We start from the raw sequence: 69,390 nt of genomic DNA on the forward strand, positions 1-69,390 counted from the left end.
GAATAAATAAAAGATAGAAGAAAATAGAGATAAAAAGCAAGAAAAATGAAAGCTAGAGAAAGCTTGAAGACTTAAAAGAAAAACAAATAAATAAATCAAAAAATAAAAATTTAGCTTTCTTGTCCGAACAAAAAAAGGATCTCATTCGAATGAAGTGCCTATAATTTGCTGTCGCTTATAAAATGCCAATAATTTCTCGAAATTTAATAAGCGCTAACAATCTATGGCATTTTATAAGCGTGAAGATTTGTCAGCAATTAATTTATTGTTGTCCACCAACCGCTTACTTTAGAGCATATTTGAGATGGTGTAGGAAAGTAGAGCTTTTAAAATTAAAAAGAGCTTTAAAAAAAAAATATATAAAAAAAAAAATAACAAAATAAAAAATTAAAATAAAAAAATAAAAAAAAACTTCAATTATAAGCTTTTCTAAAAAAGCCTTTTTGACCATTATTAGAGTAAAAAAAATAAAAAAAAAAGTACTTAAAAGTACTTTTACTCTTCCTATTTCCTAACATAATTCCAACCAGACTCTGGCTTATGAGCGCTGATAATAATAATAATAATAATAATAAAAATTGCTAGCGCTTGGCTTTTGCGCTCAAATTTGCTTTTCCTGAGAATTACCTACAACCCAGCCGTCATGACACTTAGAATCCCCCCTTCCAGTGTGATGAGATGCAGAACAAAATTTTTCAAAGAACTTCGAAGTGGATATTCTATGGTTGACAATAAGCACAGATCCAAGCAACACAGGCATGAAAAAAAAAAAAAAAAAAAAACCTTGATTTTTCTTGAAACCAATCAAGTTGAAAAAAGAAGAAGAAAGAAGAGAGGAAGAAAAAACTGTCTTATTCCTTGATAATTGTTACCATACGGCATCTACATGTGCTTACATAGGGAAAAAAATGCAAGCCATTGTCAAATCTGGGCTAAGTCTCCTTTTTCAGTAAAAGTTTCCTTCTTCAACATATCTAACATGTGGGTTTCTCTCAAAGGCCCAAAAACTCTGTTATTCCTTGATGCAGGTTATAAGCAAAAATCTCTTTCTTTTTTTACTCACCAGTATACCTTGGCTTCCGCTTTTCAGCAAATGCTGTTAAGCCTTCCAGGCGATCTTTTGTATGGAGTATCTGCTCATAGCACTCTTCTTCCAAAGCCAAAGCTGATGCCATATCCATCTCAACTCCCTCGTTGATAGCTCTTTTAGCCATCCTTATCGCTATTGGACCCTGTTCACAATCAATTTGAATATCAGAGAATCATGTGCAATCAATGCTGTCTTTTACCTAATCCAATTAGTTGCACCTGGTTTTGGGGTTCAAGTACTAATTGTGAACATTATACATATTGAGAAATATTACACAAACACCCTCTTTTACACTATCAAGTGCTTACTTCATAACGTAACAATTGCAAAAAGAAAGTAAGGAAATGGGATTAAAAAACGTTGTACTGAAAAGCCAACATGGCAACTACCACATTAGGGAGTATGCGTGTGTAAAAGAGGGATATTTTTCTACATATTTCATCATCACGTAAAACCATATAGGTATCTTTAGGTCCTGACACATACGTATAGAAGCTCTAGCTTATTGAATTAAAAAAAGAAAGATAAGAGTATCATTGATGCACCTCCATTAGTGATCACAGTATCCTAGTTTTTTTGTTCTTCATTGGAAATTGTTATATTATACATTTGAGTATCATTAAGAATTTAAGAATCAGATTATCAAATTTTCTTTTATGATTTCAAATAGTGTGTTGTAATTCTGTTGCAAAGATTAGTTATTAATTTTTTTCAGTTGAATTTGATTACATTTTTTTTAAACAAAATTTATCAAGAGCTCCTTTTTGAGATTTATTAGGTTTTAAAAATTTGCCTCATTCGGTATTTGGTGTTCAAAACTTTGCTTGGAAATCTTTTTCATCACCTAACTGTCTTGGTGTGAAAAAGATTTCTTTTGTGTTGAAGTCAGATAGAAGTCTTGACCTTGGGTATACACTGTTAAGTTAACCCCTAATGGCTTTGTTGAAAGATTGAAAGCATGTTTGATGATCATAATGATCAGAAGGTCAGGGCCATTTCTTTGGTGATCATAATGATCAGATAGTCATTAAACATATGGACATTAACGAATCATTATATCAACTCAAAAAGTCCTAGTAAAATAAAAAAAATAAAAAAGTCCTAATGAATTTTATGCTATGGTTGCTTAAATCTCATTTCAACAAAACTGCATTGGTTTATACACAAGACAACTATCTTTCCATATAGAATGGGCCAGAGAAACTTTTACCTTCTGATTTACATCCCGAGCAATTTCAAATGCCTTTAGATGAGCTTCTCCAGCGGGAACACAGTAATTCACAAGACCTGCAACATAATAAAGACTTCTGTTACTAAATATGGGACAAAAACAAAACAGCACCTGATCATACATACCCATGGACATTGCATCTCTGCCACCAATCTTCCGACCGGTGAATATAAGTTCCTTTGCTACTGCTTTCCCAACTAGTCTAGGAAGTCGTTGCGTCCCACCTGCCCTGTGGAAAGCCAGGATGAGATTTGTACTAAATAGTATTACTGCAAAAAGAAGCCTGTCCAAAATGGTTAAACTATACTAAGAATGTCAATCTGATTAGATAATAAAGAGATTTATTGAAATCACTCAACACACCCAGGGATTATAGCAAGTCCCGTTTCTGGCAAGCCTAATACTGCATCTTCTCCTGAACCATCCAAGGTGGGAAATGATCAAATGGTGACAAATACTTAACATCGTAATCAGGAAGATATCTCAGTGGATATATTGGAGTTAATTATGAGCTTTATTAAATCTAGATCTACCACATATCCGAAGATCACATGATAGAGCCATTTCTAGTCCACCACCCAATGCTGCTCCTTCAATAACAGCGATAGTAGGAAGACGAAGGGCCTGAATAAAATGGATTCAAGTGAATAATGTTAGTTTTCAAGGCCAAAACTCATATCATTGTTCGTGGAAAAGAAAGAAATGGTGATGAAATGCACCAATATGACGAAATCTTACAAGGAACTAACATATAAGCAGGGAAAGAGCAATAAGCAATTCATATGCAAGTGTGCATATAAGTGAGTGCTAAGTAACATCACATAAAGTAGGAGCAAGAGTGGGAGCAACAGCATGCTAAAATCTATTGGAAAATATTGTTCAAGTCCAAAGTGTAGCTAGAATGCCCATGTGTATATACCTTTTTAAACATAAGAATTTACAAAAGTTATTGCACATCATATTATGGCTCAAGATTGACACGATAAGATGCTTCAGCATTATGAACGGAGTATAACCAGAGTGTAGGCAGTTGGCATCTCTGACCAGTGGACTGGGGTGCAAGTTCACACTTAAGGCGTCAAGATGCAAATTGAAGTGAACCTGATGCTCTACCATGACCAGCCTTAAATGAAATCCCAATAACTACGGGTGATTGGATTGAAGTCTCATAGATATTTCATGTGGCCTTGTCATAATGCCAATTTGAAGGCAACACAACTATAGAGAACATACAGATAAATGAAGAGGACCAACCTCTAAAAATGAGAATGTTGCTCGAAGCGAGTTGACAAACAAATGAACCTCAGAGGGATTCATTGTCTTGCGCTCCTGCAAACCCAATTAACAGCAGAACTGTTAAGCATGTGCATGATAGCACTGTGTTAATACAGTCTTTATGAGATGCAAGGAAGTAGCACAAGCATAACTACAAGCATGAGATTAACACCTGATGGCAAGATGATAGCAAAAAAATTACAATGATAACTAAGATAACAAAATTTCGTAGGTTTTAGTTACATAATATGTTATCATGATGGTTCTTGTGGAACTTATGAAGTTATGGAACCATCATGATAACTCCTGGAAGTTATCATAATATTTTATCACATTATCATATAGTGCTTTATCTTAAGTTACCAAAATCTTTATGAAAAAACTCCTCCTATAAGAATACTTTAGTAGATTCTTCCGCATTATCATAGGGCTTTATCTTAAGTTACCAAAATCTTTATGAAGAAACACCTCCTATAAGAATACCATAGTAGATTCTTCCTTCCACTTTCCAATCCACTTTTCATAGTTATACAATAGCAATGATAGAACTCACCAGTTTTTCCTTTGCGCACATGGAATAGGATCTTCTCCACTTCACTTGAAATAAAGAGGAACCCTTTCAAGGTCTAGATTTTGTTTATTACATCTAATGGTTTATATGGTGTCGCATCATTTAAAAATTTTAAATGATGTGTTAACATTAAATATGTGAAATATAATCTGGACCATAAAGTGGTTCCCCTCAATTCCACTTTAAATGAAGTGAAATAGAAAGGATTCAACACATTGCCTATGAAATAATTGTTCGTTCTTTTTAGAGAGACAATTCACATACTCATATGGGATCGAACCCATATGACATTCTAATCAGAGTTACAAAAAACTTCAATTTGTCAAATCTTCAAATGACTTAATTCTTCTTCCTTTGAACACCCACTAAAAAAAAAGATTTCCTCCACAACATTGGCCAAATTAGCTTACATTGGGTCATTTCATGCTTATTAGAATATTAATTAAATAATTAAAATCAACAGTTTCCTATCCATTTAAGCTTTTAAAATAATTGGTTATTTAAAATGCTATTAGAACAAAAGTCATGAGTTTGAACATTGCCTCTATCGTTCACATCTCATTTCAATTAAATATTTCGAGTGTTTGGTCTCATTTATTAAAAGAGAGTTTGAACACGGTAGGGAAGAAGTGTTAAAAATATTAATTAAATAATTTTCTATCCACTTAAGTTTTTAGTATAAGTTGTAATTTATTTAACAATGCTCAAGTTTCATCCACAGTGGGTAGTTTTATTACCTTCAAATCAGCCCCAGCACAAAATACCCTTGGAACTGAACTGCTAATCAGCACAACATTAGCAGAGGAATCCCTTTCAATTGCTTCGAAGGTCTCTTGTAAGCCTCTCAACATGTCCTTCCCAATCGCATTTTTGGCTCCTGGCCTCTCCAATCTAACCTCAACAATTCCTGTACATAAAACTCAAGTGGATTTGTAGCTACAAAGCAAAGAAATTTGCACTCTTTCTGGGATTTCAAACTTTTATGAGAAAGTTACCGGAATCAGAGTCGGAGAGTCTGTTCATTCGGACTGACTCGGAAGAGGCGGTCTCCAAAATGAGAGTTCTGAGACTCTGGTACTGCCATGTACTGGACTTGGATGTGAAATTCCGAGAGATTATCAAGCTTAGCGTTGGTTGATTGGGCTTCGATCTTTTCAAGCAGTGATGGGTCAAAGACCTCGCGAAGACCCCAAAAGCAACCATTTTCTGGATTGAAATTTTTGAGTAAGAATTTCGATGGAGCTCAGAGTGATAGCGTGATGACAATTCTGTATTTCTGTGAATCAAGAGAGAGAGAGAGCCGTTTAATTGATGTCCCAATCATCGTCACTGTTTTTGGAAATTGACCGGAGAGGATCTGATTATGATTAGAAATTTAGAATTTTCAAAAATCTTAGGGCCATTCATGTTCTACCAATAAAAAATAATAATAAATATCTCAAAAAAGAAAAATAATAATAATAATAATAATATTATTATTTAAGATTTAAAAAATAGATTAATCAAATAATAAAGGGTAGCACGAACCTCATTTTAACTGGGAGTCAAGCCACCCCAAGAGCCAAATGGCAAAAATAATAATGGGTTGGCCCTTGGGGTGGCTGTGCCACCCTTCAAGCCTAGGAGTGGCTTTAGGCAAGGGCCAAAATGAAATAAAATAAAATAAAAAAAATTATTGGTTGGCCTTTGGAAGTGGTTCAATCGTCCTCCTTTTGCAAGATGAGGGTGGCCGAACCATCCCCATAACCTATGAGGGTGGTTCGGCCACCCTTGGCTGGCCATTAGCCACCCCTAGCTAAAATGGGGATGGTTGGCCACCCCTATGGCCAAGATGGGTGACCAATCACCATTTATTTTCTTATTAATTTTTTTTTAAAAAAAAAAAATCTTAAATAATAGTTTATTATTTTTTTAGTGGGACACGTGTCCCATTTGTGGCCTTTGAATTTTTTTTAAAAAAATCTTAGCCATGAACTAGATACTCTTCAGTCTACTAGTCCATTTAGGTTAGAGAGGATCCGAATCCTATTTTTACCATGTACTCGCTATTAGGTTGATAATTATTTGCGTGCTCTATATAAAATTATAGGGTTAATGTTTTTCATAAACGGGTTTGGTCATAAATGAGTTGACCCGCTTATCAAATTATATATAACAAATATAGGTTGAAACATTTCAAATGGGTCGTGTTCGGGTCAAATGAGTTGTATCAGATTAAGTCAAATGGTTTGAACATGTCGCGTTTAGGTTTAAATGGGTCAACGGGTCAACCTGTTTGAGATCCGTTTATTAAAAAGGTCAAGTAGGTCATGTCAGGTCACTTGCACATCATGTTCAAGTTTAAGAGTCAGATTCATTTAGCTAAAATGGGTCGAATTCGAATTTACCCTTATTGGGTTAGCAGGTCAAGCGGGTCGCCTCGAACCAAACCCGCCAATCCGTTTTGTTAGCCCTATCACTACCATAAACAGCAGCTTTTGGCGGGTATATTATCTCCAACAGCTTTAAAATTGATACATAAAAGTATCTCAACAAATTAGGTAAAATTTTGTAGCGCCAGTTTAGTTCATGGATTAGGTTATTGGAATGAAATAAGAGTAACTATTCTTTTTATTTACTTGCACACTATTTTTAAGAATAACTATTTTCATAAGAATAATTATTCTTCTAAGAAGATAATTACATATTCCTCTAAAAAATTATGTCGAGATTGAGGGGGGGTCCAATTTTACTAAAATTTCGGTAGGTTGTTCATGGCAATGAAAGTTTTGTGTTAATTGGTGTCGATCATTACATTCTCTCTAGTTGCATTATTGGTCATACCCACATGGGGAGATCTTTTTTAATTGTTCTTGTTAAAACCCACCTTAGGGTAATTAATTAATGTTGTAGTTTAAGAATGTATGTGCTCTTAATATGTTTGTACCATCTAGAAATTGTTTTAGAAAGATATTTATAAACCAATTTTTGTTGATAGTGAAAGATTTAAACACAGTTCAAGCTATTGTCAGTCTATTAAAAAGCATTAAACACAGTTCAAGCTATTATCAGTCTGAAGTCAAAAATACCTAGATAAACGAATTCCACATAGATGTACAAAGAGACAATATTGGTTGAATTTGAAAGAGAAATATTGACCACCTTAATATAGGCAATCTAGATTTCTACTCACGAAGCCTTTCACTTCCTGTGAATCCATTGCTCCAGCCGAAGTTGCTTTAAAGGAGGCCCTAGATTTGGCTTACTCCTTTGAGGACACCTCCATTTCCCAGCAACCTCCATTGCATCAGAGTATTGAAAATTTGTTGTTTCTGCTAAGAACTTTCTTTCTGTGGCACCATTCTTTCCACCACCCAATGGAACTGCCCTTCTATTAATCCCTTCTGGGCTTCTCAAGAAATTCTCCTTGTTTTTCCTTGTTGTAACAAAACCATTTTCTGATATATCTTTTCCTTCATTTTCTTTGCCACTGCTTCCATGTGTTGAATCTCTCTTATAAATAAACTGTTCTAGGGATTTTCCATCATCACAGCCTGAAGTTTTACTCATATTCTCAGGCACGCAAGTAGTTTTTTGGGGTTTCCGTAGCTTACAATGAGAGCCTTCAATAATCAAGGCTGATGAATCTTTCAAGGTTTGCTTACCAACCCAATTGTCACCCTGTAAATTTGTAACATCAAAGCATGGAATGACTTGACAAAATCAGTACACTTTTATGTCTTTATATGATTGAAATACCCTTGTTTTGATTTATTTCCTTTGGAAAAAATCATAATTAGTTCTTAAAATTTCTTGCCATTTCAATTTTTAATTTCAATAATTAGGTAGATTTACCTTGATTTCAAATATTGTTAGACGGCAAATTGAAAGGAGGAATTATTTAAAACTGGGATAAAACCTAAAAACATGATAATTGAAATTGGAAATCCAAAGACAAAATTGAAATTATAAGAAAACCTAAAGACAAATTTTTTATTTTTCAATTTTTTGGGGAGTTTTGGAAGAGGAACACCTCATCATAGAATGCTCCTTTTCTGATAATTGGACTTATTTCTCTTCAAGTTCTTGTGAATTTAAGAAAGCTTCAAACGCCAGTCGTAATTGCTCCACTATATCATAATCTTGAATGCCATCATATCTTCATTAGTAAATGTAAATTTCTATAATTAGACAAAAATGAAGGGGGAGGAGGAGAGATGGAATACCTCTCTTGAAGACTGCTGTCTCTGTTCATTATTTCCAAAAGAGTTGCTCTGTGTCTTTCCCGTTTCTGTGTTGCTCTCTTCATTGACAAACCCATCACACTCGCATTCACCGTCTTTAGAAAGAGAATCTCCAAAATAATTGCTTGTATCCAATTCAGGAGACTCATAAACATAGCTTGCAAACCAGTTTCTGATGTCAGGAGGCTCTGACAGACCAAGAAACAAAAACAAATCAACCACTGATTCTTACTTCAATTGGATTTTTTTTTTCTACTCTCCTATTTAATTAATTACTTATAACCATAAGGGTAAGAGAACGAGTACATTTCAAATTTTTATTTAGCCTTAAGACTTTCCCAGCAGCCAAACATTTTTAAACTCTATAAACTAAAGTAATGCTTTCAAGCACAATTGTGTGGGTTTGAGTCTTGAGAGTGGCCATAGATAGGACCCTATCTCATGGGATCTCTCAATTTCAAATGACTTATGGTCAAAATTTAAAATTGGTATATCTAAGAGTGTACACCATCATCATGTACACCGTTAGATGCACAAATTTTAAAATAAATTCAAAAACTCAACTCTTATAGTCTCTAAAGGGTAGCTCAATCGGCTAGGGACTACGCCTTATGAAGCGGAGGTCACTAGTTCGAATCTCCCTCCCCCCTCTTGTGTGAACATGTCAAAAAAAAAAAAAAAAAAACTCAACTCTTATACAACTCCTATACTATTGGGCAGATGTGGAGTGCTCATAAACCATTGGATTTATAGGCATTTTCTAATAAAAGTTGATCCAATGGTATATGAGCACTCGACGCCAATGAGTTGTATAAGAGTTGAATTTATAACATTGCTCCCAACTTTAAATCCTGACCATAAACTCTTCCTAGGACCCCTTTTAAGTGAGACGAAAGGTGAATAATGAGCCATTTTTATATTCTAAGATAATTTGATTTCATATGTTCTTAGTGGAACTTCTAGAGGAAGCGATACATACCAGAAAGAAGGAAAGGCGAGTCTGATGAATATTCAAGCTGCAACAAGAAAAACACAGTGGGTGTGAGACATTTTGATACTTCAATGTTCTGCTTGATTGCTGAGATATCATGGGAACAGAAAAGCAATAAAACATAGTTGCATTGGTGCAACACATCTAAATACCAAATCATGATTGTGCTGCTAGATTACAATCTACACCCAGATCAAAACTATCATTTAAGTAAAAAAAACGTAACGCCCTGATTTTTAAAACAAGTTGCAAGTGAAAAATATCCCATTAAACCTATCTTCTGATCGGCCAATCATCATGACCACGCGGACCACCCGAGAACATTGTTGGAAGTCCAAATTAGACATTTTTCAGTTACAACTTGTTTTAAAAGTGTTAAAGTATTGATTAGATGATTTAATTTACATTTTTCTATTAGCTTAAGCATTTAAGATAAGTTGTGATTTAACTTAGTATTAGAGCCAAAGGTTCTGAGTTCAAACTTTGACTCAATCGTTTACCTCATGTTGGGTCTCACTCACACGCGAGAAAGAGTGTTAAAGTATTGATTAGATGAATAAATGCACATCTTCCTTAGAACAAATGGTGATTTAACAAAAAGTCAGGGCATTACCAAAAAAAAAAAAAAAAAAAAAGGAAAAATTACTAAACTGATCCCTGGAATTAGGGTACAAAAAATGATTTTCAAACTCCTTGTGGCTAATATAACACTGAGTTCTACCTCTCTGGCTTGGTCTTCTTGTTTGAATTTCTAGCTGCTAAATCATTATCTTCTAATGACAAATATTTGATAGATCAAACAAGTAATTTTCTAAAATACAGAAACATAAATGACTTTTTTCAATATATTAAGAAAATAAAAAATACAAAATAATACCAAAGGGGATCAAGTAACAGTACCTTGTTTAAAGACGGGCCTTCAAGCTTATCACTTCCCAAAAAGCTGCTACAATTCACAAACCCATTGGAGCAAAGCTTCTCAGCAACAAACTCTTCGTCTCTTTTCCTGATTTTCTTAAGCCCACCAGGATTTTCTTCCTTTTCTCTGTCACCCTCTTCGATAACCAAATCACTTTTTGCAAATTGAATTTCTTTAGAAACAGAATCTCCAAAATTTTCATTTGAGTCCAGTACAGGAGACTCATACTCATAGCTTGGGAACCAGTTTCTAATATCAGGAGGCTCTGACAGAATCCACACAATAACAACAGAAAGAAAGAAATTGACGTTACAATTTCCTGCAGACTTGGAATAAGATTTACTTAGTTTGTGTTTGGTTGCTGATGGGATTAGAAATATGAGATACCCAAGTTCTCATTTCTTTCCGTATATTTTCTTAGCAAACAAACAGTCATTAAGATTTGCAGAATCTGGGAGAAGTAATGCATACCAGAAGGAAGCGAAAGGGAGCTCGTAGAACCCAGAACCTACAAAAATAATTGATAAAAATGAGAAATTTGGAGCTTTCAGTCTCTGTGAATTTGTGGGTCAAGAAAATAATTATTGGTAGAATCTTGCATAATCCATTCCAACCCTTATAAGGCTCTAAAATATTCCATTTTTCTTTTCCTATACTTTCTCAGGAACCAAACGGAACCAAAAAAAAAAAAAAAACCCACAGCAGATGAAGAATTGTAGGCTAAAGAAAACAAAAATTGGTACCTGAGAATCAGATATTTGTTGGAGTTCTCCGTTTGAATTGTCCATTAGATCTCTCTCGCTTTCCTAGTGTAAGAGTTAAAATATTAAGCGGCTAAATGGGTTGTTTATTTTGCTTATTTATTCAAATTTCGCGGAATGTAGTTGGCGCTTTTTTTTTTTTTTAATTATTTATCGTACAAAAAGTTTAAGGGCGCGTTTGGATGACCCTAAAAAGTGTGTTGCCCTATTTTGGTTACCTTACAATTACAAGTCCCTCAAAACGTAAGAAGCAAAATAATCATGAAGTAGCATAGGATATGTAGTAGAGCATTAGTATGAATCCTTTTTTACTGAGGATATGTTCCTCACATAAATTGGAAATTGTGAAAAATGTTTGTGAATCAATCTATTATCACTCGGTCAATAGGCCTTTTTCAAGTAGAGTGTTTTAGGATCCGTTTGAGATTGTGGTTTCAATAAGTGTGATTTTAAAAATAGCTTTTTTCAAAATGTTACTTTTTAAAATTACAAAAGTGTTTAGTAAAACATGTTAAAAAAATACTTTTTTTTTTTTAATCTAATATTTGTTATTCAAAATCGTAATTTTAGTTTAAATTCGCACTTTTTCAAATAAGCACCCCTAGCCTGCTTATAGAAATCGCAGATTTTTTTTTCCTATTTTAAATTATGTGCTTTTTAAATCAATGCCAAACGCCTTACATTTTGCGATATCTTTTAAAAACGCATATTATTCTTGCGAAATCGTAATCTCAAACGCACCCTTAATGATTTAGATCGCCCTTCCTCTCTCTCTCTTGCTCGAAGAGAGAGAAATCCTAGAAAACTTCGTTTTTCACTTTGTCTCAATGTTAGGCCATCTTCCTTCGTTGTGAGTGAATATGATGGAGGAGGATCCTCCTCCTTCTCTCTTTCTTTCGCCCCTCTCTAGGGTTTTTCTTTTCTTCTCTCTTTTTCCCTTGGGTTTTCATTTGCAATAACATCAGATTTACGGGGTTTTGTTCCTTTTCTTAGCCAACGTGCCACCTTTTCGCCTTCCCTGGTATCCTTGGTCACAAAAACTGCCACCCGCTTTTGTGTGCGCAGTCTAGGCACCTTCTTGGCGCATGAGTGCTGCACGCGCCGCCTCCACCTCCGTTTCGACTGGTGCCACACGTTGATTCGTTGTCTTCCTTGGAGCTTTAGTAATGTTTCTCTGTAGTAGGATTTCTCTTTTGGTAGTGAGGCTCCACTTAAGCAACTAGATTTAGCCAATTACAATGTGTTCTTTCTTTTGCGGTGGCTACAAAGTTTGAACGATGGTGCAATTGATGTTTTAAGGACAAAGTTTTGCTCTAAACTGGGCTGAAGAATTTTTCTTCAACTTAGTCTATAAAAGTGACATGTTTCCATTTTTTTAATAACATGTGAGATGCACATGTGTTTTTAATAAAATTTATTTCAACTTTGTCCCTACTACTAAAAAAACATGTACATCTCACATATTCAAGGGACACATGTCACTTTTATAGATTAGGTTGAAAAAAATTCCTCCAACCCAATTTGGAGGTAAACTTTGTCCAATAGGCATCTTCATGTGGTATGCTAAATCAAATCACCACTCAATGTTGCCTAGTTCTTGGTCGAGATGTCAAGCTTCAAATTGGCCATGCATAGTTATCGTTTCATTTTCTTTTAGCTTTAAATGCTAGCACTTTACCGATTGTATTGGGTATAGGTGTAAACCTAGTTGTGGTTATTGGCTAAAATTGCTAACCGAAATCGGGATAGCTGGTTGGTCAATTTTAAAAATTGGAACTAGTAACTGAGTTTTTTAAAAATTGGGTATTGGGCCTACTTTTTGGGATTAATTTAGCGATTTTTTAAAAACTAGTAGAACTTTTTTAGCTCAATAAGCTAGGCTTTGTTATGGTTATTTCAAAAAAAAAAAAAAAAAAAAAAAAAAACCTATATATATATACCCGGTTACCGAACTGGTAGGGCTAGTTACCGATTATTTTCAACCGCTTTTAAAAGCGATTGGCCGGTTAGCTGATTACAGGTTGGTAGCCAGTAATCAGTTGGTGGCCGGTTATAACCGAACAGATTTACACCCTTAGTATTGGGGTGCTTGTTGTGTTTCCCCACTTTTGTTTATGGTTTTTGTGTTGGTTGTTGTATTTCTCCCCTTTTCCTTCTTCCTTTGTAATTGCTCAAAAAAAAAAAAAAAAAGTTGGGTGTTTTAGTCTTTTAGACATGGATAGCCTTTAAAATTAGTCTCTTTTTTTTTTCTTTTTTTAAATAATAAATAAATAAGAAAGATAGCCACTAATTAACACACAATTGATAATCACCAGAGTTTTAACTAAAGCATCAAAAGATAACATAAACATTCTTCCAGTGGCTCGAAGTCTCAAGACGCTCTCTACTAGGGTTTCATCTCTAGCAGAGAGCGCCGTTGGAGGGGGAGAACCCCTGTTCTCCCCCTCCTCCCCCTCATCCTCTTCTCCCCCCGCCTTAGAGCTAGCCTATTTACTTGATGTCCCTTGCTCTTTGGGCATTTTCTTCCTCTCCCTCCCTCTTCGCCCCTTTTCTGATTCTAGTTTTTAGAGGCTGATCTTCCGCCCTTCTCCATCTGCCGCGCCTGTTGCTGGGTCAGGTTTGGCTCTGGTTCGTGTCCTGCCCGATCGACTGCCTGTCTCCTGGTCCACCTCGACTTGTGCTCCACCACCTTGCTACCCAGATCTGCCAGCTCCCATCACACCTTTTGCATTGGATCCGTCTCTCCGGATGTGGTTTGATTTCGGTTCTCTCCGGTTGTTTTTTTATTTTGTTTCTGGTTGTTTTATTTCCTTTCCTTTATGTCTGTCTTTTGCCGTGTTGTTTTTGTTGCCTTGCCTGTTTGTCATACTTTGTGGGTGATGCTCTTGGGGGATTCACTCAAACTCCCCCCCAGTTTGTTTTGTATGCGACTCCGATCTCCTCTGCACCCACTCTGTTGCCCACCGTCTGCTGTCGGGTCTTTCCTTGTGTCCCCCCGTGATGAGCTCCATCGCCACCTTTTGCGTCAGTTTTCGGCCAGCACACGATTGGCTTCCTTCAGGCTGCCATTTCTTGCTTAGTGTGATTCTCCGGTTTTTCCCTGTTCTGTTGGTTTTCATTTGTTGTTTGTCCGATTTTTTCTATTCTGTTTGTATTTCTGTTTTAGTCCCTTTAATTTCCTGTACGCTTTTATTTAGTGTTTTTGCTTGTAATAAGGCTTTTTTCCCTCCCGATTTGCATGCGTGATGCCCTTTGGGTTATTTGCTATGGTCCAAACATTTGGGTTGTGGATGTGAACGTTATCATGGCTTTCGGGTCGAGGAGGAAGAGTTTCGGTGAGGGTTTTTCTACCCTCAGTTCCGAAGAATAAGCACTACCTACGCATTAGTTTGAGTCTATTTGGCACAGATCCGTTTTTTAATATGTAGATTAGTCATGGGTTAGTGGATTGGTTTTGGGTCGAACGCTTATAATGTCGTAGCTTTGGCTATGGTTGCTTGTAAGAGCTTTATGCTCATGATAATTTCTATGAATAAGACTGATATAAATTTCCTTTCAAAAAAAAAAAACATTCATCCAGTGTTTCGGTATGAGACTGGTCTTCAAAGTGTTAAAGATAAATATTACAAACCAAGGCTGGAAGCATTAAAACATTAAACACAATCAACTAGACCAGAAGTTAAGCTCGACAAGATTCTCATAGGTCATATCATAATCCTTAATAACCTCAACCACATGCTCGTAGTCAACTTGGGGAGTTTTAGTCCAAACACATTGAATGAGATACATGTGCAAATAGGCGAAGAAATAGTAGACTTTTCTTCCCTGTATAAGCTCATCCATTACAACCTTTAACAAGCCAAGGTCCAATTCGTCAAAAAGGATGTTATGGACCTCACGTGACTGCAGGGCTAGAAGGCTTGAGAAGTTCCAGCTATCAACCACTTATGTTTATTGCTTTGTTATTTTATTCCTTGCGTTTTGTATTTCCCTTTCAGTGCTGCGTTTTATTTGTTATCCTAGTCGTTTTGAGAGGTAGTATAATATAGCTGTAATTCTGTTAGAATCTTCTACCAGAATTGGCTTTATATGCCATGAGTATGTGAGGGAAGGAGTAGATTTTTGGAGAATATTGTAGACAATGCCTTCAGAAGAGAGAGCCTCTCGAACAGCTCAAACTATCAGTTATTTCAATATTATTCAGCTATTTGTTCTTATCTTTTCATTGTTCTTCAGTAAAATCCTTTCCCAACCCAAAACATCCCTTACAAAGCCACAAAGGAGTCGGGCCAAATGCTCCATCACTACCGGGAAAAAGTCTCCTCCACTTTCGTTCCCGACATCCTTAAAAGACTGAACTATAAAACAATAAATATTTTACAAATAGATAGAAACAAGCATAAATCTACGACTTAGTGAGTAATAATATACATCAATGAAATGTTATTTATGCAATAAACTCAGTTGTTAACAAAAGTATATAAATCACGAGCAGGAATAAAGTAAGTTTCTTAGTTAAAAGATTATATGACATGAAAATGCAATATAGATATAATAAATGATAATGAAGAGAAACAAGTCATAGTTTAACTTTATATGGTCTATTCGGTCCCTTAACCCCTTCTTGCTTGGGTTGGCATTGTCTTGTGGGACCTATAGTACAATATCGGCATCCTAGATATTGTCACATATTGCCATATACTAGTAGCCGGACCGAGTCTAACCTCTAATGGTGACCCATCTTTTCATAGTGCGCTTGTCACAAATAACCATTGGATCCAAGGCCAAAGAATAAAATTAAATCCCTTTGGCCATAAGGCTAACCCTTATAATAATAACCCCATGACTGTTATTCCTTACATACCAACGTATCATGTTATGATGCAATTTAATTCACAATTTTTACATGTATGCATTTACAAACTCATCATTTTCATTATCTTGTTATTCATCCATCATTTTCACAAAATATAGAATTCACACTATATTAAATTGTGTTTTATGTGCATTATAAAAAGTGTCAAAATAGTCATTTTGCTTGGCTGTCGAATGCTCGAGTATCATGTCAAACGTTCATGGTCGGACGTTCGACAACCCCTTGCAATGTTCAATGGTTTGGCAGAAGTTCCTATTAACAAAAAAGTTTAAACTTTATCCATCCCAACATGACCTATGGTCCTAGTATCAAGCCTAAGATTGTCCTATTTACAAATAACACGCACATACACCAAAAAGTATGTCCAAGATTATTAACTCGCTAACCCATTACTAATCTTAAAATAAAACAATAACAAACAAGTAGATCGGTAACAACCCGAGTTTTATGGTACTACAGCGAAACTAACAACTTCAACATGTTAAACACAGTTTAATCAACACAACAACCCCAAACGCATATTATCCTGCACAAAACATAAACTTCTTAAATAAACACAACTTAAAACTACGAGGCATAAGGACATAAAATAACTCAGAGAAATCTTGGCAAGAAGGCAATAGAGATGAGATTATGATAAAGATGTTACCTTTCTGGAGAGAAAACTCAACATCTTCCCTCCCCTCTCCTCCTTTTTCTCTCCTAGGGTTTTAGTACAGCAAAGGGTGAAAAATGGAGGTTGAGAGGCGTAGCATTTTACTTATAGATTATTCAAATGGATAAGATTGGATGAGGTGTCTCATTTTTTTTTTTTTAAAAAAAAAAAATCTATTTTCAGCTTTGAATGTTTGAATCCAACTTCGAACATTTCCTTGCTACTCCTCCTTCTGTTGCAGCCTCCCCTCCTTCCCAACCACCTGCACTGCTTATCCCAACACCTCCTTGAGTCCACCCCATGGTCATTCGATCTCAGAATCCTATTCACAAACCCAAAAAAATCATTGATGGGACTCTTAGATATCCTCTACCCAATGCCTTAACTGCCTCCCTTGAAAGTTGAATTCAAACTCTCTCACTTGTTTTTCTTGTGAAGAACCTAGGTAGTCTCAATTTCTTCTTAGGCATTAAAGTCTTCAAAGTTTCCAATGGTATCCTCTTGACTTGGCAAAGATTTATTACTGACATACTATAGCGCACAAATATGGCCAATACCAAGCCAATTACATCCTCCATGTTAGATTCATCTCCTCTAATCAAGTTTGCAGGCACGTCCTTCTCAGATCCATATATGTACCGAAGCATAGTAGGATCACTCCAGTATCTTAAGATACCTAAAAAACACCATCTCTTATGGCCTCTGGCTTCAAATATGTTCCTCATCTCATATTTTTACTTACTTAGATGTTGATTGGGCTGGGTGCACAGATGATCGAAAATCTACCTTGGGCTACTGTGTCTTTCTCGGCAAGAACCTTTTACCATGAAGTTCGAAGAAACAACCAACTATTTCTCACGCACTCAAGCACTGAGTCCGAGTACAAGGCCTTGGCAAATACGGCTGTTGAAATTACTTGGCTACAACTTTTTCTTTGGGAACTTGGTGTTCATCTTCCAACTCAACCTACTATGTTTTGTGATAACATTGGGGCCACTTGCCTCTCTTCAAATCTAGTTTTCAATCCATGAACAAAACACATACCATTTTGATTGTTTAAGGTTGCCACCAAGACTTTGCTGGTCAAGTTTTTATCCAGTAAGGATCAAGTGACAAATATCCTCACTAAGCTGTTAATTTCAACAAGGATTAGTCGTTTAGCTTCCACTCTCAACGTTTTCTCTCCAATGTCTCGAATGAGGGAGCGTATTGAGACACAGGTTCATCCAACTTACTTAAGGCATAATCACAAGGCCAATGCAGATGAGAAGCTTCGGTTGACACAATCTCAAATGTATTTCAATTTTAGTTAGTCAATTGTATAGTCACTTAGGATTATTGTTGTTGTGAAGAGATAAACATGTGTTGATTGAATGATTAAATAATATTCAGGGCATTATACTCATTTCAAGTGTGTAGTCTTATAAATGCATACAGAAAGTATACGCGAAAAATGCGTAACTATGCCTTTCTTTTCAATGCATGAGAAATTGTATTTAAGACATTTCTACATATGGAAATTAGAGAATTTCCAACTAGCTAACATAGGCCAAATTTAAGTACCATGTCATGGGCAAGACCAAGTAGAAAACTTTGGCCAATCTCAGTGAACTCCCATGCAAGTAAAATTTAACTTCTTGGTTGTAACTATGATCCCATTTTAAACAAAAAGCACTAAAATTAAAGCTTGGATGTCTTATCTATACTTTGTTGATGTTATAGGTTGTTCCGGTTGCCGGTGACGAAAATTTCGTTAATTTCTGTAGTTCCCATCTTTGAAAGCAATTCCTCATCAACACATCATCCTCATTTAAAGGTAATCTCTTCAAAGTGAGCAATTATGTCAAGTTTGCCTTAAGAGGGACCTTAATTTCAATAAGTTCTAAACTTTTCTAAGTGAATTTAAATACGAAGCCACATATCAAGACAAACTTGCATGCAGTTAGAACTCGTTGCCCGGTGTCTCTCTCCTCTGTGACAGCGCAACTTGGCCTTTTTTTTTTCTTAGCAATTAATTAAGTGATATATAGCCGTTTCTCAGTCTGCCTAGCCACCATATCTCCTCTTCTTAATTGCTTATAAGCAGATGTATTCTTCCATTTTCTTTGTTATCTATGCTCGATTTCGCATCTAACTATATCAAGGTGTGAAGGAATTTGAACAATTCTTTGATCATTTATTTGGAATGGTTGGTGCTTGACATTTGAAGAAAGCTCATAAGCACATGCATTTCAAAGATCTTGAGTAATGGCATTCTCCATGAAATTTTAGGTAATTTATCCTTTCTTGATTGCCTTTTAAGATACAAAATTATGCTTGAAACAAGAAAGACCCATTTTTCTAGTTCATCTGCTTGGTTTTGGAGTAAGATTTTCCATTTAATATGTGAAACAAGCAAAAATGGTGATTTTTTATGAGTAAAGATAAGTTGATTTTTGGTTAAATGTACATATTATAGACGATCTTGAAGAATATGTTAGAGATCTGATATTTTGAAACATTTTACATAATTTTTCAAGTCTTCAAATCTTACTTCTAATTTGTGCATGTATGTTTGGAATTCTTGCTCCATATATGATTTGTTTTTGCCATTTTAATTTGTTTCCTAAAACTTTTTTTTTTTTTTTTCGTCTTTTCACTTTGTCTTTTGATCTAATATTTATACACAAATAGTGTAATCACAAAAAAATTATTGTCAAATATCTAGTATATATTTTATTTTCTTTTATCTAAAATGAAAAAATAAAAAAGATTGGAAATATTTACAAGGATAGGGGACAGTCACAAACAGCAATTCCATGTTTTTTTTTTTTTTTTAAAAAAAAAAAGATGTCACAATAAATTTTTGGGCCACAGATTAATAAATCACACAAAGATATCATGTGATCTTAAAATTTGCAAATGATGGTAGATTAATTATTTTCTATTCTTTTTGCTGCTAAAACATTTTAAAGATGTTTGGTTATTATAAAACAAAGGGAAAAGGGGGAGGTGTGCTTGGGATAAAACTTAATTAGGGTTAACTCAATGATGAAGATTATGGTAAAATTAATAGATAATCTTGTTGGCAGTGGTTGATTATATTCTAATCCTAAATTTTGTAATTAAACTAAACTCGTTGGACAAAAGTTAATATATATAATATTTTTTTTTTCTAATTGAATGGGGAAAAGGGGGTTCACAGTAGAGGTTCTTTCCCATTTATGATTGTAGTGGATAAGAGAACGGGAGATCACAAAAGTTAATATTGTTCAGAGTAAAATTATTATTGTGATATATTTTTATTATTATTATTATTTCGCTACGAATTGAAAGAGAATTAGAGTTGAAAAAGTCAATAATTAAACATATGAACTTTAGAGAATTTGACCTGTTCATTGCTCCCACATAATCTCAATGAGGTTGTAATGACGAAAAATAATATTATTGGGTTTTCAATGTGTGTGTGGATGGATGAATTTGGGGGAATTGGAACTATTTAGCATTAGAAGGATGAAAATATTTTCATCATTCCAAAAAGTAATGTATGGAAAAAGGAAGATAAATTTTGTTGTAAATTAATATATTGAATGTAAACATAGCATTAATTACTCTTTTCTCAGAGAAATTAGCACAAATATTGTTTGGAACAAAAAAATAATAGTGCCTTCTTTTATTTGATTTTGAAATTTCTTTTAGCTATATTAGATTTAATTATATGTTGGAACAATATCCAATACTAAAGCAAACTCATAAATAATAAATACATTTATCCCAATAATCCTATTGCAATCTTCCATGATATGCCTACATGAAATAAATAGAGCTAGCTGTTTTCTTCCTCTTACGTTTTCTTTAGTCTTCCAAATTCGTCAAGAACACTATAAATCTCAATTAAGATGAAAGCAAAAGCAAAAAAAAAAAAAAAAAAATCAGATTAATGGTAACAATTTGCAATGATTTTCCAATGCTTTTGTTGTATATATAAAACCCAAGTATGCTTTCATGGTTTCTATTTTAAGCTCTACTTTCTTTCCTGCAGAGATTTTCGCAGACAAAATTCAGATTCTAAGAGGAAAATGATGCAGAATGAAAAATAAATAATCGGATATTTCGTTTGAAGCTTACGCGACTCCTTTTATCTTCGGTGGTGAGAGTCGTGAGACTTTACTAAGACCGGTGAAACTCTGTTTCAACGTATTCTTATCGTTATTTCGGTGAGATTCTGAATCAACGTTGTTGATATATTTTGTGGGAAATCCTTCCCGTGCTGCGTCGGAAAATCTAAGGGCTTTTTAATAGAAAGCATGGCGTATAAATTGAGAGACAGGAAGCAAAAGAGAATTTACGTGAGCTCAAGCAGCTCCGAAAGTGACTCGAGCCTTTCTGATCCCGACTATTCAAGAACAAGGCCTCGAAGACAACCTCAACGAAACAACAATAATCCGTGTGCTCCAAAAGAAACCACAGATGTCGAAATGGTGGAAGCGGGAAAAAGTCGTCGGAGAAGAAAACGAGCTCCTTATTCGTTTAAGAAAAGCACTAGACCATCTGCGAATAAGACGGCCGGCATACAACCTAAGATGAGAAGAACAATCCTGTCAAGGTTGATAGAGATGGAGATGATTGAGGAAAATGCAGAAGTGTGGTACATGGATGAAACCCGCAGAAGAATACTGCTGAAGGGAATGATTACAAGGGGTGGGATTTTCTGCCATTGTTGTAAGAAGGAGATTACAGTGTGGGAGTTTGAAGTTCATGCTGAGTGTGATGATCTGCAAAGGCCATATGCAAACATTTTCCTCGCCAGGAAACGTGTTTCTCTGCTGGAATGCCAACTCTTGGGATCACAACATTATGGATTCAACAAGATTGAGCCTAAAGAGAATGCTGTCGACAAAAATGATGATGCTTGTATGATCTGCGCAGATGGAGGCGACTTGATATGTTGTGATAATTGTCCTTCAACTTTTCATACAGATTGTATGCATATGGAGGCAAGGATCTAGTTTCCTTTTGGAAAAACTTCACTTCCATCTCTCAAAGTATAAGCGTTTTTGTAAACGTTTAAAAATTTGTAATGTCGGTATCCGAAATGGGAGCATGGTGGAATTAAAAAGCGAAAATTCTTGAAATACCGATATTGTAAATTTTTAAACTTTGAGGTTATATTTGCAAAAGCACCTATAGTTACGGGAATAAGTGTAATTTTCCCTTTTGTTTTTGTTTTTTTTTTCTAAAAATTATTTGCATATAATTAATCGAATCATGGGAATTGTAGACTATTCCGCAAGATGATTGGCTATGCCCTTACTGTGTCTGCAAACACTGTGGTCTTGCCGGCTATGGTGCTGATGAATTATTCACATGCTCTCAATGTCAGAAGAAATGTATGTATATATATTTCCATATATACCTCAATTTTATTGGGATTTTTGTATATATATTTCCATATTTCCATATACAGATTCTAAGTTGTGCTTGTTGCAGATCACTGGGCATGTTATCTTGAAGAAGACTTGGATCTTAATACTCCAGTGACTCCTGTCAACTCCTTTTGTGGGCAGAGCTGCAGGGAGGTATTTTCATATGTCTCAACATTTTTTATTTGATGATGTCTCGGGTCCGTTTGGGTTTGTGGTTTTAATGCATTTTTAGAATTGGCGTTTTGAAAACGCAATTTTTTTTTTTTTATCGTTTTCAAACGCATTCTCAAATGATATACTTTTACGGTTCTGTTTAAAATCCCAGTCCCAAAAAGTTGCTGCTTTATTTGTATACAAGTATTGTTAAATATTGTAAGGATTCTGGCCTAACTTGTGCATGCTGAAGATTTATGAGCACTTGGAGAGAATGTTGGGAGTCAGAAACGAGGTAGATGGAGGATTGACTTGGTCTTTAATCCGCCAAACAGACCTGGAGTCAGCTGCACCTATCAATAATTTGCATCAGATTGTTGAATGTAACTGCAAGATTGCTCTTGTATGGGGAATGTTGGATCAATCTTTCGTTACAACCATAGACCGCCACACCAGCATAAACGTGATTCATAGTGTCATTTACAATCGAGGGTAAGCGATCAATTCTTTCTGACCATTAAGTTTTTTTTTTTTTAACCAGAGTATCCAGTGCTCCGTCCCAATTAGATCTCCGGAACACCGTGCAAACTGCAAAGTATCCCTCCACACAGGGCTTCCGCCCGAGGGCGTGGTCCCGAGAAATTGCTTGCATCGAGCCGACCCCTTGGATCGGAGTTTGTCATTTAGTTTTTTGAAATAGTGATCTGCTTACTTTTCCAGTGTTAACTTCTTCTTTTATTTTATTTTTTTTATTTTTTTTTTTCCAGATCAAATTTGAATAGGATAAACTTTAATGGTTTTTATACGGCTATTCTTGAGAAGGATGATGAGATAATCTCCGCAGCATGTCTGAGGTATATATGTTCATAATCTGTGAGGGATGAAATAATTTAGTTTTTATAAACTAAATTGATCGATCACCTTATGGTTTTTCTACAGAATACATGGGAAGAAGATTGCAGAGATGCCCTTTGTTGCAACCAATGAAAACTATAGGCATAAAGGGATGTGGAGAAAGCTTCTGGCTGCAATTGAATCTGTAAGTTGATGATATATTCATGCAAATATATTCTAGATATGAACATATATAATGTTAAAATTCGGAGAAAAATAAAGACAAAAGTATATAGAAAACAACACATATATAGGAAATTTACATGGTTCGAAGTTGTGCCTACATCCATTGGAAAGGATTTGCTCGATCCTGGATCGAACAGACATCTAGGGGACCATTTTGGTCCAACTCTATTCGATTCTGGCTCAAGCCAACATCTAGCAAATCATCAAATGTAGATTTGGTGCAAGATATGCTAGCTGGAGCATTTACACCCACAAAGGAAACAATTTATCAAAGGAAAGAACATCAACTTAAGATTGAAAGCTCACTCATGCCATACAAGAAAGTCAATCATAAAAAACTGTCTTTCCTTATGTAGTGTGATATGATTCCCTTTAATTATGAAAACCTATCTCACCCCACTTGTATAAATTAATAATACTTGTACATGTTTTAGAGTGTAGAAAAATATATTCAAGTTCTTCTCCGTATTTTTTATGGTGTCAGATAGGAGTGAAAATGCAGTTATAATTAGCGGTTATTGGCTATAACTGTAACCGCTTAGGCAGTTAGCAGTTATTTAAATAACCGGTGGTTAGCGGTTAATAAAACAGCTAATAACCACTAACTACTTTTTAAAAGGAAAAAATAGAAGAAAAAAAATTCAAAAAAACCCAAAACGACGTCGTTTCTAGAGTTACATACATTTAAACACCAAAATGACATAGTTTCATATATATATATATATATGTGTGTGTGTGTGTGTGTGTGGCTAACGGTTAGCGGTTAACGGTTAGCGGGCGGTCCATTCAGTCACTTGAGCCTCCTACTTTTGCTTCTTTGTGATAGTAAGTGCTTTGTAGGAACAAATATTCTCATGGTGATGTGACTTTCAGGTTCTTTGCTTTCTTAAAGTTGAGTGTTTGGTGATTCCTTCTATTGAGGATCTTGTTACAATGTGGACTGAGAAATATGGTTTTTCGAGAGTTGAGGATGCTGTGATGAAAGATTTAATCTCCTTCAACACATTGATGTTCGCTAAGGCTGTCAGATTACAGAAAACCTTGATGAAATCAGAATGTATTGATATTGAAGGTCTCTCTCTCTCTCTCTCTCTCTCATCACCTATTTTTGACTTCTTTATTTTATTTTTCTAATTTTGCCCTTCTTTTTATCAGCTATGGAAGTTGATGAAGATGAAAATAAAGAGAATCCGAATGGAGTAGATCCAAGACAGAACCAGGAAAATCAGATGGTACAGAGTGAAATGGAGGTTGATGAAGTTGAGGATGATGAGAATCAGATGGTGCAGAATGGAAGAAATCTGCCACTTCTTGACTTGAATCTTGAACCTCCAGAAGAGGGTGAGATGCTAACACTTGGAATGGCATGGAACAGGTTGACATAACACAATCAACCCAACATCCTTTCATCAAAGGATTCAGGTCCAAGTCTCTACTGAAAATTATGTTTTTTTTGTTTGTTTTATCATGGTATTAGGAGTGGCTGTAAACAAAAATAATACTCATATTTACGTACATTTTAAATGCGTTTACTTTTTTTATTCGTATTATGATTGTAAGAGATTAAAGTTTATATGACTTTCTATATAATCTTAGATCTTGTTTAGGCATGTTTCAAGTTGGAGTTTGCATCATGTTGAAGCTCAAGCCTTTTTTTTTTTTTTTTTTTAATTGAATGAGGGAAAATGACTACTCTTTTCCATTTTTAATCCGGATGGAAGAGAATATAGGAGATCTTGTGAGAATTTGAAGCACGAGTTGGTTGTGGGCTCGTGGCTATTTGTCTCCTAATAACATTATTAACCTTGTATTTAATCTCTCTTTCTCATATGCATGCAAATTGCCTTAAGAGCCTCCTTGTTATTTATTTAGAAATTCTCAGCAGACAATGAAAGTAATTGTCTTAAAAGTTGACAGAAAAAGTAACCAAACCACCTTATCAAAATGACAAAGTTGGTGCCTCTTCATCATTGGTGCCCCTTTTTTCGCCTATGACGAGTATCAGATCCAGATCCGATATCCCTAGAGTGTAAACCGCAGGGCATCGAACATCGGAGTGGAGCTCCTCTTCTCCAATTGTTATCAATTCTATCTTTCCTACTATGGCTACCGTTCTCTGGTCGTCATAATAAAACATTTTCTAAGCAACCCATCCATTGAATAGTCAAAAAAATCATCGTTTCCGACGGCCCTTTCTTGGCTTGCATGCCAAGGAGCCATTGCTCCAAGCTATTTATTTAGCCCATTATCAAATTTTATTTATTTATTTTTATGGTTTTCGTACCACAGTATTGTCTATTCAGCTATCTTTGTTGGGATGACCCAACACTTCTATCTGTATTTCTTCTTCTTTTATTGACACATCTCTTGCTTAGAAAAAGGAAAGAAAGAAAAAGGATAAATGAAATATTGGTTCATGTGGTTGGCCTAATTTGTATGATTTAAAAAATAATTTATAGGTCCTTAGAGTATGTCAAAATAACATTTAACTCTCTGAACTCATTTTCTGTTAAATGACTTAACAAAACCATTTCATTGCCGCCTCACACCCAATAAAAATAAGACACGTGTTATTTTTTATTTACGCTTTTAAAAAATGACAAATAATCTTTTCTACGTCATTTTGAGGCTCCATCACACACTCTATGTCAAATTAAATAAACCTAATCTTTTTATATCCTCATGTGCTGTCGTCGTCTTCATCTTCCTCACCGATTCACTGTCCATGCCGTCATCTTCATGTCTGATTCTGAGAGTTGAAAGTCCACAAAAAAAAAAAAACAAAAACAAAAAATTGACTGCCAACCATCACCCAATTTTTTCCTCCTTTATTTATTTATTTATTTTTTCTTTCCTAAGACACTCTTTTGTGGTATCCATCATTAGTACTTTGTGCCTGATATTACTCCAAAATGATATATGATGTTCATCATTGTGCCTACTAGTAAACAGCACAATTGTGCTTGCCATAAAAAAAATTAAAAAAAAAAAACCCTAACATAGAGAGGGATAGATTGTTTCTGATGCCCAAAAACACTTTTTGAAGATGCTTCAATGCCCAAAAACAAATCCTAATTTCCATAGAAAGACCGCCCAAAAACGCACTACTCCAAAAATACATATGCCCAAAAATCTCAGAGTAACTCACAGATCGAAGATGCCCAAAATCTTAAAGACGGAAGTAAAATAGCTCCAAAGCAAGGTGGCTTAATTACCGTCGTGATGTTTCTGGCGATTCTCTGGCAGCGATTTCAATCGTGCTACAAAACCCAACAGCTCACCTGGAGATGGACGCAAGAACCGGTGTGGAAGATAAAGACGTCGACATGGACAGTGAATCGGTGGGGAAGATGAAGACGACGGTGGCACAAGGGGGTATAGAAGGATTAGGTTTATTTAATTTGACGTAGAATGTGTGCTGGAGCCTCAAAATGACGTGAAAACGTTTATTTGTCATGTTTTAAAAGTATAAATAAAAAAGAACATGTGTATTATTTTTATTAGGTGTAAGGTGGCAATAAAACGGTTTCGGGTAAATCATTTAATGGAAAAATGAGTTCATGGAGTCAAATGTTATTTTGGCCTACCCTAGGGATTTATAAATTATTTTTTTGAACCATATGGAGTGATTTGTAAATTAGGCTAACCACATGGACCAATTTTGCATTTATCCCAAAAAAATAAATAAATAATCAGGAACTGATATGTAACAAATTGTACAACAAATTGTTTTTAACAGTCTAAACTTCTTTCCTTGATAAATTTAAACAAAGGGAGGCTGGCTCAATAAGAATACAGCGCTTAAAGAGGAAAGTCCCCAAAGTTCCCCCTCTTCTGTGCGTGAAAGAATATGAATTCCATTTATGGTCAAATCAAATAATGATTGACATATAAAAAGCAAGAATAGTGTAAACATTCACCCTATCATCTTCATTCTCTTTAAAGTTGAAGAAGTTAAATCATCTGCTCTTTAGCTTTTCATAGCATCTGATCCCTCATCTCGGCATTTTTCAAGAATTATACTACAGTTGTTCATTGTGCAGGCATCAAGAAGACCGTGATTCCAAAGTTTGATCATAAATATTCTCCAACACCTGAACCCATGACCATTTGTAAGCCAATTTCAGTTAATTTCTAAAATGATTACAAGTATGCAACATCTACTAAATTCAAGAAAATAATTGTTAGGCTCTACGGTACTTGAGCAACAATGTAAAAGACGTGCTAACATTGACTTCATATATACCATTAGGTGCATTAACTTCAAATCCTGGCAATAAAAAATAGATATTATCTATTTCATTTGAAATGAAGACGATCATTGTCCTCCGATCAGCAAAAGCACAATATTCGAACAATTACTCCATCTAAAACCTAAGCAACATCCCTCCCTCCATCTAAAACATGATTTGAACAATTACTCCCCCTCTTTTAATCATGACATTTTTTTTATTTATTTTTTTATTTTGTTGGTCAAAAATGTATTGAGAAAAAAGGAATGACCCTAGCAAAGCCCAAGTATAAGGGTAGTATACAAGAAAAGCCCCAGCCAAATATTTATCTTCCTTCTTTTTTTTTTTTTTTTTTTTTTAATATATTTCAATCATACATTGACCCATGTGTTTCAAAACTGGGATGTAGTTCCATTAAGATCCTGTGTAGATTGTACACATCACCCATAAAAATGATATCTGATAGATTGAACAGTCACCAAGCAGGCCCCCACACCCCCCCAAAAACAAAAGCATAAAAATTTTGTTTTAGAAAAGAAGAAGAAGAAAATAAAAGGAAAGGGAGCATCAAAACTCACTCAACAACTCAAAAGGATTAGCCTAGGCATAGTAGATAAAATTTGTGGTCACCAATCAGGGAAAACTATATGAACATTAAACTGAACAAATTTAAGCTGCTTAAATGATTAGGACAATATAATGCAAGAGTAATACCAAAAGAGAGCTGGAGATGAGGCCAGCTCTTGTTTATGAAGCTTTGAGAATGCCTCACAAGCCCAGGGAACATGACCATCAGCCAGCACCCTGCCAGAATACACATAGACAATGTTTCCTTAAAACAATTTCATATTAAATGAAAAAAAAAAAAAGTGCCTCAAAAGAAACTAAAATTAAGTGGTACACTTACTTGCCATTTGAATTTTGAATTTCCTTAACATCAAAAAGTACTAAAGCAATAGAGAAGAAAGAAACCAGAGGAAAGAAAAAACAGAAATGGACAACAAGACAAGAAGTACAACAACCTTTGCTTTCTCACAAGTGAGTTCCAAAGATGCATAAGCTTCTTTTCATCTTTCGTAACATCCACAAAATCATCAAGCATCTGCAACATTAAGAGTTTAGCATTAATTTCAGAGTCCTAAAAGTGGATAAGGAGAACAACTAATTTGGCCAATCAACTTGGGTTGGTTCATCCAAACCAAACCCGATGTACAAAACCAACCCAAAGTTAATAAAGTCATTCGTAGCTGACAAAGCCAAGTCCTGTAAATGTCATCTATGATGGGCACATATTCAAGTAAGAAAATTAGACAAAAACAGCATAAGCAAGCAAAGGACAAAAAATACTGTTCAATAACAAGAGAACTCTTGATCAGACTCAAACAGCTCAAATAACAATGATATCCAAGTTACATTCATTTGACCAACAAAGGGATACAGTTATCCAGTCTATTACAACTTCCCGAACCATCAACATAGAGTCAAAATAAGCAAAGAAAACTTTCAAATTCTCATGAAGCAAAAGTGCCATGCTCTTCCTCGAAAAGCATGATGCTTACTCAAACTCAGCTTGAAGCAAGGATTAGAGAAAAAGTAAAAAGAAAAAATCCCTCCAAACCCAATTTTGTCACTTATTCTTTAAAAAGAATAAAGCATATCTCTTGTTGTAGGCTTAACATTTGCCCGAGTGTGTGCATACAGAAATGAAAAGTTGGTTCCACCATGATTCTAACTTCCAAAACTTTCTAGATTAAAACAATTTAGATAACTTCTTTCATTAAGCTCAAAAATGTTGCTTATATCTCTTTGAAGGTATTAATTCACATATAAACAATTTTACTTGGTTTTTCAAAACAATATATTTCAAAGACGAGAAACTTACAGTGTTTAGCTATGTTTACCCAACCATCTTGTGACATTTGCTAAAATTAAAATCACCATTAATGAGATCAAATTTGCATATCTGAATTATTTTGACATGTGAATTGCATGGTTATCAAATATTGCTGTTGTTTAAAACCCTGATACATATTTAAAACCCTACGATTATTAATCCTAAATTAAACATTTCAATCCCACTCCAACCTGAAATTCCCAATTAGTAGAATCCTATTAAAAAGTGATTCAGATGTGTAAAGCGCATGAAATCTTATCTCACCATTATAAGAAATTTATTTTTCCTATTATTTAATCTAAAGGCCAAATATGTCACGCATTCAATCGACTGACCAGGTCATGTTACTTATCATCATTTTGTTTTCACTATCACAACTTGACAATTATAACTGGAGAAACAAAATCACTTGAATTAAATCTTCTTGGAGCAGTGTATATAATAATATTTTGGGATTCTACAATTTCTGCCAAAAAAATGCCAAGCATGAACAGAAATTTATATTATTGACAAGAACCACAAATCAGAATAACAAGCAATACAAATCTCATAAAATTGTCATGCGTACCCTTCGATCTTCAAGATCTGCAATGTCATCATCAACTTCATCTTCACTATCCCGATCCGAAAGTACTTGATCTAATGCCATAGACTTCAAGTACAAAATTGAGATAGCATTAGAAATTAAACTAGTCATCATATTTTCTTAAAATTATAAAATGCGTAAGTTATTAGGAGTTCTTTGGCACATATGAGAAATAACAAAAATTAAAGAACCCACAAATAAGTTATCTAAGAAAGGTTATCCACTGGATAAATTGTAAACACAGCCTTATTAAAGCAAAGCCATAAGAAAAGTATAGCCCCTGAATTGTCAACAAGATGTCCTCCAGAGCCTATTTTGCATATCACTGGTAATTATATAGACAGAATAATAAAAAAGCTATGAGTTGAATGTTAACTATAATAAAGCTATTAATGTCAATAATACTTTGCAGATCCTAAAATCTAGTTGGCAAAGAGTGGGATGTGCATCAATATCTTATAATTCAAACATATAACGAAGCATATATATATATTTGAAGAAAAAAGAAATCTAAAACAGGTCTAAGAATCAGTGATCACCTGAACTCTATGAGAGTGAAAAAATGGTCGCTTCTGTAGGAGTGCACGGCTGGAAAAACAAATATGTGAAAAGCACATAAACAAGTCACCAGGCCCAAAAGTTATGATTTCTTACAAAGGCAACAATCTCTAGATAATCTCTGTTAAACGTAAGGCATACGGAAGTTCAGTACTTTTCTCACCGTAAAAGCACATCCAAAAGTTAAGCATATGATCATTACAAGTGAAATTTTAATTCAAGTAATGACCATAAGACAAACAAGCAACAGAGGGAAATTAATCAACACCCAAAACTTCCAACTTTTTGAGGAACCAGACAGAGATCATAAACTCCAACACTTTCATAAGTTTTGTTAAATGGTGATGATAACAGAAAATTTAAAAAAAATCAAAAAAATCAAAATTCTTCCAGGTACATAGGACATTTCTACAACATGCTTACTCAACTTAACTCTATTTAGCCTTAATCCCAATTAGCTTTGGCTTGTGGATCCTTAAACTAATTGGGTTCAACCATATTTATTCATTTCCACTATTCTATATCACCTCATTTATAAGATACTTTGATTAGTAAGCATGAGTATAAAGCATATTTATATGCTTCTACTTTATGATTATTTTTTATCATATGCATGTAAATGGTCATTATATTGTATTGAATATGATCTATGGTGGAAGTAATGAGATTATCACACAGAATATCCTAGACTATACAAACCTTGCAGTATACACTTAACGTTCACAGTCAGTAATCGAACTAGGCATTCAATTTGATAAGACTGTAACACATCGATCATGATAATCTATAATGATCATGTGAAGTGATGACTTTAAATTAATGTGTTGGTGTGGATTTAATAAATGAACCACTGGAGTTGTCATTTTTTTAAAACATTGTCAAAATGAATGATGTGAAATTCCAAGACTCCTTACAATATTGATTCTAAACCTTGAGAGAATCGCGGACTCAAATGTGAAGTGAATGTCACTTTGATGCATTTTGGAGTTTTCAGTGGTCAAAATCTCAGTGCATTGAGCGATCACATGTAGCATTGTGGGAACTTCATCCTTAAGAAAAAATTCAAGTCCTTTGACTAGATCAAACATATACGAAATTGTGAAGCTAGTACATATTTTTTCCTTCAAATCCCTCTTGAAGATGATATAATTTGACCATGGTCACATGCTTTTATTTATTTATTTGGGTAATGTTTATTTTAAATCATAGATCACTATGAAACTGTGTCTTGGGCTTGTGTGAGACACAATCTAAGAATAGAGATAAAAAAAAATGGGCTTGAGATAAAACCCAAAAGGCCCAAGGGAGCATGAGAGTACATGGGCTAGGGTGCACCTACTTTGGAGGAGGCTAGGGTTTAGTGTCCCCCCTATGTGGCCGTCCCCCGTCTTGGTGGAGTAGGAAATATGTTTCCTACTCTAAGTTTTCCTACCTCTCCAAGCAATCCCAACTCTTTAAATAAAGAAGCCTATGAGAGTTATTTGCTAATTTACTCACAACTAAGTTGAATATCAAGTATTCTCTCTAAATAAAAGGGAATTGATTTATCATTATCTTGTGAGAGCCCACACTCTTTGGTCATCTTTAGTTATTGAAAAGATGACTCCATGGTCTAATCAATCCCAAAGAAATTGTGTAGTAAGACAAGGATAGAAGAAAAACAATTTCTTGGGGCCACGCTCGCAGGTGAAGCCGGAGTCTTACCCAATCCGTGTGGAGGGTGGGGCTTTGCACGGGTCCAGGGTTTGCCCCAACAGGGGTGGGTTCATAAAATGACCCTTTCTTGGAGTGTTCACTGTCATAAAATAATAATAATAATAAAAAATAAAAATAAAAAATTGTTTTGCATGATCTTTACATAATTTTAATAAAGTTCTTATCTCTAGGATAATTCCGCTATGCATGCTCGATGCACTCATAGATCCCAACACCCCTCCCTCCCTTCCTTTGATTCTATTTGTGTGACATGCAAATATAGTTGAACGCCTACCCTAAGTGGGTGGCAATGAACCAAGTCACTCACCTGGCCTAATAATTCCAGCCCAAGTATCACATCCCAGCCTTATAGAATTACACCATTTAGAAGAAAGGATTTGAAGCAAGATAGCATTTTCCAATCGAACCTTTTCCTCACCAGTCACAATATTTGCTGATTGCTCAGTAGTATGAACTATTGTCTCATTTTTTGATCAACGTGCATCGTTATAAAATTTTACTTCTAATGATTTTATGGCATTAATGTCCCCTAATAAAAAAGAATAGGACTTTAGAAAGGATTTGAAGCAAGATAGCATTTTCCAATCCAATCTTTTCCTCACCAATCACACTATTTGCCGATTGCTTAGTAGTATGAAGTATCTTAACGTAATAGAGAGAGAGAGAGAGAGAGACAGACAGAGAGTGATGTGTACAAGAAATTAATTGGGTCCTATTAATTAATTGAGTTATTAAAATTTATTTTATGTTTTACTTAATTTTTGAGAGTCTGTTGTTTTCGGTAATTCAATAAATAGGATCCTTGAGTAGTTCTTTTATAAGTACTTGTCCTAGAGTATTTTAATCAATTTCATAAACAGGTACTGCCCTAGATTATGTTTAATAAGTCAATAAATGGAAGTTTCCCTAGGGTTTCTTTGTTAGTCTATTTAAGTTTATTTTGTACCCCAATGGAGGTAGACTTTGATGGAATAAAATTATGAAGAATTGATTCTTCTCTCTCCCCCACCTCTTCTCTCGTTCTCTCCTCCTAACTTCTTTTCTCTTTCTCTCTCTTCTCCTATGAGTTGAGAGAAGGGGATCCCTTATCCCCCCTGCTGTATGTTTTTGTGATGGAGGCTCTAGGTAAAATGTTATTAGTTGCGGTTAGTGGGGGGTTGCTGGATGGTTTCACAATGGCCAATGCAACTTTCTCTCATATTCTATTTGTTGATGACACTCTTAACTTTTGTGATGCTCTTCCTACTCATTTGCATCATTTGCGGAGCTTATTCCTGTGCTTTGAAGCTACATCGGGCTTAAAGGTAAATTTGCCCAAGTTAGAATTGGTTTCTGTGGGGAATGTTACACAGCTAGGAAGGTTGACCCAAATTCTAGGGTGTGGGGTTTCCAGTCTACCGGGACAACGTTATTGGGAAACTAGAATATCGGTTGGCGAGTTGGAAAATGATGTATTTGTCCAAGGGTGGCAAGTTTATCCTCATCAAGAGTACCCTCACTAATCTGCATACGAATTACATGTCTCTCTTCCCTCTTTCGGCAAGTATTGCAAACCGCGTTGAGAAGATCCAGTGTGATTTTTTATGGTGTGGGTAAAGTGAAGAGTTCAAATATCACCTGATGAGTTGGTCCAAGGTTTGTTCACTGATCTCTGAGGGAGGGTTGGGTATCAAGAATTTGAGTGTTTAATCGCGATCTCTTAGGTAAATGGTTATGGCGCTATGAGCTTGAGAGAGAAGCATGGTGGAGAGTAGCCGTGGACTCTAAATATGATAGTTTATAGGGAGGATGGTGTTCTCTTGAGCCTACACGAGCCTTTGGGGTGGGGCTATGGAAGAATACCAAGCAAGCATGGGAAAAAATTTCCAGTTTTACTAGATTTGAAGTGGGAGATGGTTCCAGGTTCAACTTTTGGCATGACTAGTGGTGTGGGGAACCAACTCTATAGGTAGCTTTTCTAGTTTAATATGGTCTCGCTTGTGCAAAGGATGCCTTTATTGTATCTAATTGGAGTGTTTGGACGGCTCCAACCAATGGAATGTGAGTTTTGCTAGAGCGGCGCATGATTGGGAAATGGATGTCTTTACTTCTTTTCTCCAAGTGTTGCATTCAATTAGAGAGAGAAAAGGATGTGAAAATCAGTTGTGGTGGGCTCCTTCAAAAAGAGGATTGTTCAGGTCAAATCCTTCTATTGCTCTCTGGCTTCTTCTGAAGGTAGTTGCTTCCCCAAAAAGGGTGTTTGGCGGACTCATGTTTCTTCGAGAGCAGACTTTTTTGTGTGGTCGGCGACTCTAGGCAAGATGCACCTTGGATAATCTCAAGAGGACAGATGTTGCATGCGCAAGAGGAATGGGGAGTTTGTGGACCACCTTCTTCTTCACTATGATGTGGCTTCTGCCATTTAGAGTGTTTTTTTTCAGTCGTTTTGGGATATCCTAAGTTATGCCTAGACGTATTGTTGATTTGTATGACTGTTGGTGGTCCTCTAACCGGCCAAGGAGTGTTGTGATGTGGAAAATGATGCATGCGTGCCTCTTTTGAGGACAGGAAGGACACTAGGGGAAATCTTATCTTTGTTCTACGAAACACTGCATCTATGGACAACAATGTTGGTGTCTCCTCTATTGATTAGTTATAGTGATTTGTTCGTTTTGCTCTTTCTAGTTAGGTTAGGGGCGCCTTACGCTTTCAATGAGATTGGTTTATTACCTATCCAAAAAAAAAAATGTAGATTTTTCTACAATTTTTTTTTTTAAAAAAAAAAAAAAAAAAAAAAAAGGAAAAAAAAGTCATATATTATATTTGCCTACATTGGCATGCATCTCTAGATGGTTCTTATCAATTCCAAATGTCATGAAAAATTAAAATAAGGAATGAAAGTAGCACATAAAAGCTTACCCACTTATATAACCAACAAAAAGACCAAGAAGCAACTAAGTTTACAGAGAACATACTTGTGAAGATATCCCATCTTCTATGTTAATTATCAACAACAAAACAAGAGGAGCAGGCAGTACCGAGAACCAAAAAAGAGATGCATCTAACAAAGAGCTTTTCAACGTCTCATGCCAGTTGGAGGAACTAAGGATGTAGCAAAATAAAATCGGATGGAGGAACGGATCAAATGAATTTTTCTACATTATTTTTTTTCCATCAAACCAAGCATAAAATCATATGATATGGCTATAACGCCATCTGAAATGTGATTTGAAATACCAGGCAGCTAGGAGTGGAAATCATTTTTCACTTCTTTTTATGATGACCTTAGGTAGTCCAGCATGTCAATATATACTTTATTTATCTTTTAGATAAGTAATTCATTGAAAAAGAAAAGTGCAGTAAAGAGGCATAACCCTAGTACGTGGAAAATATACAAGAGAAACACCCAGTTCTCAAAACCAAAATAAGAGTAACATAGAAGGAAGTCTTTGTAATGCTATGGACGATTGGAAATATACTGGGCATAAAATAGCGTTGGTGAACATACTTTCTAGGGTCTGACCGCTCCACGCTTAATTTCCTTGATTTAACAGGCACCGTAGGATCACTTCCAAATAGCGATTTAACACATTCAGGGTCCCCAGAGGATTGAGCCATGGCAATTGAAACACCAGGAACATTAGGACTGGACGCAACGCGCTCTATGCACCCAATGGCACCAGGATAATCAGGACCATAGTTTCCTCCAACCCTTCCATTCGGCATTTCTTTTTCACTGGGGAATGACTTCGAAACCTTCTCACCTTTACAGGATTGAACATCTGATCCACGAGTTAAGTTTCAGTCTTCCATGGAAAAGACATATGAAGATGGAACCAAAAGGTAATCTATGTCCAAACATATATTGCAACTGTGCTACGCATCAAAATATTTAAAAGATGAAATGAGGCTTGTAATTTTTAATCTAACCTTCTCTAAGTAGCTATCAGAACAGTAAACCCAGCATGAATCTACAAGGACCTAAATCAACCCAACTTCAGATTCAAATCAAAATGACATGGATTGTTTCCGCGATAACTTTGAGCTTGGCTTTGACTAGGCAGTAGCAGTCATTATCAAATGATCTAAAAGTGACTATCTTGCAGGTAGTGAAGAAGTTTAAATGAAGGAAACTCAATCACTTTGGAATAATTATTATTTCGATCAGCTGATATTACATATGCTGATGGCAGATCTCAAGTCATTCCAAACTCATCATAAGACATTGAAGTCTAAAATGAGACACTGTTCATAGCCTGCTATTGATTGTTTTACCAGCCAGATATGGTAACACAGGTCCTAAAGGACTGCTGATTAAAAACCATGTTGTAACAATCCCAGACGTATTGAACAAGTCTAGCATGGTTACATAGACATATAATTCAAGAATATTTTAGCACCAAGCTTGGTAGCGGGGAACAAGAGGAAACATAAAGAGAAGAAGCATACTTAAGTTTCCCTTGATCAACAAGTGATTTGGAGGAAATGAGCCAATAATATTTTATGGAACCTTCCTTTTCCACCCACAAATTTCCAAACTTCAAAGGAAAATTATGAGGCCTACAACATTTTCAGCAGACGTTACAACTACTTTAAAAAGGCTAGTTTATGCTCATACTTCATTTTTTTTTCCATGCTTATCAGCGTAAACAATGGAAATGGGTGTTATTTTATCCTCTTCCCTTCCCCTCTTCTCTTGCTTTTAGAGAGGGTGGTTACAAGTTGTAATATGAATACTAAAAAAGGATTATTATTATTCATTTTATATAACAGGCATCAGAAAATATCTATTAAACTCATCCTTCACCAATCCAACAAACAAAAAATAAATAAATTTACCATCATCCTTCTCCAAAAATCCCTTGTGAATGCCTTCCCCAACTGGTCTAGGTGAGTCCATCTCCAGGAACTGTATATTAACACGCTTTTCATTTTGATCAAGGTCCTTTCGCCTAAGCTTTCGTGGCCTTGAGCTGTACATATAATTCAATTGATCTTTTCAACTCCCAGTAACAAACAAAAAGGATTAAAGAAGCTGTAGGCCGTTCCCAAAGATATAAAAGCAGACCAAAACAAGAATGTTTGCAATTTTGGCTCCACCCCAGCAGCTACAGTCTGTACAGAGAAACATTTTCACGTGATATGATAGTTGGAAAGGAACTTTTTTTTTTTCTATTGAAAAATAGTTAGGGTCACATATGGAGTAAACATGATTCTCATTACTGGAGAAGAAAAATACAATTTGCATCCTGTAAAGTTGAAGTAAAATGTATAAACTTTGCCATGCCAACAATATATGAGACATAATGACAAGGAAGTGTCCTTATTTCAAGGTTATTTTGGTCTTTTGTTGCTTGTCTTGTGAGGTTTTTTTGATACTTTATGTTGTTTTGCAGAAAATTTGATGATGTGGCCTATAAAAGACATGTTTTTTAGTCTTCTCAAACAAGTTGTTGAATTTATGAAAAGTTTAGCCTTTGGCTGAGAGGAGGAATTCTTAGATATGTTTTTGTATCTCTTAGCTTTTACCTTCAAGTGGTGAGCGTGGATTCGCATCTGTATCTCGAGGTGATTGTCTCGAGCGGTGAGCATGCTCTATATCTATATCTCTTGGTGACTTCCATTGAGTGGTGAATGTAGATTTGCATCTATATCCTGTGGTGGTCTTCTTGGAGTGACAAGCAGGTTTCGAACTTTGTATCCTTGAGTGGATTTCCTTCGGGTGGTGAGTTATCTATCCTTTCTTCTTGTTGTTGGGCAGGTTGAAATCCTTCACCTTAAAGTTGTGAACTTTGGGGTTATGTTGGGATCTCAAAGGTTGTTTTGGTGGTATTTGGGTTGTGGCTTGTGTTTCTTGGTGACCAAGCTTGAAGCTTTGTTGTGTTTGGTTGAGATTTTGGTGCTGCTAGTACCAAAGTAAAGATTTTTATTGTATTTTGAGTGGGTTCTTGCAGTTGTCCTTTTTCCCTCGAGTTTTTTTGGCATAAAATTCGTATCAAAGCTTCGGTTGTGGTGGCCAATTGATGTAGACCAACTGCTTTCAATTTTAGGAAGAAATCTGGAGAAGACAAGCACTTGAGGACGAGATCCAAAACATGTCCTGAAGAGCTTGTTAGGAAGGCTTCGGAAAGGAGATTCGAGAGTCCTGTTACCTACGATGTCAAGGACTCTGGATCAGCTGCTCAATTGGGAGATCCTGCTGCTCAATTGGGAGATCCAAGAGCCTCGTCAACAATCTAGTCAACTTGGTGTCCTGACAAGGTCACTAAAGAAGAACTATTAAGGCTACCTGAGAGCCTCGTCAGAAAGCCATCCTGACGAGCTCAATATGAAAGGAGCCCCCAAGAGCCTTGTCAACAAAGGGTCTTGGCGTCAGGACAGGGACACTCATCCTGACGCAATCACATCAATCCGACAGAACCGACTTTATTTCAATGTTTTAGTAGGGTTAGAAGTTTAGATACTATAAATACTTGTTATAAATGGCCTTGGTTGTAGCTTTTGTTTATTTTGGTTTTCAGTAAGAAACACTCAAGTAGTGGTTTTCAAGCTATCCTACCTCAAATCCTTGATTTGTTGGTTTTGGGAAGAGTTGTGAGTGTAGTATTGTTTCTTTTGCGATCCACTACACCTACACTGCATCACCAGTCGAGGTCAGGATAGTCTTTTGGTGGATGTTGAGTGAGAAAATTGCAGATATGATTTTCGAGGTGCTGAAGAGGAAGATTTAAAGAAGCAACTTCGTCAAATCCAACAAGGTCTAGAGCACTAAGACTCAAGGCAAATGCAACGCCCCCAAAGTCATCTAGCACGCTACGAGTCCTTGAGTCATGATGCCAACTCATGGAATAGTATGTCAAGTGATGAATTTTCAGATTGTCCTCATGATGAAAAATTAATGGAGGATGATCAAAATGAAGAAGATTATACCAAAGAATGGGATTCTCCATCAATATTTGATAGCGACTCCAAAGATGATAATTTAGAGGTAATTTCTTTGTTATCCAGTCAATAAATTGTTCAAAACTTGGGATGCATATGAGATGTTTGATGAAAGTTCCCATTTATTTGATAACATCTAAGATACATGTGTTGATGGAGTAGTCTCAATAGTGTTGAATGAAATTCCTCATAATCCAATTTCAAGGAAGAGTCACTCTTTTCTTTTCGAGGAAGAGTACTTCCATGTTTCTCCAATTGACATGGTAGTACAGGAGGTAATATTTGGTGTTTAGAGAACAAAAGGATGGTAGTTGATTATGTTTGGGAAGAGTTCTTAGAAAAAGACTTGATTCGATGACATTCTAGTGACAGAAGATTGTGGTTTAATCAATTCTTGGAACATGATCGGGCAGTAAAAGATGCTTTCTGTTTGCTTCTATGTTGCTTGTGTTGCAATTTTCATGCACAATATTTTTGTCCATGATTTCTTATGAATATTTTGAAGCTAGTTGTGTTTTTCTGGTTTTTAGCAACATGATGAAGAATAAAAAGAGGAAATTGATTTTTAAGGAGTATGTGGAGAATAGCCCCATTGTGTCTAATGTGGACAATTTGGAGAGAGCGGAATGCACGATGTTTTGAAGATCAAGAAAAGACACTGGATGAGCTCCAAAAGTTGTTTATCCAGACTCTGTTCCATTGGGCAGGTGCTTTTAATGTGTCTCAGTTTTCCACTGTGCCTCAATTTTTGGCTTTTTGTTCTTCTTTTTGTCTTTAGTGAGGCCTTTTTGTATACATCATGTGTACTAGGGTTGCGCCCCTCTGCGCTTTTCAATAAATTATTTATTTATAAAAAAAATAAAAATAAAAGGGAGTAAGGGGAGGATGCTAGAGGGGATACTCAGATAATGCATAGTTTGGTAAGTCACAAGAATGTTGTGACCATCAAGGGTGCTTATGAATATATCTTGTATCTGCATACTATGATGGAATATATCTTGGTAGGTGAATGTGGTTATTGTTTAGGTCCACGATATTTTGACTGTCTAATTGAAGCAATGCTATGTTCTCCTTCGTTTAAATGTGCTAAAATCATTCGTGGGTTCATGAAGAAGAATGAAATGACTAGGATTAGCGTATTTGTGCATTCCACATTGATAGAATTTTACTCGAGGTGCTAACTCATTGGTGAAATTTTAAGGGTCCTTGAGGGCTCTTCTAAATGAGATATGTGGACTTCAATAACTTTTGGGTATGAGCAGAATGGTTTTCCTGAAGAAGATGGCAACTCCCGTGCTCCTCAGTTATCCGCATACAAATAAGACATATAACACACTCTCTAATGGGTCAGTAAGAAAGAGAAATCCTTTCATGAAGATTGGAAATCAGTAAACACGTAACCTGCCTAGTTCCTTTTGGGTAGCTCTCATCCTCTATATAAAGGAAACAAGCAACTCAACCTTAAAAAGAAGGGTGTCTAGAATATGTCCCAGATGAAAATAGTGTTATTACCTCAGATCCCAACATATCAATCTTCACAGAGACATTCACTGCCTGGTATTCTTCAGTTACCTACAAAACATATGTTTCTTGACAGCAATTCCAGAAGTGTTAAATAAACAGAAAAGTGACAACATATTTATAAATTGCCAACCCAGAACTCAAAGTTGAATAGGTCATGTGAAGAACACAAATGAGACCGCAGACCCTGCAAAAAAAACGAAGGTATTATTCTTAGTAGTCAAAAAATTACTAAATAGTACTTGTTTTTCTTTTTTTATTTTTTATTTTTATAACGAGGAACCCCTCCAAGGCCAGGCCACTTCGTGTACTCACCCTTGTTGGGTAAGAAACTAAAGCAACAAATAACACTTTCACAAAAACATTCAATCAATATTTAATGAAATGGTAGCCCAAGATGTAATGGCGCTTATTTGTTGAACGAAAAATAAGCACATGATGTTAATATGACAGTTCCTGCCAATACAAATCATATCACATCACAAACAAGTCAGATGCTAATTTCAATTTATAATGTCACAAGTACAATGAATAATTCCCAATCATATGCTAATTTTTATTTATAATTGCATTAAGTACAATAAATAATTCCCAACTGTGGTCAATTAGCATAGTGGAACTCATGGTAAAAATAAGCTTTGGCATGGGAATAAATGAACGTTCATATGAAAATTAACATCGGAAACATATTAATGCAAACAACAATAAGAAAGTTTCTACTAGTGAATTGTCCACTAGACTCAAATCCAAGGGATTTATTTCCTTTGACCTCTAGCAAAACTGGACATTTAATACTTTTGGTTAACCTTAGAGATAATGAACAGAATAACAAATAGAAACACAACCCAAGTGGGCATCCACCTTAAAGCTTGCACATTCCATCATGCAAAATGGACAAGAGAAGTCCTCAGTCACTGCATGTTGAAAAGAAACACAAAATAGTTAGCATCTCACTGGAATAAAATTTAAATACCAGATTAATAATGTCTATAAATACAAAGTATATACACAAGAGAAACTAAGAAAAAATTATTGCCAGTCACTTCAATATCAGTTTCTTTTGATTTCTCAAGGTATCCATGTTCACTAAGATAAACTAAAAGAGGCAAAATTCAGTCTAAACCATGAAGCAAAGTTTATAAATGATAGAAGAGAGCAATTGTTTTTATTTGTATGAATGAGTGTCACTCAGTATGCTATGCACCCCAAGAAAACCCATTTAAAATAAAAGCTCAAAATATTTCCATTTGGAAATAAACATTCCTTTCCAGGACCTTGAACATCTGATGTAGAACAAGCGTTGTATGAAGAGTGCCCGCAGGACTGTATGAACAGCACATGTGAACATTACTTGTCAACAGTACTCGTGAAAATTTGTATCACACCATCCATAAAGCAATAGTTGCTGGAATTTTTATTCTTTTCAATCATCACCAAGAAGAAAACCCTCATTATCCTCATTTATAGGCGTCTAATGCCTAACCCTAATAGACTTGGACTCCTTGGCCCAAACCAAATAACTAGTATAATCCAATACCAATAATAAGTCAAAATATAAAATAGAACCCAACTAAACTTTGATTAAGTTATGCAAGGTCCCAAGTAAGCTCCACATTATCTAGCATATGCCATATTAAAGTTTGGGCCTTGGAAGCATCTTTCTAACTCCTTTTATAAACTTTGTAATGTCAAAGTTAAGGCATTGGAACTCATCATCGTTGATCCAAGTACAATCAGAAAGTGGACGCCCTTTCCATTTGATGAGATACCTTAGATGGACACCTCCAAGAGTAGACACAAGTTGATGATCAAGAACATCTTCAATCTCTTTCTTCATGTGTGGGGCTGGTGGGAGTTAGTAATAATAGCATCATTAGGTTCATTTTCATCGTGCCCTCGGCATAAAGTGCGATATTCAATATTTAAGACATTACTTATACCATATCATCCAGCGAGTCAACAACATAAGCATTAAAACTAATCTTCTTCAAATTTTTGTAAGGACCAGCACTCTTTGAATTAAACTTCTAGTATACACTGTTGGAATATCTTTCAGGCCTAATACGAACCATCACTACGTCTCCTTCCTTGACCAGTTAACAGAACTATTATAAGCAAATTTAGTTATATGAAGTATTTGGTACCAATTAGCAACATGCTCGTCAACAAGGAATCGAAGGAGATTACCCAAACTTTGATTAACAAATTCCATTAGCCCATCAGTTTGGGGATGAAAAGAAGAAGAAAACTTCAGCCTTGTATTATCAGTTTCCATAATGTTCTCAAAAAATAACTCATAAATTTCACATCATGGTCCAAGACAATGGTTTTATGCAGCTCATGAAGTCAAACGACTTCTTTTAATATTGATCCACCACTACAAAAATAGTCATCACACCAGATGATTCTTGGCAATCATAGAACAAAGTTCACATATGAACGTGAGCAGCCATATCAAACTCATCTTACCCATCATCACTGCTCTAAGCGTCCCTCTGCTCCATTCAGAAAACGGATACCTTTGAATCCCACCACAGTCCAAATCTCAAAAACCTTCGCTTCCATGTAGAAGAAACTCAAATATCCCATCGTAACCAACACAGTCAACAAGTCCTTACACCAGCAAATATTGCCTCTAAACCACTCCCTCACCCGCCGACAACGTTCATGACGAGCCCATCAGCCGCAATGGAAAATCTCCCCACACAATCCTCCAAGTTTTTAAACTAACCTTTAAAATCAAGCCACTTTAGGATTAAATTTATGTGGATGTAAAGTTGATGCTTAGGAATCAAAGTATGGTGACTTTATACTTGCATCACAATACCCTTTTCTTCCACAACCCAAAAACTTTCCCCTTTTTTCCTTTCTTTGATTAGTACAACCCAAATATTTCCCTGACTCTTGCGCCACATACTTCTTATTGTTGTTTCAAATTCCAATGACGGTGGCGAAGCGGATCGAAAAAATACAAAGAGATTTTCTGTAGGGAGGTGAAGATGACGAGTTCAAGTTCCACTTGGTAAATTGGTCCAAAATTTGCATGCCTACGGAGGCGGGGGGATTAGGGGTAAAAAATTTGATTCAATTTAATCGAGCTTTATTGGGTAAATGGTTGTGGAGATTTGCACATGAAAGAGATGCGTGGTGGAGGAAATTAGTGGAGATTAAATATGAGGTGATGAGGGGTGATTGCTGTTCCAAGGATGATGCAGCGTGACTTAGTAGGCTGCAGCAAAGAACAACAATAAAGCAGCAGATAACTAATTCCAGATCTTGAGTCTATCAATGATCTAAAAGTTCTTCTAAAAACAATAGATACTCTCTAAAGTTTAAAGGAAAAGAGAAATAAACTCAACTCTGAGTATTCTCATTAATCAAAATCAATAATAATCAACAACCGAATTGCTAAAGGCTATAAGTATATATTTATAGCCCAAGACTCCTAATTCTAAAATAACAATGAAATAAAGTTGGTTTAGAAGTCTATGAAAGAAGACTAAACCAAATAGAAGACTAATAAAAAACCTAATCTGATCTGAACAATTGAAAGATAAGATAAAATAACAACTAACAAAGAAACCTAGTTTAAAACAAAAGATTAAAACTAAGATAAGTGTCTCTTATGTCCCTTTTGCGGAACAGATATGCTTGAGTGCGCTCGATCGCAACTACAGGTGCGATCGATCTCACAACCAGGGGCCTTGTGCGCAAGTGTCTGGAATTGTGCTCGATCGCAGGTACATGTGCGATCAATCGCACTTCCAGGGGACCTGCGTTCTGCATCATTCTCCCCTTGTTGGAGAGAATTCACCCTCGAATTCGGCCGGTTCTTTCCACGGTCCTTCGGATGTCCAGTCAACTCATTCCACTCACCCTTCCTCAAGATCAAAACAAGGCAACATCCCAAAATAAACATGATGCTTCTCATCATCGAAATACCTTGATGGTTGTCATGAAAGCCCCACACACCACTTGGCAATACTACAAATTTGCCTTTCTTCTCTCGTTCCTTCTCCCTTTCACGTGCTATGAAGATACTCAAGGACGGGTCAATCGTTGCTTCCCTTGTGAACATATAATTCTCCTCATCCGCATAGAACTCATCACAATTGTTGTTAGGAGAATTTAAAATACTTTCAACACCAAGAAAATCAACATAACCCTCTTCATCATTATAATTAGGCACTTCACCTGAAAAGTCTTCATCAACCTCTTCATAATTGTCGATGTCATCCGTGGGCTCTTCCTCTTCCAATTGATCATCTTCGGGGTAGAAGCCGTCAAGCATGGGAAAAAATCCATCATCTTCGTACTCGTCCTCTAGGTCGGATGCCAAAGGTCCTTCACTCGGTTCTTCCTCATTGATATCGTCATCATAGGTTGATGGGGAATCCCAATCCACAAATCCTTGCGAAGGATCTACAACATCTTCATGCCTAAACTCTTCATCAATGAATTCGGACTCCTGAAACTCCTCATCCACAGATTCTTTTTCCTCCTCCACAAAATATGGATTCGGTTTATGGATTTGTGGTTGGCAAGTAAAGGCCCAATTGGCATGTCGTGAACTCTTCGCCTCACTCCATGTTTCCCTAAACACCTTTTTTTTGTAGGAATTTTCTATTTTCTTTGTCACGGTCATAGACCCTTGTCTCCAATTTTGTGACTTCTGGCCCATGGTATAACTATGGGGTAAGAAAGCGATGCGCATATTTTCAATAGTTTCTCCCAACTATTGATCTTCAATTTGCCTTCCAGCTTCCTAGTTCTCTTCAGTTGTTGCCACCACACACCAACTCTTCCCTGGAATGTATGTACCACCAAAGAGACTTCTTGTTCATCGGGCACCCCGTTGAATTCAAAAACCTCTTTAACAGCCAACACCCAATCCAGAAATTCGTCGGGTTTTAGATCCTCGTCGAATTTCGGAATTTTGAGTTCAAATCTACTTACCCGCCAATTGGCATGAGCTTGCTCAAGATGCTGACGTCCGTGCGTTCGGCGCTCCGCAAACGGGCTTCTAGATCCGTTCCCATGTTGACCACACAAGTTGGATAATTGGATAGTGAGGTCTTCAATTTGATCTCTCATAGCGCTGAATCGATCCTCCGTGTGTTGCCAAGGTTCAGCGAAAGATTTGCCTTCCGCCTTCGCGGATCGCGGTCTTGGTTGGCGACGACAATTGTTTGGCCCACCACTCATGTGTGCCTCAAACGAATCGCCGGTTGCTCCTTACGTGCTGTCTCCGTGCGCACGTACACCTCGTTCATGTCTGCAAAGCGGTTGCTCCTCCCCATTCATGGAAAGTAACTGAGCTCTGATACCAACTGATGCAGCGTGACTTAGTAGGTTGCAGCGAAGAACAACAATAAAGCAGCGGATAATTAATTCCAGATCTTTAGTCTATCAATGATCTAAGAATTCTTCTAAAAACAATAGATACTCTCTAAAGTTTAAAGGAAAAGAGGAATAAATTCAACTCTGAGTATTCTCATTAATCAAAATCAATAATAATCAACAACCGAATTGCTAAAGGCTATAAGTATATATTTATAGCCCAAGACTCCTAATTCTAAAATAACAATGAAATAAAGTTGGTTTAGAAGTCTATGAAAGAAGACTAAACCAAATAGAAGACTAATAAAGAACCTAATCTGATCTGAACAATTGAAAGATAAGATAAAATAACAACTAACAAAGAAACCTAGTTTAAAACAAAAGATTAAAACTAAGATAAGTGTCTCTTATGTCCCTTTTGCGGAACAGATATGCTTGAGTGCGCTCGATCGCACAACCAGGGGCCTTGTGCGCAAGTGTCTGGAATTGCGCTCGATCGCAGGTACATGTGCGATCGATCGCACTTCCAGGGGACCTGCGATCTGCATCAAAGGAGGTAGGAGGGTCGTATGGGGTGGGAATGTGGAAAAGTATCCGAAGAGGGTGGGATGAGTTTAAGCAACATGTGTGTTTCGAGGTAGGAACCGGGTCTCAAGTTTTGTTTTGGCAGGATGTGTGGTGTGGGGAGGAATCACTGCAGAATTTGTTTCCCGCCTTGTTCAATATAGCATGTGTAAAGGAGGCATGGGTGGAGGAGAATATGGAGATGGTAAATGGTGCTATTTATTGGAATGTAAGGTTTATTCGGCTTGTTCATGATTGGGAACTGGAGGAGGTTTCAAGATTTTTCGAAATGCTGTATTCCCAATAGGTAAGGCATGGTGAGGTAGATAAAATTAGTTGGGTTCCCTCGAAGAGAAAAAATTTTGAGGTGAAGTCATTCTACAAGGTGAAGATTAATTTAGCTCCAGTGTATGGCCCGTGGAAGCTTATTTGGAAGAGTAAAGCTCCTCCGCACGTGGCTTTCTTCGTATGGACGGTGGTTATGGGGAAAATTTTAACTTTGGACAACCTACGAAAGAAGAACATCATTATGACAGAGTAGTGTTGTATGTGCAAGAAGAGTGGCGAATCTATTGATCACCTTTTAGTGCATTGTGAGGCTGCTGTAGAGGTATGGAATATGATTCTTCAGCTGTTTGGTATAACGTGGGTGATGCCGAGGAGTTTGAAGGAATGCTTGGAAGTTGGAGAGGGCAAAGGGGAAAGCGGACAGTCATGCACCTTTGGAGGATGGCCCCTTTGTGTGTAATGTGGTCCTTATGGAAAGAAAGGAATGCGCGGAGTTTTGAGGATCGTGAAATGGGAACTATAGAATTGAAGAAAATGGTGCTCCAAACACTTTTCTCATGGAGGGTCTTGGGGTATTCTTCGCAAGCTTCAATGCTTACGGAATTTATAGATCTTTATGCGTCATTTTCAGTTTAAAGCTTGTGTAGGGGGCTCTTTTGTATACTTCCTATGTACATGGGTTGCGTCCCTTGTGCTTTTTAATACATTGACTTTACTTACCAAAAAATAATAATAATAATAAATATTTGATATAATCATTAATCATTATAACATATGATATAATCATATGGTATAACTGTAAAATTTATTGTGCCATCAACCATTTAATCAAAGCATTATTAGATACTTTATGCTTAGAAAACGTATATCACATAATCTTAGATCTAAGATAATATTATTATATTAATATGAATTGTGATTTGTGAGATAATATGATCATCTAATTTATGAGTGTATGACCATTCGATCATTAGGATTTAGGAATTAGGACTTAGGAGTTTGAGAATTACAATTAGATAATAAGTTCAATTCAAAAAAAAAAAGATAATAAGTTAATATGATAATAATTTAAATCATTAATCATATGATATAATTTAATTAAATCATATGATTATATAATATCAAATAAAGTAATTGACATTGGATTCAACAATGTGCTACTTATAACCACAATTGAAGTATTAATGTATTTTAAACTGGCTTCTTAAGCCGTTTAAGAGTACTTGAAATTTAAATTTATATAATAAAAAAAAAAAATTAAATATAAGAGCCAACTCGCAAGCTGGCTCGACTCAACTCGACTTATTATGAGCTCGAGTAAAATTTAAACGAGCCGAGCCCGAACAAGGGAAGCTCGCTCAGGCTCGGCTCATTTACACCCCTACGCCCAAACACTTAAAAACGAAATTAAATTAGAATGCAGTCATTGAAAAGAAACGTGAGAATTGTAAGATGAATACTTAAGTTGGAAGCTAAAGAAACCTTCTTAATCCCGTATATTCCAATGATAATAATAAGCATCAACACTGAAGGAAAAAATTGTTAAATAATGCACTAAAAATAATAATATTACCTCCCCAATAACCAAGAGTTAACATTTTAAATAGTATTAGGGTGGCTACCATTCTTAAATAAGCCAAAACTTTTTAACAATTTCATACTTGAGTGCATATACATTCAATAGCTGTGCAACAATTTCACCAACATTGGCTAATAAAAACTAGATTAAAAAATAACCAAATTTTAATATATAAAATGGTTTTGGGTGGCTAAATCTGTTACAAGTAGCATTTCATGACCATTTTTTGTTGTTTAATGCTGGTTTTATTCAATCTACTCGTTCGTCACTATAGGGCAGAAATCAATAGTTGTTGGAATTAAATGAATTCCTCTATAACTTTTCTTTCCTTTTTTTTCGATTTCAGTATTATTATTATTATTTATATTTTTTTCTATTCTTTTCTAAGACATTTTCGAAAAAAATATTTTTAAAATTAAATTATAATGCAATCATTGAAAAGAAGCGTGAGAACCGGAAATTGAATAGTTAAGTTACAAGCATATAAACACTACAGAAAAAAATGTAAAATAATGCACTAAAAATAATAATGTTACATTCCCAATGACTAAAATGTAACATCTTAAATGGTTTTATGGTGGCTAACATAGTTAAATATGCCAAAACTTTCAAGCAGTTCCATAGTTAGGTGCATATACATTCAATAGTTAGACAAAAAATTTACTAACAATAGTTAATAAAAGTAGGTTGAAAAATAACCAAAATTTAATATATATATATAAAAAAAAAAAATGGTTTGAGGATGGTTAAATATGTTACAAGTAAATATTATGATTTTTTTGTTGTTTAATATTGGTTTAATTCGATCTACCCAACCATCACTATAGAGAAAAAATTAACAGTCACTTGAATTTAATGTATTCCTCTATAATTGTTCTTTTCTTTCTTTTTATTTCTTTTCATTATTATTATTTATATTCTTTTCTAAGACGTTTTCGCAAAAAATAAATAAATAAATAAAATTATAATGTAGTCATTCAAAAGAAGTGTGAGAATTGGAAAATGAATTGTTAAACTGTTAAAGGAACTTTCTTAGCATGGGTTAGTAAATTCTTTTAAAATGAAGGAGCTTTTGGATAATCAAGGTTCCTCAATCTTGTTCATGGAGTTGGAGGAAGCTTTTAAAGCTTAGACCAGAAGCTCGAAGCTTTCTTAAATTTGAAGTTGGTGCAGGTAGTAATATTAACTTGTGGACTGACTGGTCGCATCCAGCGAGTGTCTTGTATGACAGATTTGGCTTCCGTATGATCTATGATGCAAGAAGCAATGTGAATGCTAAACTCTCCTCTGTTCTTCAAGATGGTAACTGGCTTTGGGCCCCAGCAAACTCTTAATGGTGGATCTTGGTGATCTTGACAAACCGGTTTGGGTGGTGTCTAAAATTGGTAAGTACTCCAGTTCAGACACATGAGATGCTTTGAGGAAAAAACAGGGATGTGTTGAATGGTGGCAATTAGTTTGGTTCCCTCTTACGATTCTGAAGCATGCTTTTATTCTTTGGTTAGCTATGAAAATCGCATTAACAACAGGAGATAAATTGTTGAAGTGGGGCTATCAAGCGGACACAAAATGTGTGTTTTGTAGACATGTTACTGAAGATAGGGATCATTTGTTTTTTGGTTGAAGCTATAGTGGTAGAATTTGTAGAAGTATTATGTCTTTGTGTAATGTGAAGAAGCCTCTGTTTTGCCGGGAAGAGATTATTGCTGAAGGGTTGGCACAGTAGAAAAGGAAAGTTTTCAAAACCTTTGTTTGTAGGCCTGCACTGGGAGCTTCGGTTTACCATCTTTGGTGGAATAGAAATACTTTGAAGCATAATAATCATCCCATGTCTGAGGATCAGCTACTGTAGAAAATTAAGTGGGAGGTTAGAGTTCGTATTTTGGGCAAAGGTAAATTTAGGAAGACTTTAGGTAATGTTGACATTTGCTATAATTGGGGGATTGATCCCCATATACTGGTCTAATGTTTTGGTTTTCTTTGGTTGTTTTATAACGTTTTGTTGAGATTTGTTTTTGAAGCATGTTTCAAAATCTAGTTTTCTGCTGTCTCTATGCAGAAGTGTAAGGAGGCTTAGTTGTTGCTTTTGAAACGACTACTAATTCATCAAAAAAAACAAACTTTCTTAAGCCTAAATATTCCAATAATAATTGTAAGCATTAGCACTAAAGAAAAAATTGTTAAATAATGCACAAAAAATAATAATATTAGCTCCCAATAACCAAAATGAACATTTTAAATGGTTTTAGTGTGGTTAAAATTGTTAAATAGGCCAAAACTTTTCAGCAGTTTCATACTTAGGTGCATATACATTTAATAGCTATGCAAAAGTTTTACTAACAATGGTTATAAAATGTAGGTTAAAAAAGAACAAAAATTTAATATATATAAAATGGTTTTAAGGTGGCTAAATCTATTGCAAGTAGCATTTTATGAATTTTTTTTTTTTTAATGTTAGTTTAATATGATCCAGTCAACTGTCACTATAAGGCAAAAATCAACAATTGTTTGAATTTAATAAAAAAACCCGTACCATGGCTATGCCAGTACAAATATAAGATAATATAATCATAATTACTATGCCTTAAGATCGATTAACTGTACCATTCTCAATCAATTTAATTGTACCATTCTATATCCTATATCCCTATTAGCACTTAGCAGAAAAACCACCCCACCAGTCCAAGCCTCCTAGTGCAGGTGTTTTCTGCAGGTTAATGTACCATGAGTGAAAATTATGATACAGAGGAACCAATAACGTACAGAAAATATTGGATAATAAATTACTATCCAGTTGCTACTGCAACAAAAAGGGTTTAGCAAGACAGAACAATAGAGTTTCATCATATACCATTAACTATAGTAAATAGGTCGTAGTCTCGTAGAGAAGATGCACAATGCTACAGGGAGAAAGAAAGTTCATACTACCTTCAGTCTTCCGTAGCATGTTGTTGCAGTCCCTATAGTTGAAAATTACAATTTCAGCCTTCAACCTAGAGAAGAATATACAGCCAAAGTTATTAAATAACCGATGGAGCAAACAAAGAAACTAGAAATGGAGCAAACAAAAAAACCAGACACATTAGATTAGCAAGTTGATGACTTTTGTTTTTTTATAGGTAATCAAAGAAGCTTTATAAAAAGCATAGGCGCCCCCAAGCATATAGGAAGTATACAAAAAGACACAAAAAGCAGGAAAAAAAAAAAAAGAGGAGCACCTGCAAAAACCCAACACCCGAAAACCCTCACCTGAAACCCACAAGGACACTCAACACTACCACACATGAGCCTTGCCTTTCCATCGTCAAACGGACGTTTTTGCATCGCCATAGTTAATGGAACTTTCTAAATTCAACAGCTCCCTCTTGCCTTTAGTCTTAGGCTGCGCAACCTTTTGCTTCCCAACTAAAGTCCTCTTTAACAGCATCCAACAGCGCCAAGGTCGGTCCTCATCTTCATCACAATCTAACACCCAATGGAGGGGGTCGGAGGAAAAAACATCCAAAGGGTAAGGGGAATCTTCATACTCCCCATCCCAAACCTCGTCTCCCAAATCCCACACAACGATCTCCCCAGACGGACCAAAACCTACTGGCCACTTTCGTGATTGGATCAAGCCAGTCAATCTGACATCGACTACAGTGCCTAAGGAGCTATCACCCAAATCTTCATCCACTCCATCTTCCTTAACAACCAAAGACGACAAAGTCGCAACCGACACCTCAGGCGAGGGATGAGAAGCATGCCTTGCGGGACTCAGACCAAGGAACCCTCGCCGAAGAAAGCCCTTATCAGCCTTCACCTTCTCTCCAACAGAAATCACTGGCTCAGAGAACCGAAGACTACTGGACCCCTTGCCCTAATGAGGTGTACTTTCAGTGAACGTGACAAGCAGACACCTGGCCGTGTGCAGCCTACGACGACATCCGTGCAATGAACCCAACAACAGGTGAGGATTGATACTGCACCAATGAAACACCGAAAGACTCCACCGCCTCAACAAGAAGAGAATCTTTCACCGGAGCTCCTCTAGCTACCTTAGCTCTCCAGTAATATTTCAACGCATGTTTGCATACTGACCGGACTAAGGGAGTCCCACTCTCCAACAATGACATGAGTTTAAAATATTTAATTTATTTTTCTTTAAGTAGATATGTAGAGACAGATAAATACACAGGTGAGAAAGAGTAATTTAGTACCAATTGATGGAGTGAAAAATGTTAGAGGAAGACCTAAAATAACAGAACCATAAATAGATAAGAATGATATGTTAAATAAGAAGCCGACAGACAGTATGATTTTAGATAAGAGATGGAATGGCACAACAGAATAATTTTTTTTTTTATAAAGCAAATCCATTAAAAGCGCAAAGAGTGCAACCCAAGTACATAGGACATATACAATAGAAGAACACCCAAAACTAGATCAAGAACAATGAAAGAGAGCACAAATATCTACTAAGCTAGAGATAGTGAGAAGGGCATCAACAAAGATCCACTCAAAGAGTGATTTAAGAAAACAAAGCTATAGCGTTGAACTTGTCTTCTCATAATCTTCAAAACTTCATCATGCCAAGAGCTTCACCACCATCTGGGTTTAACCCACTCTACTCCAAACATTTGAAACACTCGATTTCACCAACTCTCTCACAATATCATATTGAAAAAGAAGGTGATCCAAAGTTCCCCCACTTTTTTTACATATACAACACCAATCCATCAATATCATGTGATGCTTGCAGAGATTATCCATGGTGAGAATTTTTCCTGGAAATCGTATTGTATGAAGATTTTCTAATTCCAACACTTACTAGATCAAAACAGGCCGTCGAGATAAATACAAAAACAGTACCCTAGAGCTTCGATCGAAGGCTGGTCGATCCCAATCGAAGGTCTCAATGAACAGTCAATCCTCGTTCGACCAAGTACTGCATCATTCAAACAGTTCTTCTGTCTGTTACAACGCGATTTGAGAATTTTGTTTTATTTCGCTTTCCTAGTAGTGTTTGGACTTGTTTGTCTATATAAACACACTTAGGATGGCTTAGGCTGCAACTTCTGCTTATTTATCTTCAGTTTTCAATTAAAACCACTCAAAGGTTCAGTTCTCATATTTTGCCTCAAATTCTTGGTTTTTGGGAAGAGTTGTGAGTTTTGTGTGAGTTAATTATGTGATTTACTACACCACGCTACATCAGAAATTAATAAGAAGTCATCATTCCTAGTCCCTATCGGAAAACCAAAAATAAAGCCCCCATTCACAGCGCCAAACATCATTCAACTCAAAGCTTCCATATCAATTACAACTAGAAGGAAGGACAGAGGATCATCTTGTCTAAAACCACGAGAGCTATTGAAAAAGACATTGAAAAACCATCTCTAATTCCCCATTTTAGCTATTCTGAATACCCCCTCCTCACTAGAAAATTGAGGCTGATGCCGGAGAAACTTTCGAACTACCAAAGAACATGCCTTCAAGCACCGACAAGACACAAGGCAAAGCACTCACCACACTCAAAGATGATTGGCAGCCAAAAGTTGTGCAAACATAAATTGCTCAAAGCCGACTCTGATAAAGGGTTTGTAATAAATACTTGCACTCTAAATTCACTCATCAAAGAACCAAATGCTTAATAGAAAGCACACAGGACGAAAATTTATTGTAACTAGATCCCTATCTTCATCTTACATCCACATAACCCTGTTATGAACTAGGTGACATAATTTGTCCCTCTACAGGAATAAACTTGCTCCTAAGTTGTAGTTCCTTGCATAGAGTGCATTTGCATATTATATTTGTTAGAAAGTGGATTTCTCTGTGCTCTAGTCCATTTGAGGTTATTTTCAAATTATAAAAAAGGTAGTGGGTTTGTTAAATTTTATACAAAACACTCAATCTTAGAAAGTCACACCTCTAACCCCTAGACCAAGTTAATTTGGATATTAGTGCTTTGGTTTTTTTTTTTTTTTTGTAATTAGTGCTTTGTTTTTATACTTACGTAGCCATTGATCTTAATGTTATACTAAATGAGAATAACTTCTATAGGAGCTTAGCACAAACCAAGTCCTATGTGCCCTCTAATGAGAAGATGACACATCATATTAGCATGGAACAAAAAAAGTGAATGTCCAGAAAACACTAGATCTTTACTTTCTCTATCACTTATCTACAAAAGAAATCCCCATTTATCCTATTCTCTATCACTTTTCTTGAGAAAAGAAATGCCGCCGCCACCGCCACCGCCCACGCCAACGCCCTCACCTCAGCTGAACACCACCCTACGCCACTATCAAACAACAACGTTACGAGTGTTGTAGCAGTGGGGGGGCATTCGGTTCAAATGCTCAATTTTTCAACCAACAATCTCGGAACTCTACCTTCTAGGTTCACCAACCTCACCAAGCTACAGCACATCAACATTTCAAGCTGAACACCACCATACACCACTATCAAACAACAACGTTACGAGTGTTGTAGTAGTGGGGGGGGCGTTCGGTTCAAATGCTCAATTTGTCAACCAATAATCTCGGAACTCTACCTTCTAGGTTCACCAACCTCACCGAGCTACAGCACATCAACATTTCAAGCTACAAAATTTTAGGCAATGTCAAATCCATTTCATTTGTTCCATCATTGAAGCATTTAGACTTGTCCACAACTCCATTAATGGTACTTTTCCTTCTGGTTTCCCTCCACTCAGTGGCCTTAACTTCTTGAACATTTCACTTAACAACTTCACCGAACTAGTTGGCCCAGCCAAGTGGTAGAAATTTTGGCAAATCCCCGTTCGTCCATTCTAGGACTTCCTTTTTGAATACATAAAAAACACCTAGAATTCATATTCCACCTCATTCCACAACCCTACCTCACAAACCCCTCCAAAAACACCACCCATAAACAAACACACTAGTACTAGAAAACCCAAATCCAAAACCAAACCTCTGGTTCTAGGCATATCATGTGCATCTGCATTTGTCCTTGTTTTCATTGCCATTTGTATAGGTTTCCTGTATAGATGGAAATGACTGGCTAGAAAGAACACGTGGACAATCTCCAAACCGGTCCATTTGCCCTTTAAGTTCGAGAAATCAGTAGGGCTGTACAAAAACCCGCCCCGACCAGGTTTTATGTGTATTTTTGCGGGTTCGGGTAAAATTCCTCCAACCCATGCGGGGGGGGCGGGTAGCGGGTTTAGACATTTTTTTCCTACAGGTACCCGCCTCGCCCCGATTCTTTTTTAGATAAGTAAAGATGTATTATCAAAGCGCAGAGGGGCGCAACCCTAGTACACAGGGAGTATACAAGAGAGTGACTAAGAAGGAGAAAAAGAAGAAGAAAACATAGAAAGGAAATCAGGGAAACTAATCACTAAGGGCGCTAGCCAACCAGCAGTCCAAGTGAATAGGATGTACAAAAAAAAGTGTGTGAGATCCTCAATATTCTTAGACGAGTCCCCGAAGCATCTAGCATTTCTCTCAGTCCAGATGCACCACATAAGACAAAGAGGAACCATCTTCCACACAACAGCACTGCGGGCTTTGCCCCCCGACCACCAAGAGTCATACAACCCCCTAACCCGCCCCACCCCGATTCTACCCGCCCATCAGTAACCTAACCCTAAAAACCCAAAATATCTCCCACCCATACCCTATTTTCTCTCATCTCACACCTCCAGATCCAGCAAGAGAATTTTCTCCTTCTTTCCCTCTGATTTTCTTCTCCTTCTTTCCCCCTCCACCAAGCTTCCATTACCTAGCTCCCACCCATGCTCTTTCTACCGACATCCAGAGAGCTCAAAGACGGAAAGACAAGGAAATTAAGAAGGAGTCAGGAGAGAGTTGGGCTGAGAGTGAAATGGAGGGAGAATCAGTGAGAAAGAGAGATAAAGAAGAGAAAGAGAGAAAGAAATTTACGGTGAGAGAGAGAGAAAGAAGGAATTATGGACCATGGTTCTTTCCCTCTGATTATTAGGTTCTCATGAATCATGAGGTAAGTTGTGACTTGTGATTGATTAGTTAAATTTTTTCTCCTTTCCATCTGATTTTCTTCTCTTCTTCTCCTTCTTTCCCTCGATCTGTTTGCTTGCTAAGAAAATCCTTTGGAGCGTGGAAGAGAAAATTTTGATGCTTTGGATTCTAGGGGTGGGCAGATTAAGCGATTACCGATTACCGACTTTAACCGAACCGATATTAACCGTAACCGATAGTTATCGGTCGGTAATCGGTTAAAAAAATTTTATCGAAAAACCGATATGACCGATAAGCTATTTTAATTTTTAATTTTTTAGAATTTTATATTTATTATTGTAATGGATCAATATAAAAAAAAGCTTCAATAAGGTATTTTAGCCAAAAATATACTCTAAAATAACTAATTTTTAATAAGCTATTTTAGGCTTTAGCACAACAAAAAGTATTTGGACCTCCAAAACAATTAATTTTTGGCCCAATTAGCAACTAGTAAAAGCTCAATAAAAAGCCTACAAAAGCCCAAACCGATTTAACCGACCGGTTAACCGATTACCGATATGACCGATAATTTTCGGTTAACACTTCTTATCAGTCGGTAATCGATTAGGATTTGGTTAACCGACCGATAAGCCCATTAACCGGTCCTAACCGACCGATACCCAGCCCTATTGGATTTTTACCCGACCCACCCCGCAAAACCCGGGCCTATTCAACCCACCCCGCAATACCCAAACCCGCGTAGGTATTGTAATTTTTTGCGGGTGACGGGTTGGAATTTCCCAAACCCGCAAGGTGCGGGGCGGGTGGAAAAAAAGCCAATACCCGCCCCACCCCCGACCCGTGCCCACCCGTAGAAATCAAGGCCCTTCTCATTTAAGACCAATTCAAGCACATCATGGGTGGCCGACATTAGAGAACCAAACTCAAACCCATTGGTTATGGTCGAGAAGCCCCTGATCAACCTGACCTTCAAGAAACTGATCGCCGCCATGTCACACTTCGACAAGGAGTAGAGAGAGAAAAATCAAGAAATTTAAGAACTTACTTTATGGGCGCTGTAGCAATGAAGGCGTTGTTAATGGATGGTGGCGTTCGGCGGAGGGGAGAGCGTTGGCGTTGGCATTGATGTGGGCAGTGGTGTTTCTTTTTTCAAGAGAAGTGATAAAGAATACGTAAATGGGGATTTTTTGGTCGATGAGTGATAAAGAAGGTAAAAATCTAGTAATTTCATAACACCCTTTTTTGGTTTCATGCTAATGTGTCATCCTCTCATTGGAAAGCACAAAGGACTTGGTTTATGCTAAATCCCTATAGAAGTTATTCTCACACCAAATATATCAAATACATTGACACTTTCATATACATCATACAACATACATATGATACAATTATATTTTGCAGCATATGTAATCTTATCAACAAATAATATATCATATTAACATTTAGTTAGTTATTTCTTATGAAACTCCAGAGGTAATCCCACTCCTGAGTTTTTTTGGAACTAGGCACTCTTGCACAGTTGCACTATCACTCCACTAGCCAATCTCGCTCCAACTCCGGAAATTGGTCGCCTAGATTATGTATACCTAGTGAAAACGTTCCACCAAAGTCCAGTGCGTTAACTCATTGCTAGTCTTCCACCTTTTCTTAGGACAAGTATCATTTGATCTTTCTTTTCTAGTGCCAGGATGTTCGTTAAGTTTGACTATAGGCCCCACACACTTGGAGATCTATTATTAGAGTAAAAGTTTCTCTTTTGAAAGATGAGCACTGATGCTAAACAAACAATAACAATAACCCACCAGCCTTCAAAGATTTACAAAAAATAATATAGAGACATCCACGGGTTCTATTTCCAGTAGAATATACTTCCAGTAGAAAGATAGAGTAGATGTAAAGATGATGACATACCTCCTTTTACGCTTGGATTGTATTTTGTAATGCAAACATCTTCGAAGAAATGAAGGCTACAACAAAGAAAGTGTATTAGAAGGTAAAAAGAGGGCATGCCTTTCAAAAAAGGAGAAGAATTTGAGAACCCAAATGATGTGCAAGCATAAGGTGGCAACATGTGAAGGGCATGCAGAGATCAGCACTCAACATGTGATGGATAAGGTTGAGCCCTGACCAACATCAGTTTCAAAATGATTTACTGTCTCGAATTTTCTAGAAGAACCATATCCGTAGTCTTTAAGTACTCAAGGTACACAAGAAAATAAGAAAACTCAGGTTATATAATATAAAGGTTCCAACTTAGACATTCTTAGAGAACACAAATGAGTTAAAAATAACAGGGGTGGATTATGCAAGGAAATGCCAGATAGTACATTGTGTAAAGCACGGCAGCGAAGAATATTGTATAGCTCAACAGGCTTGCAATATGTTAACAGACTCTCTTCGGCTGCAGTTGCCTCTTCTACCGACAAATGTACACAGGAATTTTGATGGCACATCTTATCTATGGTCCCAAGATGCAAAAAGCTATCAGGATTCCTGTGCTGCAACAAGGGATTATGTGTCAAAACCAGCATACACCATCTACTTAGTATATCATACACAATATTTGCCAGTGCATAATTCAAATAACAAAAATTAGGATATCTTACGAAGACCCAACAGATATTAATCAGGGAATATCAATAAATAAATAAATTGACTTAAAAATTATTATATCATACACAATATTTTCCGGTAGATAATTCTAACTATAACAATCAGGACATCTTACGGAGACCCAATAATGCTACATTGATAGATATGAATCAGGGAATATCAATAAAAATTTTGACTGCAACATTGGCATATCTTATTCAAAAATCCAAAAAATTTACCAACACTTAGCATCCAACAAACAATTTCAACATACAGGAGTTGCCCCAGAACGTCAAAGCTGTAATAACATATATGGCGACAGTACTGTCATAATTGGTGAATCAAATTTCAACGCTACTCTCGTAAATCATGTTTTTTTTTTTTTTTTTTTTTTGTTTAGAGATGGGCGTGGGCCTGAAAGAATTAGAAATTAGAATTTGCTTTCTTTTAATTGGCTTATCAGATAAAGGGGCCAAATTGCGCATAATTAGCACTGAAACAGCGATTTCCATGAACACACAGAGTGACGTATGTATGTAGATGAGAAGGCATACCCGAAGTGGCCGGAAGATTCTGATGTTTCCGTTGAGAAGGCAGAAGAGCCGGAGAGATAGTCGTTAGGTTACCTAACGATAAAAGCATACCCTTTTCTTTTATTTTTGTGTTTTCGTTTCTTTTACTCCTCGGAATTGTTTGACTCGCTTGCCAACTTTCATCATACTTTCCTACTTCTTTTGTATGCGAGATACACCACTACAAAGAAAATATTATTATTATTATTATAGGTTAAATACCTAATACCTATAGTATTTGTCAACTTTATTTTTACTCTCCTAAGGTTTCATTTTTATCACAGGAGGTCTCTGTAACTTTGAAAAATGACCAAGTTAATCCATCCGTTTAGTTGATTAACGGAATTCCACGTGGACCAATCAAATGTTGACGCGTGGCACCTATTTAATTTTTTTAATTTTTTTTAAATTAAAAAATGTATTTAAAAAAAAAAGGAAAAGAAAAAAAAATTGGGGTAATTTTTTTTCCTTTTAAAAAAAAACATTTTTTTTAATTTAAAAAAAATTAAATAGGTGTCACGTGTCAACATCTGATTGGTCCACGTGAAATTCCGTACTGTCAACTAACGGATGGAATAACTTGGTCATTTTCCAAAACCACAGGACCTCCTGTGATAAAAATGAAACCCCAGGGAAGTAAAAATAAAGTTGGCAAACTCCAGGGAGATATTAGGTATTTAACCTTATTATTATATAATAATTATCCTTTCGATTGGTTGCTCATTATTTGTAGGGAATAATTATTCTCCTATATATTATAGAAAAATGAATAAACGTAAAATTAGTAATTGTGATTGGCCTAAATTACAAATTACTTCAATACTTCTTGTGGAATTATAATCCTCTCAATTTCAAATGAACTGGATAATATTCAGTTAGTTATAGTGGAGGGGTATTTTAGTCTCCTCAAAAAGTAAAAAGACAAAAATACTCATTGACTATAACTAACTGGATATTATCCAATTCATTTGAAATTAAGAAGATCTTGTTCCCTTCTTGCAGTATAAAAAATAATTCAAAAGTCCTTGCAGTAGGCCAAAATAACAATAAAGAGTGACACGTGTCATCATTTTATTGGTGATGACGCGTCACACTAACGAAATACATTAAGTGTTTTGACGGAATTGACTGCAGTGACCAAATTGTTATTTTGGCCTATCTTGAGGACCTCTGAATTATGTTTTATATCACAATGAGCAATTTGTAATTTTGGCCTACGACAATAACTGATTTTGCATTTATCCCATAAAAAATAGTTATTCATCTCCTAAGGAATGGAAAGGGTTTTCCTAAAAAAAACCCAGAAAATTTTTGAAATTTTTTTTCTACAAACCTACGAAAATGAAAAAAAATTGAAAACATGAAAAGTATTTTTTGATGGACAGTCACCTGGTAGAACTAGAGGGTGGTTGCACTAGGGGTAGCAAAACAGGTTCATATGTTGGGTTCATGTCAACCTGGTTAACCCACCAACCCATTTATGTTATGATGCAAACACGAATAAAGGTTATTGTCGTAAGCGACAAAAAAATGCAAGGTGCAAGCATAGATAAGACTCTTTATAGTGAATGGCATGGGTTTGTACAAGGGTTCCTTGAGTAGGAATCAAAAAATGTGCAAGTTGTGATTATGGACGAGGGTCCTTAGAGTAAATAGCAAAAAAGTTAATGACATGGGCACAAACAAGAGTCTATGAAGCAGGGACAAAGGTGTGAGGTATGAGCAAGCCCACAAGTGATAATGAAGAAGGCCCATAAGATTGATAAAAGATTTATGTTGAAGGGGAAGGTAGCAATGTGATGATAGATTCATACATGAGGGGTAGATTGCTAATTATACATTTGTGAGTGTAAAAGGGTAAAGTCCAGCATTGGAAATTTGTAACAAGTTTGAGTGTTAATATATCATAGTTGGCCCAAATTCATAGGCTTGAGTTTTTGGGTTGGGTGGTGTCTCAGCATGCTATCTTATGGGCTCATTAAAAGACTCATCAATGTGTTAATCTCTTTAACATGCTATATACCATATTTTTATCCCACAATACTAGCAGTCCCAACCAACCATTTATTTATTTATTTTTAATAATAAGGACTAATCCAATAATTGATTGGGACTACTATGTCAACATTGTAAGACAGTTCTTGGATAAAAATATGGTTTTAGCAGTACTCTTTTATGATGGTGAAATAACATGCATTGGGGTTGCCTCCCATAACGTAATCTCACTTGGTATGGAGAATAGCAATAGAATGTAGACCCTAGTAAGCCATTGCAATAGCCTTATTCAAAATGTGTGTTGTAGTTTTCAAGGCTTCTCCCTATAAAAACTTGAGAAATTTTAGAGGTACTAAATCTTTTACTAACAGATGCTTGCTAAACCGATGTGTAGCTTATTTATTAGAGAAAAACATAACAATTAATTAAAAAAAAAAATAACGAATACCAATGAATAAGCTACACATCAGTTTAGTAAGTCTCTTTTAGTAAAAGATTAGTACCCTTTGCAATTCTCTAAAAACTTAGGCGGGGTTGAGTGAATAAGCATGCATCACACCATGTCATCAGAGTATGATTTCACCTTTCTGCAACCTCATTTTGATTATGGGTCTCAAAAATTGTATATTACACTTCAATCTCATATGCTTGAAGTTCAAAAATAGCCTTAAAAGTTTTTAAAAAATGTCCAATTACTTCAACCCCTCACAAATGAGATCAATGAGACAATAACTAGAATGTCATCAATAAAGGTAGAGTAGCAAGAGTAATGGGATGATCACATATATCAATATTTATCAATTCCAAAATATCCTCACTTTCGTTAACATTTCTTCTTCTCGTTTTAGTGGTAATCTCTCCATTTAACACAACCAACATTAATATCTAAAATAGAAAATAGGTTAAGAATGATATCATCTTTAATCAACCCTTATGCTTTATCTAGAAATGTGACCTAACCATTTGTCCTACAACATGGAGGATCTTACATTGATTCTCCTACGTTTGAAACCAACAACAATATTTACAATAGGAGCACTAGACTACACAAGCATTGATGTAAGACGACATTTACCCATATTTTCGGTGAAAACGAAAATAAAAAAAATAAAAAACAAAAATAATATTGGAGCAGCGCCATTTAATCAAAATATTACTCATTCTGAGAGACTGAGACAATGGAAGTACAAAAGGAAAGATTGTCATGATTCTCACTGATTGTCAATTTTATATTATGATTTTATTTTATTAAGACTTTATTTACTTTACTTACTGTTAAATCATAATTTGTCCCAAAAGCTTAAGTTGATAGAAATAGGTAAATTTAATCACTTAATCATTACTTTAACACTCTCCCTTACATGTATGCTCAAATTTCATTTTAATAGGTGAGGCCCAACACGTGAAATATTTAATTTAAATAGGGTGAATTGATGGAGTCAAGGTTCGATCCCATGACCTTTAGCTCTGATACCAAGTTTGAAAGTATCGTTAAAACCAGTATTCAAACATACTTTCAAACTCTTACTAGGATTAGAGTTGCTTTAATTATTATCATTTCCTTATTAGGATTAAGGGTTTAAGATATAACATAAAACAACTAAATCAACACGATTGAAATGAGAGAAATTTCCAAACGAAAAACAGCAGGTTAGGGAGACTTCACCCAAACCCTAGCCTCCGCCCAACCCAACACCACCCAGGCGTCCTCCCCGATCTCCGACGTCCTCCCCACTTCCCCAACCCACTACTATTCTACGAATCCCAAATCCCCGACGAACCCCAACTCCATAGTCTGACCAACAAACTCATCTTCTCCAACAGACCCATCGTTCTTCCATGGCCAAACCATCAAACCAACCTTCTTCGACGAACCCCACTCTCCGGCGACAGACCCAGCGCCCATATCTTCTCCGACAGACCCTAAGCCCCTTCTTCCACAATCCGAGAAACCCGATTCCGTCAATCTCAGACTTGTACTCCATGGCATCAAGTCGGAGGTACGCCTCGAAACGAAAGGAAGCTTCCCGCAACATTGAGAAGGTATGTTCTACAAAAAATTTGCACCTTGATTTTTCTTTACAAATTTTACGAAAAATCTGCACCGATTTTATGAATTTTCATTTTTTTTTTCTCATTGTTTTTTTTTCCATTCTTTTTTAATGTAATTTAAGGTTGTTTTATTTCTAGTATTTTAAGTCAGTTTTATTGCTTGTATTTTAAGTCAGTTCTATTTTTTGTATTTGTAGTCAGTTTTATTTTGATGTGCAAACGAATTCATCAGCTGGATCTTCGTCAGTAGACTGTAGTGAGATGTCATTTGTATGTTATTGCAATTTGCCCGCGCCTTTGAAGACTTCAATGACTGGGACAACCCTGGCAGGCGATTCTGAGGTTGCGCTTCCTACGATTCGAGTGTAAACAATCTTGTTTCCACTGCAAATCCATTATGAATGTTAAATGTTGAATGTTGGCTTTAGATTTCATTTGTTGAGTGGGCACTGATAGGAGCTGTTTAACATTCAAGTTTGCGTGCAATTGGTTGTTTAAAATTTGTGTGAGTTGTTAGATGTTTGATGTTAACATTCAACTTACTTTTGTTTATCATCGGTGTGAGCAAAATTTGGTGCATGTGTTGCTGTAATTTTGATATCATTTATTGTGAAAAAGTTCGTAACTAGTTCATCCATGTGCTATCATTGTTTTTGTATCTTTTTGGAGCCTCGAATTTATTAACTTGCATGAATTGCTCTCTTATGTAGTTGGTGAAATTTTGATGGAATATTGATATCATTTATTGGGAAAAAGTTCAACCAAGTATACTTGGCATCCAATTTCCAATAAAATTATTAAAAGTATGCTTTGTTTGCCTTTGACATGATTGACTTTTATGCAAAGGAATGCTGCCTGCAGATTTTTCAAATTGCGTGACAAACCAACTTATAAGAGGGGTATGGCGGTTCTACCTGCTTTGTTGGAGAAGCTTCGAGAACTGGATGATGAAAAAGACAATTGCATGGCAAGGCTTGAAGATCTATTGAATGAAAATGATAACTACCTGACAAGGGTAAAGCAAATCCAAAATTAAGGTGTCATACATATAGAAAAGATTCGAGAGCTAGAGAAGGAAAATGCCATATTTAGAGCTAGAGAGAAATTTTTTATGTATGCTTTGTTTTTGTCATGGTGTATGATGTTGTTGGTTGTTTGTGTCGTACTTATGCAATGAATTTTATGTAATGATGTATCTTTTTAACTGATGTAAACTAATTATGTACCTCTGCTTATGAATTGTAAACTTGGTTTTTCTGAAATTGTCATGTTGTTGTAAACTAATTTTGTTGTCATTTTGTTGGGAAATAGTTAGTATCGAGTTTTTTTATCTCAAAGAGAAGGCATGGATTCTCTGAATATGTGATTCTAACTTTTCATTTACAGAAGGTTGATTACAATTTTCCCAAGATTCAAAATGAAGCAACTACATGCATAGGTTTTTTAGATGATATTTGACATCCAAAATACATCAATCCCAAACAACTCCAACATAAACTATCTACTCCATCTAAAATGCATACATCCAATGTACAGATATCCAAAATACATCCATCCCATATCAAAATATTGGATCCTCCAATCTGAAAGACATACACATCCATATCAACAAAAGACATTTAAATTTGACATCCAAAATACATCCATCCCAAACAACTCCAACATAAACTATCTAGTCCATCTAAAATACATACATCTAATGTACATACATCCAAAATACATCTATCCCATATCAAAATATTGGATCCACTATCCAAACATCAAAAAGCATCCGCAAACCCAATAATCTATTGAGTTGCCATATACTGTCCTAAACATGATCGTGCTTTGAATTGTCCTTCCGCTTGTGATCCTCCAATCTGAAAGACATGAACATCCATATCAACAATAGACATTTAAAACTAAACACATACTGAATTCAATACTCACCCATACTGGTTGGCTAATTGAGCCTGTGTCGTCAACAGTGGTGGTGGGTTCTCCTGCCGCTTGTGATCCTCCCCGCTACACCATATGAACAAACAATGTCATAAATACACGCTCACTATTTAAATAAAGACAACATTAATACTTTGATAAAATTGTTAAAATAACTAACCTTAGTTTCATTGTTTGGCTTTGCCTTCACAACCTTTTTAGGCCAAATCTTCTTGTTTGGATTGACTGGTTCGCGGCAACTCCTAGCGTTGTGACCCGTTTGACCATAATTTTCACAATGTACCCCATACCCCTTACGGACCTTGGTTGTTTCAATAGGCTCATTTTCATCATCTCCTCTTCTTCTCACCTTTCTAGGCCTACCTCTTTGTTTTTTTTTGGTATAGGGGGCAGTATAGGTTCCACACCATGATCAATAGGCCACTCTTTATAAGCTGATGGTATCGGATATATATCGGGGGCATATGACTTCTTAAAAGTATCCATCGAATACAACTCACTAACATACTCCTCAAGTGCTTCCCTATGTACATAAATTGCACAAATTGTATTGGGGCATGAAATACCATTGAGTTGTCATCTACCACAACCACATGTTCTTCTCCCTAGATCAACAATCCTCCTAGGCTCATGACTATGGTCGACCTCAAACTGCAATCTATTACTCGAATGACAAATGTAGTTTCTTGATTCATTTTTGTTTCTCTTCATTTTTTTCACAATCTTATGGCAAATCAAATTTTTTGAAGTTTCCGCTCCAGCCCTTTTTTGATCGAACCTGGCTATTAGTTGCCGCCTTATTAATTCCATGCATCCCAAGATAGGCTTATTTCTTGCCTCTAGGATCTACGCATTGAAACACTCGGCAGTATTGTTCATTAATATATCACTACAACTATAATCACTAAATGCATGCCTTGACCATGTTCTTGGATCAATCTTGCTAATGTAGTCGAATGCATCTTCACTCATACCTCTAATGACCGATAGGTAGTGTTTGAATTACAACTCATTGCCCGTGATGCACCATCCAAAGCATCTTTGTATGCCTTGCCCTTGAACCATTGTCTCTTAAAGTTTGCATGCAAGTGCCTGAGACAGAATCGATGCTCTAGACCAGGCATCAAATCCTCCATGGCATTGAGCAGTCCCTGATTACCAATACAAAATAAAATATGTTAATTGTTAATTAAACAAAATACAAACAATACATAATATTCAACTTATTTATACCTTTTGTCGATCAGATATAAATGATCAAGTGTGTACTCGCAAATTGCCAATATCTTCCAATAAATAGCTCAGAAACCATGTCCATGTATGCTGATCTTCACATTCACATACAACATCTGCTAGTAGATAAATGTCGTCATTTGCATCCCTCGCAACGGCCGCATGCGGCTGCCCACCGAACTCGCTCTTCAAGAAGCAAACATCAACACAAATCATGGGTCTACACACCTCCAAGAAGCCCCTCTTGCAGGCTGCTAATGACACATACATTCGTTGGAACAATCTGTCATCCCGTTGTATATAAGCTGATGTGCCAGGATTCCACTTCCTTAATGCATTTGTATACTCTCGCACATGTTTATATTGCTCACATTTTTTCCCTGTCAAAATACCCAATGCCATCCTCTTTGCTCGGTGACAAATCGACAAAGTAAAATCAACATTGTAATCCTTTCTGATCATTTCCTTCAATGCAATTGCTTTAAAATTCGGTTCGGCCCGAAAGATGTCCAAATATCGGTTTGCAGCCCACTTAATTGATGCCTTCTTGTTGTAGTAGTGAGTCCCACAATTGTGCTCTTTAATGTAACTCTTGATTTGGAAACAGTCTCTCTTATATGACCATGATGCATGAATTCTCTATCCACAAGTTTTCTTGCAAATGGCGGTAATTCTTGTTTTCTCATTGCGCACGTAGGTGTAGTCAAAAGAATTTTGAACAGCAAAAAGTTGCAATGCATCCTTAAACTGGCGGGAGTCAACAAACTCCTGCCCAATATACAATTCTACTATCTCTTTCAAGTCAGCCTTTAGCATCCACTGAGGATACTTTCTCCTAACACGTCTCGATGACTCGTCACTCACATCATCACTATCTATGCTCGAGATGCCACCATCACTATTGCCATCATCTTCATCCGGCTCGTTTGAATTATCCCCAACATTCTTAGATGTCTCTATTTTGTACCACGACTGAAACCATTTCATTGTCTCCTCCTTAGTTTGACTGATATGTGCTTCATCCATTTCTAAGAAAATGTCATCTTCCTCGCCATCCGTTACTTCAAAGTCACTCAAGTCGGACGTATGCTCTCCCTCCTTAGTGTGAATTCATTTTTTAGGCCTACCTCTTCGTTTTGCAGCCTGTACCTTTGCAGCTTGATGCTCTTCTGGATGCTCTTGCACATGTTCTTGTGGGGGCTCTTCTGCAGGTTCTTCCACATAAACTTGTGCAGGTAAATGAAAAATCATCATCATTGGAAACCTGAATTGAATTGAAACTTCTATAGTATCAGTCACAAATACATGCAATATGTTTGTCTTCACACTAGCCAATTCTTTGAGTATATTCATGATGTCTTTGTCGTTAGTAAATCCACGTATGTAGTCATTGGTTTCATCGTCAAACTTGTAGTACAACATCAACCTTGGTATATCCTCATAGTTGTACTCCAAGTAATCCTCCAATATGTTCATTATATCCCAATAACATAGCATGTCTGCATTCAAACCTTCTACAGGCATCACATCACCTCCCACATATTCCAAATTCGGTTCACTAAAAGATCCATGATGGTGAATGAAAAGATCAACAATAGATGCAGCCATTTTTGTACATTGGCAACAAACGAGTATTTTAGCCATTTTAGTAACTGGACTCTTACATACAAGTTAAACCCTAGGAACCCTAAAACAGTAAATTCAACATTCAATATAATATAAACAAGAATATGAAACTTTATATTGTTCAATCTACAACAAAAGGTCCAAACACATGCATGCAGTAATTGGTTTCTTGAATAAATTACTCATAAGTTTTTAATAGAATTCCAAAATTCAAGATAATATAAATAAGAATAAAAAACTTTATACTGTTCAGTCTACCATAAAAGGTCCGAACACATGCATGCAGTAGGCCCATTGAATAAATTACTCATATAAAAGTTGTTAGGCAGAATTCCAAAATTCAAGATAATACAAACAAGAATAAAAAACTTTACATGTAGAAAACAACAAAAGTTCTTAACACATGTAGTATGACCATTGAATAAAGTATTTCTTAATAGAACACACATTGAATAAAGTAGGCATAAAAGTTGAATATCAATCAATGTGTCCACCAACTAAATAACAATCCAAAAAAGTATTCATTGTTAAGCAACCCCAAAACAACAATCCAATAGCACGTGCAGTAGAGGCCCTACAAACAATTTAAATACATGTGTAGTTCTTCACTATTTAACTGGAAACCAGTAAAAGCAACCCAAAATAACATACCACGAGTTAGGGTATGCAGATGGGCTCGTTGGTCTGTCGTCAGAGAGTGGGGTTCGTCAGAGAAGGTTGGTGCGGTGGTTGGGCCGTGGAAGGTGGGTCTGTCGGAGAAGATGAGTTCGTCAGTCAAACTGGGAAGTTGGGGTTCGTCAGAGATTTGGGGTTCGTCAGAGATTTGGGGTTCATCGGGGATTTGGAGTTCGTCGAAGAATGGGAGGATGTCGGAGAAAGGGAGGACGCCAAAGACTGAGGAGGACGCTGGGGTGGTGTTGGGTTGGGCGGAGGCTAGGGTTTGGGTGAAAACCCGCTGCTTTTCGTTTGGAAATTTCTCTCCT

The 69,390-nt window shown here is 36.2% G+C and overlaps 4 protein-coding genes across 5 annotated transcripts; 1 reads left to right on the forward strand and 3 right to left on the reverse strand.

Annotated features, from left to right (window-relative positions):
• Window positions 1–833: 833 nt before the first annotated feature.
• LOC132174948 (probable enoyl-CoA hydratase 2, mitochondrial) lies at window positions 834–5,527 on the reverse strand. 2 transcript variants are annotated; one of them, XM_059586713.1, is made up of 8 exons: window positions 5,163–5,527; window positions 4,905–5,074; window positions 3,576–3,650; window positions 2,855–2,945; window positions 2,685–2,736; window positions 2,447–2,550; window positions 2,301–2,377; window positions 834–1,232 (listed from the first exon to the last, which is right to left on the reverse strand). In XM_059586713.1, the coding sequence occupies exons 1-8, from the start codon at window positions 5,368–5,370 to the stop codon at window positions 1,056–1,058; spliced, it is 954 nt and encodes a 317-aa protein (XP_059442696.1). In that variant the 5' UTR covers window positions 5,371–5,527; the 3' UTR covers window positions 834–1,055. The 2 variants fall into 2 exon arrangements, with proteins under 2 accessions (XP_059442696.1, XP_059442695.1); XM_059586712.1 differs by having other exon boundaries at window positions 2,447–2,604.
• Window positions 5,528–7,190: 1,663 nt separating this feature from the next.
• LOC132176254 (uncharacterized) lies at window positions 7,191–11,116 on the reverse strand. The gene is made up of 6 exons (XM_059588406.1): window positions 11,044–11,116; window positions 10,772–10,808; window positions 10,282–10,565; window positions 9,370–9,406; window positions 8,373–8,578; window positions 7,191–7,827 (listed from the first exon to the last, which is right to left on the reverse strand). Exons 1-6 carry the CDS (start codon window positions 11,086–11,088, stop codon window positions 7,348–7,350), a joined length of 1,089 nt encoding a protein of 362 aa, XP_059444389.1. The 5' UTR covers window positions 11,089–11,116; the 3' UTR covers window positions 7,191–7,347.
• A 9,762-nt stretch (window positions 11,117–20,878) lies between these two features.
• On the forward strand, window positions 20,879–23,198 carry LOC132174045 (increased DNA methylation 1-like). The gene is made up of 6 exons (XM_059585758.1): window positions 20,879–21,568; window positions 21,853–21,961; window positions 22,062–22,150; window positions 22,404–22,642; window positions 22,918–23,004; window positions 23,090–23,198. The coding sequence occupies exons 1-6, from the start codon at window positions 20,879–20,881 to the stop codon at window positions 23,196–23,198; spliced, it is 1,323 nt and encodes a 440-aa protein (XP_059441741.1).
• A 3,758-nt stretch (window positions 23,199–26,956) lies between these two features.
• LOC132173546 (polycomb group protein EMBRYONIC FLOWER 2-like) lies at window positions 26,957–59,698 on the reverse strand. Its single transcript, XM_059585062.1, has 15 exons — window positions 59,546–59,698; window positions 58,727–58,897; window positions 58,311–58,366; window positions 51,358–51,422; window positions 41,520–41,572; window positions 40,792–40,845; window positions 40,650–40,709; window positions 37,264–37,310; window positions 37,035–37,168; window positions 35,704–35,977; window positions 30,482–30,530; window positions 29,925–30,008; window positions 28,485–28,564; window positions 28,177–28,266; window positions 26,957–27,324 (listed from the first exon to the last, which is right to left on the reverse strand). The coding sequence occupies exons 2-15, from the start codon at window positions 58,850–58,852 to the stop codon at window positions 27,201–27,203; spliced, it is 1,296 nt and encodes a 431-aa protein (XP_059441045.1). The 5' UTR covers window positions 58,853–58,897; window positions 59,546–59,698; the 3' UTR covers window positions 26,957–27,200.
• Between the last annotated feature and the right edge of the window lie 9,692 nt (window positions 59,699–69,390).

The sequence above is a fragment of the Corylus avellana genome, chromosome ca3, assembly GCF_901000735.1.
Source record: "Corylus avellana chromosome ca3, CavTom2PMs-1.0".
NCBI lineage: Eukaryota > Viridiplantae > Streptophyta > Magnoliopsida > Fagales > Betulaceae > Corylus > Corylus avellana.

Coding starts and splice junctions, on each gene's coding strand:
- LOC132174948 (XM_059586712.1), bottom strand. CDS start 5,370: ATGGTTGCTTTTGGGGTCTTCGCGAGGTCTTTGACCCATCACTGCTTG. Junction 2,946..3,575: donor CAACATTCTCATTTTTAGAG/GTTGGTCCTCTT, acceptor CATTTTATTCAG/GCCCTTCGTCTTCCTACTAT. Junction 1,233..2,300: donor CTCGGGATGTAAATCAGAAG/GTAAAAGTTTCT, acceptor GATTGTGAACAG/GGTCCAATAGCGATAAGGAT.
- LOC132173546 (XM_059585062.1), bottom strand. CDS start 58,852: ATGTGCCATCAAAATTCCTGTGTACATTTGTCGGTAGAAGAGGCAACT. Junction 40,710..40,791: donor TATTCAACTTTGAGTTCTGG/GTTGGCAATTTA, acceptor TATGTTTTGTAG/GTAACTGAAGAATACCAGGC. Junction 30,531..35,703: donor GAGCGGTCAGACCCTAGAAA/GTATGTTCACCA, acceptor TTGTTTTTCCAG/CCGTGCACTCCTACAGAAGC.
- LOC132176254 (XM_059588406.1), bottom strand. CDS start 11,088: ATGGACAATTCAAACGGAGAACTCCAACAAATATCTGATTCTCAG. Junction 9,407..10,281: donor AAGGCCCGTCTTTAAACAAG/GTACTGTTACTT, acceptor TTCTTGTTGCAG/CTTGAATATTCATCAGACTC. Junction 8,579..9,369: donor CTCGCCTTTCCTTCTTTCTG/GTATGTATCGCT, acceptor TTGGTCTGTCAG/AGCCTCCTGACATCAGAAAC.
- LOC132174045 (XM_059585758.1), top strand. CDS start 20,879: ATGGCGTATAAATTGAGAGACAGGAAGCAAAAGAGAATTTACGTGAGC. Junction 21,569..21,852: donor CAGATTGTATGCATATGGAG/GCAAGGATCTAG, acceptor TGGGAATTGTAG/ACTATTCCGCAAGATGATTG. Junction 22,643..22,917: donor AGTGTCATTTACAATCGAGG/GTAAGCGATCAA, acceptor TTTTTTTTCCAG/ATCAAATTTGAATAGGATAA.